The 72,089-nt window shown below is 44.4% G+C and overlaps 1 pseudogene; it reads right to left on the bottom strand.

Moving 5' to 3' along the window:
- Positions 1-32,919: 32,919 nt before the first annotated feature.
- Positions 32,920-33,037, bottom strand: LOC124614307 (annotated as a pseudogene).
- Between the last annotated feature and the right edge of the window lie 39,052 nt (positions 33,038-72,089).

Genomic DNA, 72,089 nt, shown 5'->3' with positions numbered 1-72,089 from the left:
TTCTCTTCCGTCGTCGTTGGTCCCGTTCTTGCAGGATCTGTTTCCGGCCGCAGTGATGTCGGAGCTTTGATGTTTTACCGCATTCCCGAGATTCACGGTACACTCGTGAAATGGTTGTACGGGAAATCCCCATCTCTACCTCGGCGATTCTGTGTCCCATAGCTCGTGGGCCGACTATGACACCACGTTCAAACTCTCTTAAATCTTGATAACGTGCCACTATAGCAGCAGTGATAGATCTAACAACTGCACCAGACACGAATCGCCTTGTACAGGCGTCGCACCAAGCGCAGTGCCGTAATCTGCCTGTTTACATATATCTGTATTTGAATACGCATGCCTATACCAGTTTCTTCGGCGTTTCAGTATATATGAATTCTTTAAGAGTGGATGCCTAGCTAAACGTACTTCATGGTTTGTACCTCCAAGGAGTTCGCCTTCAGTGTTGATGGTGCGAAAAGTAGTGATCACTGTGGTGCACAATTTTTCATTTCGTGTTCCTGTTCCAAGTTACTGGTTTGTTTTGATATTTCTTGACTGTCGACGATGTCCATTTTGTGAAGTGCAATACATACATCCCACAGAATATTTATCTCTGCACCCCTCGGACACTGACCTTCTGTCACCCTCCTGACACCCTATGGTGAGTCATTAGCAGCTAATACTTTTTTCTGTTATAATCGTTAGCAGGCCGCTATGACCGAGCGGTTCTAGGCTCTTCAGTCGGTTACCGCGCTGCTGCTACGGTCGCAGGTTCGAATCCTGCCTCGGGCATGGATGTGTGTGATGTCCTTAGGTTAGTTACGTTTAAGTAGTTCTAAGTCTAGGGGACTGATGACCTCAGACTTTAAGTCCCATAGTGCTTGGAGCCTTTTTTTTGTGGTAATCGTTAACACAACACTTTCATATGAGCTTTACAGAAGAGATTGAACTACGAGCTCACGGTCAAGTGGTTCCTTGTAAGATTCGTCAGATGCAGGCGGCACTAGGCAGCAGCACCTGTCAGCTCGCTGTGGGCCCCCCCCCCCCCCCCCCCCACACACACACACGCACGGCCTGTCTGGCTGCGGAGGCGCGCCGCCAAGGCCGATAAATAATTTTTCGCGGCTAATTAGAGGGCGGGAGGGTGTGCGGCTGAATGGCGGCGCGGCCCGGCCCGGCCCGTCGTGTCGTGTAATTACGCACGGCGCGTGCCGCGGGCTGCCTTCCGACCTGCCCCACGCCACTCCACGCCACGCTGCACAGCACGGCGGACGCTTCCTTCCGCGTCACGTCACGTCGGCTGACGACACCGCGCCCCTGACCAGCGCGCTGGCCGCCACTCGCCGGGTTCCACCGTAATTAAAGCAGCGAGCGTCAGCGGCACCGTCACACCACCTCGCTTTAAACCCGAAGCAGTAACACCAGCTTCACCTCAGGGATGAGGCACGACTCGGTTTCCGTCTTCTTGAGTCAGCTTTATTCACGCCGTCTCTCCTCCAATCTTCCACGACTTCTCTTTCAATGTCCTTGAAGAAAACGGCTTATTGACACACAGTCAGCACGGATTCGGGAGATACCATTCTTGTGAAACGCAACTGGCGTTTAATGTAATGAGCGCTATCGACAAGAGATCTCAAACTCATTCCACATTTTTAGCTTTCCAGAAGGCTTTTGACACCGTTCCTGACAAGAGACTACTAATTAAGAAATGGACTCACATATTGTGAATACATATTAGTATCACCTACTTGCGACGAATGAAAATTCGAGTCGGATCGGGGCTCGAACTCGAACATCTCACTTCTAACGAGCCGTTACCTCAACAAAATCGGTTGTCTGAGCACGCCCGCAGCGCCGCTCCAGACCCCCATACGTCACGCAGTCACAGTCAAAATGCTCGCACAGTCGTCAAACTAAGCACAGGAAGGCTTTTGTTATTTTGTATCGTCACCTTTGCCCCACCAGTCGTGACGTTTGAACGACACTGTGTTGTAATAAATGCATCTGCTTCAGGACATAGATGTTGTCATTATTTGTGTTAAACACAGTATTAGTCGCAGTTAAGCTGTTAATTTTTATTTTGTAGATGGCCGGTTTCGTCCTTCTAAGAAATCATCATCAGAACTACAGTCCTTGATGACAGTAAGAATCGCTGGCATAGAGCAGGTCCGTCCGTGCCGGCGTGGAGATCTGATGACGATCTCTTACAAGATTGAAACCGATCATCTCAAAAATAAAATTTAGTAACTTAATGCTAGCACGATTGTATTTATTTAATAAGTTGTAATATTAATAGATAGCTTGAGAGGCACCCACATGCCTTGCTCATACTGTGGCATCAAGCAGTCAGGCCTGCAAGATGAGTGGTCTGCCAAGCGAGTGGACTCATTCTTATTTATCGAGTAACAAGAACTCTAGTACTCACAATTATGTTACAAGTTATTCTCCTGTTTGAATATTACGCAACATAAACGGAAACGCACTTCTGACTATTAGTAATTTACACAACTCTGACTGTTCACTACGCACTGGCAATACCACATTTTCTTTTTTATTTAACGGCTTTGATCAACACGTGGCCATCGCACTGAATATGAATGGCGCACACATGATAAATTCTGGATATCATGACAACATACTATTCGAAGGAAAAGGCCACCAATATTTTTCTTTCACTATCTTTTTTATTCTGATAAATTCTATAACCTAAACACACGAGTACATTTTCTGCAACAATTGCACATGAGAAATTCCGCCCAGTGGGCATGGCTTTACATTCGTGATTCTCTACCTTATGGTCTCGTAATTATTTAACGCTACAGTGCACTTTCTGGATAGGATGGTGGATCTTTTGCTATATCTCACACTTCGACTCTCACAATCATCATCACGAAACTTTCCTCCAGACCGAGCGGTACAAAAAGGAACATGCATAACCCACTGCCTCTGAACCTATCTTGCTACTCTCCCATGCAAACCACACATACTTAAATTACATGAAATATACCACACTGGCAACATGGAATACAACACAAGGAATAGTCACAACGTTATAATCACATCACTTTCAGCTTTCCCACTTCAATTAGTATTTATCCCAGTTTCACACGACACTGCCCCACTTCGTAACTTTTCTTTCCTACTATGAACTCCGGAGGATATATGCACGTCTTCCTGTGCAACGCAAGCCAAGTGGCGTTGCTGGATAGACGGCTGACTCACCTTGCTTCACTCTCAGAGTATTATAGTTTGAATCAAGCGTCACACGGAAACATAACACGCAAAGTAATATTAAGGACATATTCGTCACACACGCGAGTCCTCAACTGATACCATGGACGAGTACTTCTCTTTATCCTTTGTCTCATACACAGATTGAGACTCACACAGTACTCACCACGTGGAGGTACACGTCTCTAATTTCAAGTCCTGCACACGCCATTTCTTAAATATTTTCAACTTATAGGACACACGCCAGTAATTCAGCTTAACTTAAGCACTCGGAAGTATTTCAACTTATTGCTACACGTGGTTTCATTGTGACCGTTGGTCACTTCCGAAGATTACTACGATCCCCTTAATATTACCTGCCTGACATTTAATTCTCCCCACAAAAGTTCGTGAAATAGAGAAATTATTATTCCAAACTACTCTTAAGTATTTCACATGCATACCATGTCTCCACTCTTTTGTCTTTACGGAGCGCACCTAAGACAGGTCTTACCAACACAAGATCCAGCGGCAGAGCGCTGAAACATGGCCGTTCTTCAGGTCATCTCGCACCTCTGTCGAGGTGGGGGAAGACCATGCTACCCATTGGTCAGCCACATTTCAGGCGCTCAAAGCTCAGGTAAATTTCATCTCTTTGGTTCCACCAAAGGTGACCAAAGGACCGTCTCAAAGATGATTATATATTGCACATTCACTATCTGTGGTTAGCAGACGACCATACATTCATTCATTTCGCAGATCTCACCAAATTGGATGTAGGGATTTATTTTGTGGGAGTGCACATGTGATCAGTCCTAGATGAAGAACGACGGTTCAATCCCGTCTCCGGCCATCCTGATTTAGGTTTTCCGTGATTTCCCTAAATCGTTTCAGGCGAATGCCGAGATGGTTCCTTTGAAAGGGCACGGCCGATTTCCTTCCCAATCCTTCCCTAACCCGAGCTTGCGCTCCGTCTCTAATGACCTCGTTGTCGACGGGACGTTAAACACTAACCACCACCATCCTAGATGAAGGGCTGAGGAAAACCATAGAACATCATTTTTTATAACGTACCTCCTCCAAAAATTTATTAACCAGCAAGAAATTCTTTTCCAAAACAGTAAAAACGTAGAACCTTCAATGTTTTCTTTTCTATTTAAAAAAGAAAAAAAATGTATAACATCGGTTCTAAGAGAAATTGTTAAACTTCAAATACCAGATGTAAAACAATTTAGACATCCTTCACAATTTTAAAAAGATTGCAAAGATAAAACGCATTAAATATTAATAAATTACAATAGACCGTCCCGACGTAGATCATGGCACAAGTCTACTGGCGGCACAACAGACCCCAAGCTGAGATCTCGGAACACAGCCCCGGGCGATAACAAAACAAGCGTAACTAACATGTACAGCAAATACTCTCTTGAAGAGTGAAGGTGCAAAACGTGCCTAATGCCTTTATCCCAGTTTTGAAAGTATCACACTTACAGTGGATCTAAACGCGAGAGTAACCAAAATCAAAGGTTATTTATACCGTAAATGAGAAACAAGTATCACCACAATCTTGACAAATGCAAAAGCCGTCTTCAAACCTTGTATCCACAACTCAAAACGTATCTTGATCCTCCTTATATGAATGGCTCTTTATTAGCTTAAGGCTCACGTCATGGGTTTTAAGTAGTTTAGCTGACCTTTTGGAATTCCTCTTTGTACAATTTCATGTACAATTTAACATACGCAATCAAAGCTTCAGTATCATATAAAAAATTCCACTTATTCTGCTAAAGATTAGTTGTGTTATCTAAGGAAGGATACTTACTTATGGCTGCAAGAACCAAGTCACTGTCACTGATTAAAGTGGGTCCTCTTTCTTAACTTCTATGCAGTTGAGCACCTTTCAGCGGACCTTTCCCTGCTTCAAGGGAACTGTAGACGACCGAGACAAGTTTCTGGTGAACGTTACAAATGACGCTCGCCCAAAACAGAAGGAGGCTGGACATGGCTCTGTCCTCGACCAGAAAAACAAAGAAGGCTTCGCTGAATCGCACTCACTTCTGCAGGAGGAACCCCGAAACCACGCGAACTAGCATAGCCAGGACAGGCGTAACCTCTCCAAGCACGTCACATCAGTAACCGCACCGCCCTGTGCGGCAAACGCCGGTTCGCGACGCTCGCACCAAAATATCCGTGCGCCAGCAGTATTGGTCAATTGCCCCCGAAGAAGCACATACGCCCCGCCAGATACCACTACCAATCCTCTCTGACATCGAAAATCTCTCTTTCGCTCGGTCCACAAATTCCTCCCTATCCAGAGAGAGACCAAAGATCCTCGAACCAGCAGAGAAAGTAATCAACTCGCCGAGTGCGAGCTACTGACGTCGCAGCACGGCTCAATTAGTACGAAAATAAATCCGCTAAAATTCGGTTGTACGGTAAATCACACGAATTTAAAGGTTGTCAATTTCACTAAACACCTAGGAATTACAATTAAGAACTCCTTACAATGGAATGATCTCATAGATAATGTTGTGGGGAGACGGTGGTGGCAGCGCTAGCAGAGGAGGTACATAAAGCGTGTCGGGGTGATGCAGAATACGCTGCAGTCGTTGTCGTAACGCGGAAATAGAGCGATTTATCTGACATGTAACATGCGTTGGCTTTCGGGCCAAGGGTCGAAAAAGTTCCGAAAATAAGTCTGTGTAATGTTCACTTGCCGTCGTGATTAAAATATATTGTACATGGCAAAATGGCGCTATCCAAAACCGGTCCCCATGCATCCGTGGTGCGCCACGGTCCGTAGACAAGGGTAAACGACGGCTGCGGAGACGAGAACGAGCGAATCGACGTGCAGCTGTTGAGCAGATAATCGCACAGATGAGCCTATGGGTTATCAACATTGTCTCCTCAATAACCGTTCAACGAACATTGAAAATTAAAAAAGAAACTATAAACAGATGAGCCTATTTCGATACGGGAGTGTGTATAGGCCTCAGCAGCAGGCACCTGGTTCATGCACCGATACTGACTGCTATTCATCGGCGGAATTAGCACCCTGGTACCGGAACTGGAAGTACACTGAGTGATGACAGGTACACTTTTCAGATGAATCAGGTTTTATACTCCATCGCACAGACGGCTTTGGCGTATATGGCATGAAATGTCTGAAAGCGAACAGCTTAGAACCAGGAGGGAGCATTATGGCCTGGGGAATGCTTCCGTGGCATTTTCTGGATGATCTCTTCGTTCTGGAAGGCACAATGAATCAAGTATGCATCTATCCTTGGGGACCATGTCCGCCACGATGCCATCTTCTAGCAGGACAATGCAACGTGTCACACAGATCACAGTGTACATGCATTGTTCGCAGAGCTCAGGATGAGTTTACCATGCTCTCCTGACCACCAGACTTCCCAAAGTGAAACGACATCGAGAATCTGTGGATTCTCGACTACGAGCTCCAGCTGGCGAAACCTTTTCATTAGCAGCGAGTGCCGAGGCGAAGTGGCAGCACAGTGGACTCGCATTCTATAGGAACACGCTTCAAATCCCCATCAGACAATAAAAAAATTTAGGTTAATGTGGTTTCCCTTAATCGCTTAAGGCAAATGCCTGTATGGTACTTTTGACGACACTGCCAACCCCCATTCCTATCGTCCCCCGATCCCATGTTGCACTTCGTCACTCATAACCTCAACGTGATGGGACGTTAAACCCTAATCTTAATTTCTTCAAATGGTGCAAATGGCTCTGAGCACTATGGGACTTAACAGCTGTGGTCATCAGTCCCCTAGAACTTAGAAATACTTAAAGCTAACTAACCTAAGGGCATCACACACATCCATGCCCGAGGCAGGATTCGAACCTGCGACCGTAGCAGTCGCGCGGTTCCGGACTACGCGCCTAGAACCGCGAGACCACCGCGGCCGGCTTAATTTCTTCTTTCTTGCCTTCTTCATTAAGATGAAAATACCTTTCAGACACTTTTTTAAAGGTGAATAACTAATTGGAAGAATGAAGTTTAACGTCCAGTCGATATCATGGTCATTAGAGGGGGAGCACATGCTCAGAACTAATTGGGAGTCAGAGGGTGTAACATTCCACCTATCCACAAATTTAGCAACGTTGTTCCAAGTTGTATGAAAGGTACAAATACAACGTCTCTAGACCAAAGGCCTCGGTAGTGATGGCTAGGAAAGAAAACACGCATGGACAGTCACACTCTGCTTCGAATCCAACTCTCTGTTGGACGAGTGTACGAGCTCAGAGATATCATACCCTCTCAAGCTGACCTACCTACCTTTCCACTGACCAGATTCCTCCAGTGTTGCGCCCCTTCTGGTGACATAATTTTATACTTTGAGCTAAATAATAAGCCAAAGGAGAAGTTGTTTGACCAGTAAAAAATTACCAAACTCGCCTGGTAAAAGCACCCTATACTGTTGGGACCTAGTATCCCCCATATTTCGAGCAAAGTGATAAGTGCTTAGCACCTGAATTCAAGGAGACTTCACGGGAGCCACTAATTCAGAGTAATTGTCTTCCAAATACACTCTCCGCATGACACTCATGGAAAAATAAACACAGTAGCAAGCCTTAGTGATACACATTTAACGAAACCTGTTTAAACATTCTTCCGCGAAGGACTTCACTCATTAAATGCTAAGATAGTGCAATACCACCTGGCACTGTTCAGTATAGGGCACAGCTTCCGCCCCACACCAGCACAATCGCTACTCACAAGGACTTGGGCCCGTGTGCCTTCCAGAACAGTAGCAAATAATGTGTTACACATATAAAGCACAGAGTATGTGTGTATGTCCAGAATCTCCTCCCAAACCCCGGGATAAATTTTAACCAAATTTGGTACAGAAGCAGAGTGCCTCACAAGTATAAGCACTGTGAGTTTTATAGCCTCATAGCTCCAATACAAGCAGAGAAGCAGACAACGTCGTGTTTTTCCAAGCCCGTGGTGTATAAGCTGTCTTGCATGACAGGCATGTTGTGTGGGATAATATCGACCTGCTAAATCAACTTGCTTCGCAGGGCAGTCTACATGTCAGAGGCAATAAACTGTTTTCTGGACCCCAACATGCAGGGTGCCCCACATGACAATCATGTTGTGTTGGCCTGCTTTATCGACTGACCTGTTTTGTCTGGTAACCTATATGTCAGTGGCAAATAAATGAGTTTTAAGTCACTTATGTTTAACCTTCTCTGCATAACACACATGGTTCGGTAGTAGTATTGGCCTGCTTTATTGAACTGTATTGCCGATGAGCATGCCTGGCGACAGGTTCGGATGGATGAAGAAAGGATGAATGGAATAAGGGGGAGGAGGAAATAGACAGAAAAATACGGAGTGGGAGACACACAGGGCAGGTGGAAGGTGTAGAGGGACAGTCAGTAGGTGGGAAACGAAGGGGCGGGAGAGATGGAAAGAGAGATGGGAAATAGGATATGGTCCGAGGGAGGGGGAGGAAGATACGATCAGAGAAAGGGATTGGAGGAAATGGACAATGAGAGAGGGAGGAGGAGATTGTGGAGATAGATGGAAGTAGGAGGATGAGTTGGAAAGCAGAGGGAAGAACAGGTGGACACACAGAGGGACGAGAGTACGTGTGTTCCATATATGTGCCAAATGCATACATGGGCATAGTTGCAATGGAAAGGTTACTTATAAAATAACCACAGTCAGTACACTGTTCCCAACGTGTTTACAGTATCTTCTGCATAAACAGTATTGGATGAGTCTAAAGTTAAAAATTAGAGGTATACACACAAAAATACCACCATGTAACAATTAGAATTTATTGTCTTCTGCAAGATCTCGCTAAGTCCGCCTAGTTGCTACTGAACACTACATCCAGCTGGTTGAGCTCTCCACTTCTTTCCACCTAGCAAACGCTCTTTCATTAAATCGCAGCCTTTCTCGAAAAAACCGGAAAATAACTGTTTTGAGTAGTGAGAATCACTGACTCCAGACTCCATACACGCAACACTTCTTCAAACTCGGCTCCATGCTACAGGGCCCACGGCTTCTGTCCTACTCTCGTGAGGACTGCCGGCAGACTCCTCGATTTCGTGAGGTCCGAACCTCTACAGGAAATTAATCAATATTAAGTCCTTTCAGCCAATCGGAATCAAGGGAAAAATGATGGTATTTTAATAGGTAATTCTCTGTTACCGCTAATAAAGTTTCTGTAACGTGCTGCGTCGTGGCAGGAGTGGTTTCGGAAAACACCAACTGTCATGGTAAATCACAAAGCCTTTAATCAGCCTTCTATGCTCCGGCCACAACGCGTTTAGGAGGACTAGGGGAAGACCGGCCTACACCTCAAGGCTGGAGAATACATCCTTCCTGGCTCTGGCAGACACACTGGCCACATGACGAGAACACAGGAACGGACTAGAAATGATATGTTGCATTTGCACCCTCACATTGTGGATGATTAGGTTATTTGGTGCCAAATCGAACATGTAAAAGGTTCTGATGGATCACTTTCCTATTCTTAATCAACATTCTGTTCATCGGTCATCTGTCTAGTTGACGTCCCTACGAGAGTCTGACGGTGCTTTCTCCCTGCAGTAATACCAAACGACTGTACTCTTAGCAACCATAGACGCAACGTTCTCTGGCGTATACTTACATGGTCACCTAATTATGTCTCCAAGTGTATTCTAGCACTGCGCCTATTATCATCTTCCCAATGAGATTAATCTAACAACGAGAAACGAACATGCTTCTGATCAAATATCATCCCAGGCAGATAGCTGGTAGACCAACAGAGGGGGAAAAAAGGTAAAACCAAAAAATACTTTAATTGATCTACGATAAGGGATGCAGTGGCTATGGATTAAAATTTCTTGGAGAGACAAAGCATCCAGCCAATTTTTATTTACCTTTCCTTATGCCGAGATATGAACTTTCACCCATATTCAGTTGGCGCTAACTATGTGGATGACTTGTTCTGTTAACGCATGTATATTCGTACCACACGCTGCTGTGTTTTAGTTTCAATGGCCCATACAAATGCAAAAAGGAGTTGCAAAAAACAGAATAAGAAGCAGCTGCAGTGTTCAAAATGTACAGATTTCAACTGATGACTGAGGACATTGTAGTGATCAACATTACGTCAGTATTTATTGCATTTACAGACAAATAATTATAACTATTAAAAGCAGTATGTTTTTGGCCTGGATAGTACCTCCAGGTAAGTGTGGACACACAAACTATCAATGTTTATTTTCCCCTGGGCAAAAACTGTTACTCTATACTGACAGGCGTAGTGCACTTCCTTGTGATACATATTAAGGTACCTACGATCACAATATCTGTACCTACACCACTAGAGCGTTGTACGAATGTATTACGGCAGCTGGAGATGGATGAAAGCCAGGAATGCATTTTGGCATAAAGGTGTACAAAAGGAGGCTAGTTGCAGTGTTTCTTCAAGAGACAGAATACTTGTCATGACATGCCTATAATGTTTCTGGCTGATTTCGCTTGAGGCATGCTTCAATGTCAACTACGCAGAAATCTACACCATCATCTCCTCCGTTAGCTATTTTGACGTGTGCTTATAATTATAGATAATTCTTTCCCTCACATCTTTTCTCCCTCTTTCCTTTCTGTAAACCTCTACCACCGGAAGATGTCCTATTAACTGCACCCAGCGAAATTTGCGCCTAGAAAAAGTAGAGGAAAAATCCACTTATCCCATTGTCCAAAATCTGCAAATTGCACGTCAGATGGACGAACCGATAGCTCTAGTGGGGTACTCACGAAGACGGCTGGAGAGACACGAACAGGAGCTGTAACACTATGGTTTTTGTCAGTTTATTTTCTGTCGTTCGCAATTTAAAAAATCTTACTGATGACTGGGTCTTCAAAAGCTACAATAGAAAACATAAAAACCGAATTACCAGCACAGAATTTAAAAATCATATCTCTTCTTCATGACAAAGAGAGATATTTCATAGCTTCTCTTCCCACACCTGACGTTAGGTGAGCGTGACTAAAAAACATGGAAGTTTTTCTTTTTAATTATAAGACTCATATTATTATTATTGTTATCATTATTGGCAAGTAGAAGATAAATGAGCATTTTTACAATTGTTTATTAAGTAAGATATACTTTAGGAGGACAGAGTATGCACCATAAAATAACTCACATAATAATAAATAAAAATATTTAAGGTGACAGTTCAAAACGTTTTTATCATATTTAGGTAGTTCAAAGCGTTTTTTTTTTTCATATTTGGATAGAGTATGCATCATAAAAGAAGGAAACGTCTGACTTAAACGTTAAAACAACTAGAGCCAATAATATATATGTATTTGAGAGGCCTTATCGTAGATGGGCGATGTACTTGACGACAATATTATAGAAATGGAAGAGGATGTAGATGAAGATGAAATGGGAGATACTATACTGCGTGAAGAGTTTGACAGAGCACTGAAAGACCTGAGTAGAAACAATGCGCCGGGAGTAGACAACATTCCATTAGAACTACTGACGGCTTTGGGAGAGCCAGTCCTGACAAAACTCTACCATCTGGTGAGCAAGATGTATGAGACAGGCGAAATTCCCTCAGACTTCAACAAGAATATAATAATTCCAATCCCAAAGCAAGCAGATGTTGACAGATGTGAAAATTACACAACTATCAGTTTAATAAGTCACAGCTGCAAAATACTAACAGGAATTCTTTACAGACGAATGGAAAACCTGGTAGAAGCCGACCTCGGGGAAGATCAGTTTGGATTCCGTAGAAATGTTGGAACACGTGAAACAATACTGACCTTACGACTTATCTTAGAAGAAAGATTAAGGAAAGGCAAACCTACGTTTCTAGCATTTGTAGACTTATAGAAAGCTTTTGACAACGTTGACTGGACTACTCTCTTTTAAAATATAAAGGTGGCGGGGGTAAAATACAGGGAGCGAAAGGCTATTTACAATTTGTACAGAAACCAGATGGCAGTTATAAGAGTCGAGGGACATGAAAGGGAAGCAGTGGTTGGGAAGGGAGTGAGACAGGGTTGTAGCCTGTCCCCGATGTTATTCAATCTGTATATTGAGCAAGCAATAAAGGAAACAAAAGAAAAGTTCGGAGTAGGTATTAAAATCGATGGAGAAGAAATAAAAACTTTGAGGTTCGCCGATGACATTGTAATTCCGTCAGAGACATCAAAGGACTTGGAAGAGCAGCTGAACGGAATGGACAGTGCCTTGAAAGGAGGATATAAGATGAACATCAACAAAAGGAAAACGAGGATAATGGAATGTAGTCGAATTAAGTCGGGTGATGCTGAGGGAATTCGATTAGGAAATGAGACGCTTAAAGTAGTAAAGGAGTTCTGCTGTTTGGGGAGCAAAATAACTGGTGATGGTCAAAGTAGAGAGGATATAAAATGTAGACTGGCAATGGCAAGGAAAGCGTTTCTGAAGAAGAGAAATTTGTTAACATCGAGTATAGATTTAAGTGTCAGGAAGTCGTTTCTGAAAGTATTTGTATGGAGTGTAGCAATGTATGGAAATGAAACATGGACGATAAGTTGTTTGGACAAGAAGAGAATAGAAGCTTTCAAAATGTGGAGGTACAGGAGAATGCTGAAGATTAGATGGGTGGATCACATAACTAATGAGGAGGTATTGAATAGAATTGGGGAGAAGAGGAGCTTATGGCACAACTTGACATGAAGAAGGGACCGGTTGGTAGGACATGTTCTGAAGCATCAGGGGATCACAAATTTAGCATTTGAGGGCAGCGTGGAGGGTAAAAATCATAGAAGGAGACCAAGAGATGAATACACTAAGCAGATTCAGATAGATGTAGGTTTCAAAAATGGTTCAAATGGCTCTGAGCACTATGGGACTCAACTGCTGAGGTCATAAGTCCCCTAGAACTTAGAACTACTTAAACCTAACTAACCTAAGGACAACACACACATCCATGCCCGAGGCAGGATTCGAACCTGCGACCGTAGCGGTCGCGCGGTTCCAGACTGTAGCGCCAGAACCGCTCGGCCACCAGCGGCCGGCATGTAGGTTTGAGTAAGTACTGGGAGATGAAGAAGCTTGCACAGGATAGAGTAGCATGGAGAGCTGCATGAAACCAGTCTCAGGACTGAAGTCCACAACAACAACAACAACAATCGTAGAACATTATATAGACCACTGGTATCGGTCTTGCTTTCTCTCCCTCAGAAGAATGTTTGTGGTTGCTGTCATTCGGATGGCTGCATGAAACCAGTCTCAGGACTGAAGTCCACAACAACAACAACAATCGTAGAACATTATATAGACCACTGGTATCGGTCTTGCTTTCTCTCCCTCAGAAGAATGTTTGTGGTTGCTGTCATTCGGATGGCGGCTCGAACAGAGCTGTAGAACACCTTACTGCGGCCGTACGGATTGTTTCCGTTGGATGACGTTTCTCAGGGTACAGGTAGGAAGTGACTTGGCTAGCAGGTTGTTTCTAGCAACACTTCGCCCAAATTTTATACATTTACGTACACAATGTGATCTAAGGTATCCGGCATTCCCTAGAACATACGTTTTTAATATTAGGTGCATTGTGGTGCCACCTACTGCCAGGTATTCCATATCAATGACCTCAGTACTCATTAGGCATCGTGAGAACAGAATGGGGCGCTCAGCGGAACTCACGGATTTCGAACGTGATCAGGTGATTGGGTGTCACTTGTGTCATACGTCTGCACGCGAGATTTCCACACTCCTAAACATCCCTAGGACCACTGTTTCCGATGTGATAGTGTAGTGGAAACGTCAAGTGACATGTACAGCACAAGAGCGTACAGACTGACCTCATTTGTTGACGGACAGAGTCCGCCGACTGTTGAAGAGGGTCGGAATGTGTCATAGGCAGACATCTATCCAGACCATCACACAGGAATTCCAAACTGCATCAGGAACCACTGCAACTACTATGAGAGTTAGGCGGGAGGTGATAAAACTTGGATTTCATGGTCGAGCGGCTCCTCAAAGGCCAAACATCACGCCGGTAAATGCCAAACGACGCCTCGCTTGGTGTAAGGAGCTTAAACATTGGACGATTGAACAGTTTAAAAACGCTCTGTGGAATGACGAATCATGGTAACGGTGTGGGCTTGGCAAATGACCGGTGAACGTCATCTGCCAGAGTGTGTAGTTTCAACAGTAAATTCGTAGGCGGTGGTGTTACAGAGTGGTCGTGTTTTTCATGTAGGGGGCCTGCACCCCTCGTCGTTTTGCGTGGCACTATCAGAGCACAGGCCTATATTGGTGTTTTAAGCACTTTCTTGCTTCCCACGGTTGAAGAGCAATTCGAGGATGGTGACTGGATCTTTCAACACGATCGAGCACCTGTTAATAATGCACGGCCTGTGGCGGAGTGATTACACTACAATAACATCCCTGTAATGGACTGCCCTGTACAGAATCCTGACCTAAATCCTAAAGAACAGATTTGGGATGTTTTGGAAGGCCGACTTCGTGCCAGGCCTCACGGGCCAACATCTCCTCAGTGCAGCACTCTGTGAAGAATGGGCTGCCATTCCCCAAAAAACATTCCAGCACCTGATTGAACGTATGTCTGCGAAGTGGAAGCTGTCATCAAGGCTAAGGGTGGGTGGGTCAACACCATACTGAATTCCAGCATTACCGACAGAGGGCACCACGAACTTGTAAGTCATTTTCAGCTAGGCATCGAGAGACTTTTGATCACATAGTGTATCCCCAGCATGCTGGGGTTGAGCAATGCGGGGTAGCCACGCGGAGGTACTCGCGCGATCTACGGCGCCTTGCCACTGTACGCGCGGCTGCCCCGTCGGAGGTTCGAGTCCTCCCTCGTGCTTGAGTGTGTGTGTTGTCCTTAGCGTAAGTTAGTTTCAGTTAGATTAAGTAGTGTGTAAGCCTATGGACTACTGATAACCGGCCGGCCGCGGTGGTCTAGCGGTTCAGGCGCACAGTCCGGGACCGCACGATTGCTACGGTCGCAGGTTCGAATCCTGCCTCGGGCATGGATGTGTGTGATGTCCTTAGGTTAGTTAGGTTTAAGTAGTTCTAAGTTCTAGGGGACTGATGACCTTAGAAGTTAAGTCCCATAGTGCTCAGAGCCATTTGAACCATTTGTAACTCTTGCGGTACACAAGTCACACAAGTGGAAAGTTGGTCTTGAAATCAATAACTGCGATAATAGATACATGTGTTCATCGCTGTCCGTCAGATCGAAGACTCTGGGTTTTGGCGTATTGATTTCATAGCTAGTTAACCATTTGTATTACTGATGTAACACAAGACTTACATTTATGGCTGATTTGACTGCTGTGAGGCAAGAAACACATTTATAGCTGATTTCATTATGGACAAATTGTCTGAGACTGGTCATCAATAAATAAATGTTCTTCCCGTGCAACTTAATACGATTTTCATAAACTTTTTGTCATCACATATTTATGTATGAGCGCAAATATCACTGGGCTCAGTTTTCATGTATCCCCAGCGGAATGCTCGCAAGCGCTGTTCTCCAACAACAAAAAAGTAGCATCAGTACTGGACAACTGTCCTTGCTACATACACACCTAGGCAAGTTTGTGGCTAGTATTGTTTAGTACAGGAGTGCCCAACCTTTTAGGTTACCTGGGCCACAACGGAAGAAGACGATTATTTTTGGGTCGCGCTAAATATACTTAACACTAACAATAACCGCTGAGAGTGGGAGGGGGGAGGTTAAATGGGGGCAGGGAGACAGTTGGAATAGTTAAGACATGCTGTAATATAGAATTTATTAATTTATCACCGGTACTGTATATTCAGAAAAAGCAAGGTGGCATTAATTTGGCATTTTGTATATGAAGTTGCAGGAAGAGGCCGTGCCAACGATTCTGACAGGTTGCCCAGTTATAAGAACGAGATTCTGGGGGATCAAGTACAGCACGGGCGGCAATGTTAAGGACAGGATGAACCAATGAAAGTAGAATGTGCCAGGAGTTTCAAACTGAAAATATTTAATTTATCATAATTTGACATAAACGGAATTTTATGGATTTTTTTCCGATTGTGTGATAGATGCGCGCTTCTGAGGCCGCACTGATACATGCTTTGGGCAGCACGCAGCCCGCGCTGTTTGGAAAACCCTGGACTTCCGTGCGTAGTGTGCAATACTGCCCGGCTGTAAGTCTTCCGTATTCTCGGGCCGTTCCCTCAGAAAGCAAACGATTCACAATTTCCACATTACTTCACCTCGCTTCTAAACGTATGCGTCGGTGAGTAATGTTTGGAATGGCGTTCGAGTCACGCAGAAAGAGAAGAAAAAGCGGAAAAGTCTCAGCGCACGGGGAGCTGATGGGGGTGGGTCAGGGGAGGGCGGTCACTGGGTTAGCAGTGGAAAGAACTGCGGCGGAGGTCGCCGAATTACCAGCGAGGCACGCGCCGTACAAACGGCCAGCCGCGATCCTCTTTTTTTCCCTTTTCTCTCTCTCTCTTTTTTTATTCCCGTTAAAGAGGCTATCTCTGAAAACAGGCAACTCGCACACTTATTTCCGCTTATCTGTCTCGACATTATACACATAAACGCCGGCGTAATGCGCCAGTTGCCAGACACAGAGGGGGGCATAAAAAGCGAGAGGGAGGAGAGTGCCGGGAAAAGCGGCTGGCGCGAGAGTGTTGGCGGAGACAGAGGAGCAGCGCGCGGCCGCTCGCCTCGGGCCGGCAGCAATTAAAGAGCCGTGAATGAGCTGGCCGCGATGAAAGCACGCCGCGCCACACCCAGCCACGCCACGCCACGCACTGCCAGCCTGGCCACTTGCAGCTCCGCGTAAACAACGCGGCCGGCCTCCCGCAAGTGGCAGGTGGCTTCGCGTGCAGCTCCACCAGCTGCCGGCGACCTGCCCAATGGTTCATCACTGAGTCACGACCACCACAGAAATACACTGGCAGAAAAAATGACTTGCACCAGATAACCGAAAGTTGGTAGGCGCGTTTGTACATCTGAAAGATGACACCTGTTCAAATTTCGCGCTAATCGTATAAGAGTGGCGCTACAGTATGAGGATGCAAATTAGGATTGCATTAAATACGCGCTCTAAAGGCCATAATCGTTAGTTACCTTTTAGATCGGATGTAGTGAGTTCATGTTAGTCAAGAATGCGTTTAAGGCGACAAAGACGCCATTATCGACAGCTCACTTATTTGAATGCCTGTCTTGTGACTAGGGCATCCCGTCAGGCAGATCATTCGCCGGGTGCAAGTCTTTCGATTCGACGCCACTTCGGCGACTTGCACGTCGATGGGGATGAAATGATGATGATTCTACATTCTACATTTATACTCCGCAAGCCACCCAACGGTGTGTGGCGGAGGGCACTTTACGTGCCACTGTCATTACCTCCCTTTTCTGTTCCAGTCGCGTATGGTTCGCGGGAAGAACGACTGTCTGAAAGCCTCCGTGCGCGCTCGAATCTCTCTAATTTTACATTCGTGATCTCCCCGGGAGGTATAAGTAGGGGGAAGCAGTACATTCGATACCTCATCTAGAAACGCACCCTCTCGAAACCTGGCGAGCATGCTACACCGCGATGCAGAGCGCCTCTCTTGCAGAGTCTGCCACTTGAGTTTGCTAAACATATCCGTAACGCTATCACGGTTACCAAATAACCCAGTGACGAAGCGCGTCGCTCTTCTTTGGATCTTCTCTATCTCCTCCGTCAACCCGATCTGGTATGGATCCCAAACTGATGAGCAATACTCAAATATAGGTCGAACGAGTGTTTTGTAAGCCACCTCCTTTGTTGATGGACTACATTTTCTAAGGACTCTCCCAATGAATCTCAACCTGGTACCCGCCTTACCAACAATTAATTTTATATGATCATTCCACTTCAAATCATTCCGCACTCATACTCCCAGATATTTTGCAGAAGTAACTGCTACCAGTGTTTGTTCCGCTATCATACGAGCCCTATTCAGAAAGTAAGCTCCGATTGATTGCCAAATTGAAACCACAGTGAACATCAGAAATGTTTTACTTGTAACAATTAGCTACACCTTTCAGCTACTTCTCTACGTAGTCGCCGTTCTGACTTAGACTTTTTTCATAGCGTTGTACCAACGTTTCAATAGCCTCATCATAGAAGGCAGCCGCCAGTGCTTTCCGCCAATTCTCCACGCTGGCCTACACCTCGTTGTCTGTGTCAAAATGTTGTCTTCAAAGACAGCGGTTCATGTGACCAGAGATGAAACTCAGGGGGAGACAATTGCGGACTGTATTGTGGGTAATCTCACATTTCCATTTGAAAGCGATGCAGGAGCATCTTCATTGCCCCTGCAGAATGCGGCTGAGAATTGTCTTGAAGAAGAAACAGCACGACAGCTATGTAATGTTAGCTGCATAGCTTCAGGCGAAATTTCTCACCAGGCCCTCGTACTTGGCGGCAGACACTTTTTTCTAGACATCTTTACGCACTCACTGCGAGCTCAGAAATGAGAAGAACGACGTGATGCTAACTGGGGTTATACTAGAGACACTACCCAACACATCTGTGCAAAGCTTTATCGGATTTTCATAGTCGTTTCCATTTCGCGACCGATCGGAGCTTACTTTCTGAACGCCCCTCGTATAATCATACAATAAAGGATCCTTTTTTCTATGTATTCGCATAGTCCCTCAGTGGAGAAAATCTCCGACCGAGCCGGAAAGCGACCATGAGCCCTTAGGAGTGACATTCTGTCTCGCTGACCACTCAGCTACCGGGGGCGGACACTTACTTTGAATAATGTCGTGCAATAGGGCTACGAGAAGCTGGATGGTCCTTCCGCGAAACTGATGAAAGGCTTGGCGGGAATGTAGCATCTGTTCATGAATGCTGGCATCGGTGGCAACGGAAAAGTTCGGTCGCAAGTAGACTGCGCTCCTGATGGTCGTGTGGCACTACTCACAGGAAGACATTCGTGTTCGGCATATAGCTATGATACAGTGTAGTACATTTCTGCAGCAGCAATTTGAGAAGCAGTTGACACGACAGTGACACAACGAACTGTTACAAATCGGTTACTTGAAGGACAGCACCAAGCCGGCCGGGGTGGCCGATCGGTTCTAGGCGCTACAGTCTGGAACCGCGAGACCGCTACGGTCGCAGGTTCGAATCCTGCCTCGGGCATGGATGTGTGTGATTTCCTTAGGTTAGTTAGGTTTAAGTACTTCTAAGTTCTAGGGGACTGATGACCTCAGAAGTTAAGTCCCATAGTGCTCAGAGCCATTCGAGCCATTTTCACAGCACCAAGCCAGACGCCCTGTATCGTGCATTCCACTGAGCCCAAACGACCGACGTTTGTGACTCCAGTGGAGTCAAGCGAGAGTGCATTGGAGGACAGGACGGAGGTGCGTTTTGATTTCTGATGAAAACTGGCTCTACCTCGGTGCCGGTGACGGCCGTGCGTTGGTTAGAAGGAGGCCAACTGAGGACCTGCAACCACCCAAACTGCGTGCTAGACACACTGGAACTACACCTGTAGCTATGGTCAGTGTTGCGATTTCGTATGACAGCGAGAACAGCCTCGTGGTTATCCCACGCACCCCGACTCCAAATTTCTACGTCAGTCTAGTGATTCGAGCTGTTGTGCTGCCTTTCACGTACAGAATTCCAGGGAGTGATTTCTAACAGGATAACAGTCCGCCCACATACTGCTGTTAAGCCCAACAAGGTTTACAAAATGTCGACATGTTGCATTGGCCTACTCGATCACCAGATCTGTCACCAATCGAGCACATATTGGACGATAACTCCAGTGTCATCCACAACCAGCATTAAACGTCCCTGTATTGACCGACCAAGTGCACCAGTCACGGAACTTCATCCCACAAATTGACATCAGGTACCTGTACCACGCAATGCATGCACGTGTGCTTTCATTCAACATTCTCACAGTTACACTGGATATTAACGTACCAGTATTTCACATCTTTACCGGCTCTTCTCGCGCTTACATTAACTTGTGATCTTCTAAAGTTGTTTTTGCTGTTGTGGTCTTCAGTCCTGAGACTGGTTTCATGCAGCTCTCCATGCTACTCTATCCTGTGCACGCTTCTTCATCTCCCAGTACTTACTGCAACCTACATCCTTCTGAATCTGTTTAGTGTATTCATCTCTTGGTCTCCCTCTACGATTTTTACCCTCCACGCTGCCCTGCAATGCTAAATTTGTGATCCCTTGATGCCTCAGAACATGTCCTACCAACCGGTCCCTTCTTCTAGTCAAGTTGTGTCACAAACTCCTCTTCTCCCCAATTCTATTCAATACTTCCTCATTAGTTACGTAATCTACCCATCTAATCTTCAGCATTCTTCTGTACACCACATTTCGAAAGCTTCTTTTCTCTTCTTGTCCAAACTATTTATCGTCCATGTTTCATTTCCATACATGGCTACACTCCATACGAATACTTTCAGAAACGACTTCCTGACGCTTAAATCTATACTCGATGTTAACAAATTTCTCTTCTTCAGAAACGCTTTCCTTGCCATTGCCAGTCTACATTTTATATCCTCTCTACTTCGACCATCATCAGTTACTTTGCTCCACAAATAGCAAAACTCCTTTACTACTTTAAGTGTCTCATTTCCTAATCTAATTCCCTCAGCATCACCCGACTTAATTTGACTACATTCCATTATCCTCGTCTTGCTTTTGTTGATGTTCATCTTATACCCTCCTTTCAAGACACTGTGCATTCCGTTCAACTGCTCTTCCAAGTCCTTTGCTGTCTCTGACAGAATTACAATGTCATCTGCGAACCTCAAAGTTTTTATTTCTTCTCCATCGATTTTAATACCTACTCCGAATTTTTCTTTTGTTTCCTTTATTGCTTGCTCAATATACAGATTGAACAACATCGGGGACAGGCTACAACCCTGTCTCATTCCCTTCCCAACCACTGCTTCCCTTTCATGTCCCTCGACTCTTATAACTGCCATCTGGTTTCTGTACAAATTGTAAATAGCCTTTCGCTCCCTGTATTTTACCCCTGCCACCTTTATATTTTGAAAGAGAGTAGTCCAGTCAACATTGTCAAAAGCTTTCTCTAAGTCTACAAATGCTAGAAACGTAGGTTTGCCTTTCCTTAATCTATTTTCTAAGATAAGTCTTAGGGTCAGTATTGCCTCACGTGTTCCAACATTTCTACGGAATCCAAACTGATCTTCCCCGAGGTCGGCTTCTACCAGTTTCTCCATTCGTCTGTAAAGAATTCGCGTTAGTATTTTCCAGCTGTGACTTATTAAACTGATAGTTCGGTAATTTTCACATCTGTCAACACCTGCTTTCTTTGGGATTGGAATTATTATATTCTTCTTGTAGTCTGGGGGTATTTCACCTGTCTCATACATCTTGCTCACCAGATGACAGAGTTTTGTCAGGACTGGCTATCTCAAAGCCGTCAGTTGTTCCAATGGAATGTTGTCTACTCCCGGGGCCTCGTTTCGACTCAGGTCTTTCAGTGCTCTGTCAAACTCTTCACGCAGTATCGTATCTCCCATTTCATCTCCATCTACATCCTCTTCCATTTCCATAATATTGTCCTCAAGTACATCACCCTTCTATAGACCCTCTATATACTCCTTCCGCCATTCTGCTTTCCCTTCTTTGCTAAGAACTGGGTTTCCATCTGAGCTCTTGATATTCATACAAGTGGCTCTCTATTCTCCAAATGTCTCTTTAATTTTCCTGTAGGCACTATCTATCTTGCCCCTAGTGAGATAAGCCTCTACATCCTTACATTTGTCCTCTAGCCATCCCTGCTTAGCCATTTTGCACTTCCTGTCGATCTAATTTTTGAGACGTTTGTATTCCTTTTTGCCTGCTTCATTTACTGCGTTTTTATATTTTCTCTTTTCATCAATTAAATTCAGTATTTCTTCTGTTACCCAAGGAGTTCTACTAGCCCTCGTCTTTTTACCTACTAGATCCTCTGCTGCCTTCACTACTTCATCTCTCAAAGCTACCCATTCTTCTTCTACTGTATTACATTCCCCCATTCCTGTCAATTGTTCCCTTATGCTCTCCCTGAAACTCTGTACAACCTCTGGTTTAGTCAGTTTATCCAGGCCCATCTCCTTAAATTTCCACCTTTTTGCAGTTTCTTCAGTTTTAATCTACAGTTCATAACCAATAGATTGTGGTCAGAGTCCACATCTGTCCCTGGAAAAGTCTTACAACTTAAAACCTGGTTCCTAAATCTCTGCCTCACCATTATATAATCTGATACCTTCTAGTATCTCCAGGATTCTTCCATGTATACAACCTTCTTTTATGATTCTTGAACCAAGTGTTAGTTATGATTAAGTTATGCTCTGTGCAAAATTCTACCAGACGGCTTCCTCTTTCATTTTCTCTCCCCCAATCCATATTCACCCACTATGTTTCCCTCTCTCCCTTTTCCTACTCTTGAATTCCACTCACACATGACTATTAAATTTTCGTCTCCCATCACTACCTGAATAATTTCTTTTATCTCATCATACATTTCATCAATTTCTTCGTCATCTGCAGAGCTAGTTGGTATATAAACTTGTACTACTGTGGTAGGCATGGGCTTCGTATCTATCTTGGGCACAATAATGCGTTCGCTATGTTGTTTGTAGTAGCTTACCCGCACTCCTATTTTTTATTCATTATTAAACCTACTCCTGCATTACCCCTATTTGATTTTGTATTTATAACACTGTATTCACCTGACCAAAAGTCTTGTTCCTCCTGCTACCGAACTTCACTAATTCCCACTATATCTAACTTTAACCTATCCATTTCCCTTTTTAAATTTTCTAACCTACCTGCCCGATTAAGGGATCTGACATTCCACGCTCCGATCCCTATAACGCCAGTTTTCTTTCTCCTGATAACGACGTCCTCTTGAGCAGTCCCCGCCCGGAGATCCGAATGGCGGACTATTTTACCTCCGGAATATTTTACCCAAGAGGACGCCATCATCATTTAACTATACAGTAAAGCTGCATGCCCTCGGGAAAAATTACGGCTGTAGTTTCCCCTTGCTTTCAGCCGTTCGCAGTACCAGCACAGCAAGGCCGTTTTGGTTAGTGTTACAAGGCCACATCGGTCAATCATCCAGACTGTTGCCCCTGCAACTACTGAAAAGGCTGCTGCCCCTCTTCAGGAACCACACGTTTGTCTGGCCTCCGTTGTGGTTGCACCTACGGTACGGCCATCTGTATCGCTGAGGCACGCAAGCCTCCCCACCAACGACAAGGTCCATGGTTCATGGGGGGTTAAGTTAGTATTAAGTTAATCACTTAAATACGTGATTAACTTAAATACGTGATTAAGTTAGCACTTAAATACGTCACCTAGACGAACGTATTGCCGAAATTTCATTACTCGGCATCTTTTTCTTGGTGTTGGGGTTGGAATATTATTTTCCATCAGAGTACTAGAGTTGAAAACTTACTCATTGGCCAATATCACACCAAAGCTAACTGGGCGTACAGAACAATTAGAAAAAGCGGAGAGGAAAACAAAAATGAGATAGTCTGTTCGTTCGTAAGTGTGGCAGCCATTGTTCTGCTCGGTCAGACCATACAAACCAAGCAAGGCAGCACACTGTCCCTCAAATCTAAGGGCAAGAAAGGCACAGGGAATACAGACACGTCTCACAGAGCTAATCGATCCATACATAGTTTGCACGAAACCCACCACAGAACTCAAGTCCTACTCGCACTTGGCCGATTGTTTTTTTTTTTTTTGGAAGAACCTCGATTTAAATTATCTAAAATATCGAGTTTCTGCTTGAGGTCCAGCGTAACCTGTTTCCTTTTAGGAGACATGATTGTGAACTGTAAGGAAAGCTACAATTTCAAATATAGTATATAAAGCATTGTTTAACTAAGCATTGTTGCATACGATAATTCATTGTGCACCCGTTTTTGGATGTGCGCCGGATTACTGAGAGGCCAGATTATTGACACGTGCACGGGCACAATGAATTATCGTGCGCAAGAATGCTTATTTAAACAATGTTTTAATTTTATATACTATATATGAAATTGTAGCTTTATTTACAGTTCGGAATCATGTCTTCTAAGAGGAAACACGTTACGCTAGACTCGAAATTTTAGATAAGTTAAATTGCAGAAAGCCATTGCTGCTGAGCTCAATGTTGCACGAGCAACTATTTATGACATCTTAAAGGAGGAAGATGTTATTCGACAGTACTCAACACAAACGGATAGTGAGTTGGAGAAACGGAACGTTATCGAAAGGGTGAGAATGCAGAACTGGACGTAACTGTTTATATATGGTTCATACAACAACGCATAAAGGAATTCCAGTCAGTGGCCCTATTATAAAGGAAAAAGCATCTGCATTTAACAAACAACTTGGCGGTAGTAATTTGTCTGCAGCGAGTGAAGGTTGGTTATCAAGCTAGAAAAAACGACATGGCATTCGGCAGCTGACAGTCACCAGGCAAAGTCGCTCAGCTAACGATAAGGATGATGAGCTTGTAAGCAAGATACGGAAGATACTATAGAAAGAAGATCTAACAGTTCATGCCTTGTATAATGCTAATGGAAACAGGACTGTTTTACAAGACACTTCCTTCAAAACCATTAACTGCCAAGAACGAGAAGGAAGCTCGTGGTTACAAGCAACAGAAACAGCGCGTAAGATTAATGTTGTGTTGTAATGCAAATGGGAGTCATAAACTACCTCTTACCCAACATCCACGTTCTTTTCAACACACTGACATAAATACTCTATCAGTGCAGTATTGCGCTCAGAAGAAAGCGTGGATGGACAGACAAATATTCTCTCGGTGGTTCCATGAAACGTTTGTACCAGCACCGAGAAAAGAGCTAAAGAAGAAAAAGCTTCCACTGAAAGCTATCCATATACAGTAATTGACAATGCTCCCAGTCATCCTTCAGATGTTTCTCTAAAATCCGATGTTATACAAGCACTCTTTCTTTCACCTAATATGGTAGCCCTAATTCAGCCCATGGACCAGGGAATTTTGGAATCAATTAAGTGTCATTATCGACATTCACTCCTCGTCTTCTTGCTGAACGAAAGTTAAAACGACTCTATCGAGCCTATGCTGAATTGTTGATTTCCCAGCATCCGAAGCGTGGGATAAAGTGGAGAGCGCTACCAAAATGAAGGGCTGGAAGAAATTGTGGCCATCTATTGATGCCGAGTTGGATCCAGTAGTGAGTGACAGCGATGAGCCGGTCAATTCGGAATTATCAATTACTTTCTGCACTGACATGCTCCGCAACCTTCCAGGAGGAGAAGAAATTGATGACGAAGGTGTTACTAAGTGGCTGAATGAGGAGAACTGTGATACGGACCAAACTTTAACAGATGAAGAAGTAATCAGAAACGTGCAAGAAAGTAATGATGAAAGTGATGAAGAAGAGGACACAGGAGGAGAGGAGATGAAGATTTCTCACACTGCTGGTACTGAAACTGCCGAGGTCTTACTGAAGTACATTATGCAACAACCAGATGCCTGCAGTACCGATGTAATGCTTGTAAAGCGGCTGCGTGATAAAGCACGCCACCGTCGCGTATCATCAAAATGGTTCAAATGGCTCTGAGCACTATGGGACTCAACTGCTGTGGTCATCAGTCCCCTAGAACTTAGAACTACTTAAACCTAACTAACCTAAGGACATCACACACATCCATGCCCGAGGCAGGATTCGAACCTGCGACCGTAGCGGTCGTGCGGTTCCAGACTGTAGCGCCTTTAACCGCTCGGCAAATCTGGCCGGCGCGTATCATCATTGCGACATATTTCATAGTGAGTGATGCGACTGCATAATTATGTACAGTATACACTCAAGGACTAAGTTTTCTTTGAAAATCAATGTATTTTTCGATTTAACAAAGTATATTCTCTATATTTTCAAATTGTAGCCTTCGGTTTAATAAAGTACAGTGCACTATATCCCCTATGTTTTCAAAATAAATACAAAACAAAATAAATGAATGAAATAAATTTCAGACAATCAATAATCCGGCACTTCCGCTAATCCGGCACCCATATGTGCCAGGAATGGCCCGACTAGTGAGAGTTATTTCATCCATTGCGGAAATCGAGAATCTCAACGAGTTTTCCCTGTTACCGATATTGGCAAAATATTGGTCCCAGGAATTATAAGATCGTATCAAAATTTCTACAGGAGTTCCTCTGCCTAGTCCGGACAAACAAAGAGAAGCGAGCAGGGGACTTTAGTCTATATATGTACAGAGAGAAGATTTAATAAATTATGTTTTAATTATTTACTAAAACCTGTCAGCAATTTACATTTTATGTTTGCAAGCAGTAACGTTCGTCTATTATGCTTTAGACGGGTGATGAATGCAATGTATGTTTAAATGGAAAAAAGATATTTTTTATGTAATACCATTACAGTTTAACACATTTCAGCTTTTTTACTTTGCTTGTACTATGAAACTATGCTTCTTACCAAATTTCATGATTGTAGGTCAGTGCACAGTACCACACAGATTTTGATAAGTGCGTTTACGAGTTTCAAAATAGGTGACACAAATGGTCGAATCTTTTCATCGCATTGATCTAGAAGCTTAAATTTTTACACCGCCGAGGGACCATATCTTAAGTATGTGAAATATATTTTAACTTGACACGCCAAAATGTTCCACAGAAAAAGGAGCCTTAACAGAGGAATAGAAAGATGGATAAAAAATGACAACAAATATTTTTATGTGGTAAAATTACAAACTAGCAACTTTCGGTTTTTTTCCTTTACTTGTAATGTGAAATGTTACCTCTCGCCAAATATCACGATCCTGGGTCAACGAGAAGCGCCCTACATGTTTTGATGAGTGAATTTGTATCAACATATGTGGCTTTGTATCAACATATGTGGCATAAGTGGTCGCATCTCTTTATTGTATTGACTAAGAAACTTAAAATTTATGCACACCCTACTCGAAGACTTCTTTAAGAGAAGTCTGAAGACACTTGGTAACGAGTATCTGTACGAGCAACTACTGATGACACATGGCAGAATTGTGTATGATCACAGATTAGAATGGCCCCATAGCTGTATGCTCACTAGGCTCCCGTAGCATTCGCGTACAATCAACTCGCACACCAACGGCAGATATACTATGTGATCAGAAGTATCCGGACACCTAGCTGAAAATGACTTACAAGTTCGTGGCGCCCTCCATCGGTAATGCTGCAATTCAATATTGTGTTGGCCCATCCTTAGCCTTGATGACAGCTTCCACTCTCACAGCATACGTTCAATCAGGTGCTGGAAGGTTTTTTGGGGAATGGCAGCCCATTCTTCACGGAGTGCTACACTGAGGAGATGTTGGTCCGTGAGGCCTGGCACGAAGTCGGCCTTCCAAAACATCCCAAATCTGTTCTTTAGGATTTAGGTCAGGATTCTGTACAGGTCAGTCCATTACAGGGATGTTATTGTAGTGTAATCACTCCGCCACAGGCCGTGCATTATTAACAGGTGCTCGATCGTGTTGAAAGATGCAGTCACCATCCTCGAATTGCTCTTCAACCGTGGGAAGCAAGAAAGTGCTTAAAACACCAATATAGGCCTGTGCTCTGATAGTGCCACGCAAAACGACGAGGGGTGCAGGCCCCCTACATGAAAAACACGACCACTCTGTAACACCACCGCCTACGAATTTACTGTTGACACTACACACTCTGGCAGATGACGTTCACCGGTCATTTGCCAAGCCCACACCGTTACCATGATTCGTCATTCCGCAGAGCGTTTTTAAACTGTTCAATCGTCCAATGTTTAAGCTCCTTACACCAAGCGAGGCGTCGTTTGGCATTTACCGGCGTGATGTTTGGCCTTTGAGGAGCCGCTCGACCATGAAATCCAAGTTTTATCACCTCCCGCCTAACTCTCATAGTAGTTGCAGTGGTTCCTGATGCAGTTTGGAATTCCTGTGTGATGGTCTGGATAGATGTCTGCCTATGACACATTCCGACCCTCTTCAACAGTCGGCGGTCTCTGTCCGTCAACAGATGAGGTCAGTCTGTACGCTCTTGTGCTGTACATGTCCCTTGACGTTTCCACTACACTATCACATCGGAAACAGTGGTCCTAGGGATGTTTAGGAGTGTGGAAATCTCGCGTGCAGACGTATGACACAAGTGGCACCCAATCACCTGATCACGTTCGAAATCCGTGAGTTCCGCTGAGCGCCCCATTCTGGTCTCACGATGTCTAATGACTATTGAGGTGGCTGATATAGAGTACCTGGCAATAGGTGGCAGCTCAATTCACCTAATATGAAAAACGTATGTTTTTGGGAGTGTCCGGATACTTCTGATCACATAATGTAAATGCGACTCGCAGTGACATGTTCAATAGATTGAAAAAGATGGACTGTCCCAGGTGTCTCTACAACAGCCTACCAGATTGTTACACAGACTGGCAGGTGCAGTTTGAATGTCCTGGAAAGAAAATTATGATAATACCGCCAAATGCTGCCCAGAGGGCTCTGTTTGTGGTCCTGAGATCTTAGATGTTGAGATAGAGCCATTACTGAACCAGCTTCACATTAGAGGCCGCATCGCCCACGCAGACGATCTGCTAACTATACGCTGAAGCGGCAAAGAAACGTATAGGCATGCGTATCCAATGTAAACAGACAGAATACGCCGTTGCGGTCGACAACGCCTACATAAGACAGCAAGTGTCTGGCGCAGTTATCGCAGGTTATCAAGATTTAAGTGAGTCTGATCGTGGTATTACAGTCGGCACAGGAGCGATGGGACACAACATCCCCAAGGTAGCAGTGACGTGTGGATTTTCCCGTACGACCATTTCACAAATGTACCGTGAATATCAGGAATTCTGTAAAACATAAAATCTCCGACATCGCTGCGGCCGGAAAAGGATCCTGCAAGAACGTGACCAACGAAGACTGAAGAGAATCTTTCAACGTGACAGAAGTGCTGTCCTTCCTGAAATTGCTGCAGATTTCAGTGCTGGGACATCAGCAAGTGTCAGCGTGCGCACCATTCAACGAAACATCAGCGATATGGGCTTTCGGAGTCGAATGTCCATTATTATTATGAGGTACTTAGGTATGATTCTCCTACGTTGAAAGAAGAGCACCTGCGTACCTTGTTAGACTAGCGTTTCTGTAGAAGGTTATATCGCGGGGAATGTCTTAGCCACATCCTAGAGGTTGTTGGCAAAATGAATCTCTTGCCTTGTCTGCAATAGAGAGCATACATATCACACACGTTCCAAGTTTCTGTAACATCTACAAGTACCTATTTTTCCGTTCACCGTATAATTACAAGCACTGGGAAAAAACTACAAACGTTTCAAACGTAAAAATGAAAACATTTTATTGAAGTATCTGCAAATAATTTCTGTTGCTTTGTTGTCAACATTCAGTATTCCACTATGCATGAAAAATTTCTGTTCATCAGTTCTGTTGGTACTTTCTAATAATATTATTCTTATTTTCATCAAAATGTGCTAGAGTGGCAGAGATCTTTTCGCAGTTACAAATGATTGCGATAACCATTCGATTCCGGGAGTAAGGTTTAGGACCATCATCGAAGGTTCTAAAGTACTTTTTACATGCCCGGTATATTACTCCAATGCTCTTGTGAAAAGCATGCACTGTAGCTGTTTTTCAGCGTTTCTTGCAGTTGGTTTGCGTCGTACTTCCAATGCAGAGACACGAATGCAAAGTTTTATTCAGTGATGATCACTAGAAGGATGTCTATGTTTCTCATTTCAGAAGAATGAAGATTAAAGGCATATTACTTTTGCTATTGTCTGCCAACATAATCTGACTCTGAAGGTAGGAACGGTTGCCAGCAACGTGCGACCATCCGGCAACAAAAGAAAAGGAGCGCGTCCATCTTGATCGTGTTTCTCTTTTCCTTCCTCTTATATAAAAGCGCCGAGCATGTTTCATGTACTTTTTAAAAGCACTATCAGAAGCGAACATCGCTACGAAATCCACATCTGTGTCCTCCGAAAGAGAAACAGCACAACCAGAGCTGTACCGAATGCAACAGGCTTATAAATTTTCACCCCGACGGAAAGACAGGGAAATAATCCCCAAGACATTACCCAGGACGTTCCTGGGCAATGGCGACGCTTCATTAGGTAGTGTTCGCTGCCAAATCGTAATCTCTCTTTTCTTTCCGTTTCAGTGCATTTAGATTGCTTCCGCCTTACTTCATTCTTATTGCAACAGTGGGGCGAATGCCAAACGAGTGTCCGTTACAGGAGGAAACAGTGGTATTTGCTAGTTGTATCAATATAAGGTTCAGAAGAAACACAGCTTAAACCGGTAAAGATAAGCATCTTTTGTCCAGGTTTCTTAATGAGCACCCTGTGAGTGTACTTACGTCGCATTCGCGACGGAATTCGCCTCCTCCTTTGTTCATTAATTTATGAAAATAAAATTTTAAGCTAACAGTCGTCTTGAAACTTTAGCTTGAATGTTTAGCTATAAGCGGAAGTCAAATAAAAATGAAACAGATGAAAAAAATGTAAGTAAACCGTTTATTATTTCAAAAGTAATCATCATAACTGTCCGCACATTTATCCCACTGTGAGAAAAGGCTGTCAGTGCCTTCATGGAAAAATGTTTGCAGTTGCCTACGAAACCATGATTGTACCCAGGCGTGTACCTCTTCTTCTGAAGCAAACCCACGGCAACAAATGCCTTTTTCTAAAGGCTCTTTGGCTTTGTGTGAGCGTACACACACGTTGCCAAGGTTGTTTCGAATACGCTGCAGACGTTTCGCTGGGAAGCAGTCCCGATGTCTCCTAATGCGATTTCCACATTTTTGGAGCCCTGACAGTCGTGGCCAGCGATCTGCTCCGGATCAAAAGGTGCACACTTGGTTGCAATCATGGTTCCGTAGGCAAACTCAAACATTTTTCCATGAAGGTATTTACAGTCTTGTCTGACATTTGGATAAATGTATAACAGTTACGGCGATTACTTCTGGAATATCAAACAGCTTGCTTACTTTCTTTCCATCTGCGTCGTTTTCATTTGACTGCTACTTACAAAATTCTGACTCATTTATGTACCCTATGTGATAACACAATCTGAGTCATAAATACTGTGATAACGATAAACTTTCTCAAGCGCAATGTAAAATTTGGAAATAGATTAGTTATTAGCGTCAAATGAGATGCCGGCCGCTGTGGTCGAGCGGTTCTAGGGGCTTTAGTCCGAAACCGCGCTGCTGCTACCGTAGCAGGTTCGAATCCTGCCTCGGGCATGGATGTGTGTGATGTCCTTAGGTTAGCTGGGTTTAAGTAGTTCTAAGTCTAGGGGACTGATGACCTCAGATGTCAAGTCCCATAGTGCTTGGAGCCATTTGAACCATCAATGAGATTTAGAAAGCTAATAGATTTCTGATGTAAAGATATTCATGTCAATGAAAACACTCGTGCAATGCAAATGCATATGCCACCTGTGAGATCCGATCAGAAATACTAACTTTTGAATTCTAGTATCTCTCAGCGAACTTGTTAAGAGAACTAATCTGAAGATAGAACTGCCGACTGAACTACATTCATCAGCAAACTGCGGCAGAAATACGTACCAGAGAACTGCAATATTACGTAAAAGATGAGAGAAACATATGGCTCTGTGCATTGAGTACATTACTTGTTTATATAGAACCTTTAAATAGGACATGGAGTCAGGATATGACCAGTGTTGGTCGTAAACAGCCAAAGGATACTAAAGGAGTTTCAACGCAGTAGGCAGATGTATGCAGATACTGTTGCAAAATCGGCCTAATGTTAACTATCCGAAATAGATTATAACCAGTTTTACACAGGCGACTACAATCAGTCTCACATATTTCACAAACGAGCGTACTATGCTACGATTTTACAATATTCACAAAAATAATTCTACTAAAGCGGTTTGCTCACATCTATTTAAATGAGGTGACTGAGTGCTGCGAATGCTCACACATGAATGAAGTATGATTGACTATCGTGATCCACGTGGACACGCGATTCTGAACTGATCGCGAAGGAAGGCTAAGATCAATTTCAGGTGGAATAAACACGGCTCACAAGAAATTACTCCATAAACATGACTCCAAAAACTAACACGTCCACATAAATGTAATAGGGTATGTGTAAAACGTATTGGTTAATCTAAGAGTTCGTTGCGAGCTCAACAAACAAGTATGATGCAGTGTGATGAAACCTGCAGTTAGCACCCACCTCCGCACATTGCAAAATTCGGACCCAGAGCTGGGCACCCTTCATCAACCGAAGCACTCCGTCTTCAGACCACAAGTGGCCCATCGGGACCATCCGACCGCCGTGTCATCCTCAGGTAAGGATGTGGATAGGAGGGGCGTGTGGTTCAAATGGTTCAAATGGCTCTGAGCACTATGGGACTTAACATCTGAGGTCATCAGTCCCATAGATCTTAGAACTACTTGAACTTAACTAACCTAAGGACATCACACACATCTATGCCCGAGGCAGGATTCGAACCTGCGACCGTAGCGGTCGTGCGGTTCCAGACTGAAGCGCCTAGAACCGCTGGGCCACTCCGGCTAGCGGGGCGTGTGGTCAGCACTCCGCTCTCCAGATCGTTACGATGGTTTTCTTTGACCGGAGCCGCTACTATTCGGTCGAGTAGCTCCTCAATTGGTATCACGAGGCTGAGTGCACCCCGAAAAATGGCAACAGTACATGGCGGCCCGGATGGTCACCCATCCAAGTGCCGGCCACGCCCGACAGCGTTTAACTTCGGTGGTCTGACGGGAACCGGTGTATCCACCGTGGCAAGGCCATTGCCTTTCATCATCAGACAAGAACTGTAAATTGTTTTAACTTGAGACATTTAAGTTTCGAACATATGTTAGAACACAAAAGTTTACAGGTACGTCGTACATGAAAAGTAGAATCAAATACGTCGGTTTTCAATTCCAAAGTAGATGCTCTTGATATCTGTCCATTACAGTGTCATCTACTACGAATGGAAACATTGGTTTGAGTAAACTGTACGTATTTTTTGGTGTAGAATCCGAACATGCAGTAAAAATGGGAGGTTCCTATTTGAAAAGACGCAGTTGACCCCGCCCATGCAAGAGTTTTTTGTATGATACGTCGTTTTTGAGATACTTAAAACAATCACCCTGTATAACCTAAACGATACAATGTAACTACACTCCTGGAAACTGAAATAAGAACACCGTGAATTCATTGTCCCAGGAAGGGGAAACTTTATTGACACATTCCTGGGGTCAGATACATCACATGATCACACTGACAGAACCACAGGCACGTAGACACAGGCAACAGAGCATGCACAATGTCGGCACTAGTACAGTGTATATCCACCTTTCTCAGCAATGCAGGCTGCTATTCTCCCATGGAGACGATCGTAGAGATGCTGGATGTAGTCCTGTGGAGCGGCTTGCCATGCCATTTCCACCTGGCGCCTCAGTTCGACCAGAGTTCGTGCTGGACGTGCAGACCGCGTGAGACGACGCTTCATCCAGTCCCAAACATGCTCAATGGGGGACAGATCCGGAGATCTTGCTGGCCAGGGTAGTTGACTTACACCTTCTAGAGCACGTTGGGTGGCACGGGATACATGCAGACGTGCATTGTCCTGTTGGAACAGCAAGTTCCCTTGCCGGTCTAGGAATGGTAGAACGATGGGTTCGATGACGGTTTGGATGTACCGTGCACTATTCAGTGTCCCCTCGACGATCACCAGTGGTGTACGGCCAGTGTAGGAGATCGCTCCCCACACCATGATGCCGGGTGTTGGCCCTGTGTGCCTCGGTCGTATGCAGTCCTGATTGTGGCGCTCACCTGCACGGCGCCAAACACGCATACGACCATCATTGGCACCAAGGCAGAAGCGACTCTCATCGCTGAAGACGACACGTCTCCATTCGTCCCTCCATTCACGCCTGTCGCGACACCACTGGAGGCGGGCTGCACGATGTTGGGGCGTGAGCGGAAGACGGCCTAACGGTGTGCGGGACCGTAGCCCAGCTTCATGGAGACGGTTGCGAATGGTCCTCGCCGATACCCCAGGAGCAACAGTGTCCCTAATTTGCTGGGAAGTGGCGGTGCGGTCCCCTACGGCACAGCGTAGGATCCTACGGTCTTGGCGTGCATCCGTGCGTCGCTGCGGTCTGGTCCCAGGTCGACGGGCACGTGCACCTTCCGCCGACCACTGGCGACAATATCGATGTACTGTGGAGACCTCACGCCCCACGTCTTGAGCAATTCGGCGGTACGTCCACCCGGCCTCCCGCATGCCCACTATACGCCCTCGCTCAAAGTCCGTCAACTGCACATACGGTTCACGTCCACGCTGTCGCGGCATGCTACCAGTGTTAAAGACTGCGATGGAGCTCCGTATGCCACGGCAAACTGGCTGAAACTGACGGCGGCGGTGCACAAATGCTGCGCAGCTAGCGCCATTCGACGGCCAACACCGCGGTTCCTGGTGTGTCCGCTGTGCCGTGCGTGTGATCATTGCTTGTACAGCCCTCTCGCAGTGTCCGGAGCAAGTATGGTGGGTCTGACACACCGGTGTCAATGTGTTCTTTTTTCCATTTCCAGGAGTGTACATAAAAAGAAATGGAAAGAACATCTAGAACGTATGAGTGACAGAAGAATACCTAAAGCAGCAAGTAGATACAAGCCAGAAAGAAGAAGTGTGGGAAGAGCAAATACAAGATGGTAGCAAACCCTATGAAGGCAGAACTGGCCACTAATGCCTAACCCTTGTTGGGAAGAAGGAGAGGTATCTTATCTCTCAGTGAAGAACAGGGAATCGTAGCTGGAGGCTCTGATGCTCGAAGATAGTAAAAGACAAAGATAACCAGCCACGGAGCAGTTTTCAGAATCTTGCGCGACGTATTGGACACGAAAAAGAGATTGACGGAAAACGTAAAATCGCTGAGCGGGAATGGCTAGAGGCCAAATGCAAGGGTGTAGAAGCATTCATGACTACGGGAAAATTCAATAGGTATTTGGAAAAAAAGAATACCTGTATAGCTATCAAGAGCTCGAATGGCAAATTCAGTACTAAACAAAGACGGAAAAACTGACCTGTGGAAGGAACATATAGAAAGGCTACAATAGATAAATTAACTAGGCTGCAATACTATAAAGAGGAAGTAAATGAAGATGAGGTAGGAGGTATGAAACTACTGGAAGAATATGACAAAGTACCGGAAGACTAAGTGGAAACAAGTATCGTAGTGTTGACGACATTCCCTTAGAATCATAGAGGTCCTTGGAAGAGCCAGTCATAACAAAACTATAGCAAACGCTGTGCAAGATATGTGACACAGATTTCAGGGCTGTAATAAATCCAATTCAAAATTAGCAGATGTTGAAAGTTGTAAATGTTAGCGGCCTATCACTTCAATAAGTCATATTAGCAAAATACTGACACGATCGGGTTAGGTTCCAGAGAAACGAGGGTTCGCACGAGAAAATCATGACCGTACTACTTATCTTACATTTAAAAAAAAATCCAACTTACCTTTGTGGCATCTGTAGATTAGAGAAAACTATTGACAGTGTTAACTGCACTACACTCTTTGAAGTTTTGATGGTAGCAGGGATAAAAAATAGGGAACAAAAGGTTATTTACAACTTGCACAGAAACCTGACTGTAGTTAAAGGGTCAAAGGACATGAAAGGTATTTAGTGGTTGAGAAGGGAAAGAGCCTATCTCCAATGTTATTCAGTCTGTACATTGAGCAAGCAATAAAGGAAACCAAGAAGAAATCTGGAAAGCGAATTAAAGTTCAGGGAGAAGAAATAAAACTTTTTAGGTTTGCTGATGAATTCGTAATTCCGTCGGAGACGCCAAAGGACTCAGAAGAGCAGTTAAACAGAATGCATAGTGTCTTGAAAAGAGATTATAAGATGAACATCAATTAAAGTAAAACAAGCGTAAAGGAATGTAGTTGAATTAAATTAGGCAATGCTGAGGGAATTAGATAAGGAAATGAGACACTAAAAATAGTAGGTTAGTTTTATTATTTGGGCAACAAAATTACTGATGATGGCAAAAGTGATGAAGATATAAAACGCACTCTGGCAGTAGCAAAAACATAACTCTTGAAAAAGATGAATTTATTAGGGTGGATTATAAAAATGTCATCACTGAAGACATAAAGTCTGAAAATGGGTCTGTGATCATGTTTTTGGCATTTTATTTTACAGGTCCGTCTTGATCACACAAACTTGCACGCTTCACTATTACCGGTTTCGGGTACTGCCATCTTCAGATCATAAAATATTCTGATGTAGTATCAACGTCACTATGCACCTGCATGTTTAGTTTGACGTTGATACTGCATCGGAATATTTTATGATCTGAAGATGGCAGTAGCCGAAACCGGTAATCGTGAAGTGTAAAAGTTTGTGTGATCAAGACGGACCTGTAAAATAAATATGTCAGTAAGTCTTTTCTGAAGCTTTTTGTCTGGAGTGGACAGAAGTGAAATTTGGACAATAAGGAGTTCAGACACGACAAAAATAGAAAAATTTGGTTCTACAGGAGAAGCTTGGAGACTAGACTGGTAGATCGAATGACTAACGCGGAGATACAGAATGGAATTAGCGAAGAAAGAAAGTTATTGAACAAACTAAGAAAAGGCATTGGTTGATAGGACACATCTTGAGCCATCAAAGAATTGTTAGTTTGGTAATGGAGGAAAGAGTGGGTCAGGGGATAAATGTAGTAAGCAGGTTCAAAAGAATATAAGTTGCAGTAGTTATGAAGAGATTAAAAGGCTTCCTCAGAACAAACTAGCGTGGAGAGCTGCATTAAACCATTCTTCGGACTGAAGATCACAACAACAACGACAATAACAATAATAATAATAATAATCATGATAATAATAATAACAATAATAGTAATTAGAATCTTACGGCTACCTCACGGATAGTGTACGTTCCGCAACCAGTGGCCTGTTAACAAGCGTTGTCAACGCATTGAAACCGTGCCATCGCTGCACACCGGCGTGTCGCGATTCCTCACCCCAGGTGACCTTCTCCATGCTTCCATCATCCACCGACGTTGTTCTTGCGTTCGTGCTACCCTTCGTGTCCTGAGAGCACGTCGAACAGAAGTACACACGTGGGGGCGCCGGCTTCTAAACACCAATGGCGAGGAGGTTGTTCTGAGATGGAGAGCGATACTTGGCGAGTGGTCTCCCACAGTGCGGTCTGTCCCTTCTTTATTCTTATATGTGGCAGTTGATGGTGACTCTGTGAGCAACAGTTTGTTGATCACGGTAGTAGATTCTGGTGATAGCAGAGGGGTACTTATGGCAGTACGTCCGGCGCACGGAAGCTGCGCGACTTGAGACGATAGGTCCATCTAATGGGCGCTTCATGGCTGTCCTGCCTTCGACTGCAACTCCAGTAAAAACAAATCATTTTGCTTAGGGGCCTATTGGAGCAAATACAATTTAAAGGGCAAAAGAAAGATAATCGCAGGATACGGTGGGATTTTAGGTTAACATCTACATCAACATGTGGGAGGAAGTAGTATGTTAGCTGATTCTTTCTGGAATGTATGCTCTTAGAATTTCAACAGTAAACATCTCTGTGATGCAAAACGCCTTTCTTGTACCCTCTACCACTTGAGTTTCTTGAGCGTCTCCGTAATGCTCTTTCGTCGCCTGTAACCAAACGCGCCGCTCTTGGTTGGATCTAGCCCATCTCTTTCATTATCCCTACTTACATTGGGCCCACACTGATACAAAATACTCAACAATCAGTCTATCAAGTATACTGTAAGCTTCTTATTTCGTGGGTGGGATACGTATTCTTAGGACTCTTCCAGTGAATCTCAGCAGGGCACCTGCTTTTCCTACTATTTGTTTTATGTGGTCATTTCACTTTACCGTCGTTTTGGATGGCTGGTCCCTGGTATCTTGCGGCAGCTACTGTATTCAGTGATTTTTCGCCAATTGTGGAATCGAACGAAAATGGATCTCTGTGATTTATCCGCATTACGTGATGTTTATTTACCTTCAGAGTCAACTCCCAGTCACTCTACCGATCGTCGACCCTCTGCAGGTTTTCCTGCATTTTGTTATAGCCTTCGGTCGTTACAATCTTCCTGCTGACGACAGCACCAACCTTGGGAAGCCACCAACGTTATGCACTAGATTATTAGCATAAATTATAACGTAGTAGGGGCTCTTTGACACTGACTTTGGGGCAATCCCAAGATTAACTTCACATTTGTCGATTTTGTTCCGTTAAACAATGAGCTCAGTTTTTTTTTGCGAGGAAGTCCTGAAGCCAGTTGCGAATCTACTGGATACTGGGTAAGGACGCTTTTTTTTTCACGGAACAACAGTCCGGAACTGTATGAAATAAGACTAGCGTGTGAGTAGCGGATTTCTTGAATACGTGGACGGTCAACGTCCAGCTACCTGCAACGGACTCTCAGAGCTGATGAACTTCTGTTTCTTAATGATTTCAGTGAGACTCTTCCCAACAGCGAAGCGCTTGGCGTTAGCACCAGAGGCAGCGTCGTAAGATGGGTAACTACTACACGCACGGAAGAGGACACAGATCCAATGCGAATTCCTGTTACAGACATGCAAACCCTAAAAATGCCGTTTACCATTGTCTGAAGGATCACCGAAGTTAAGTGCTGTCGGGCTTGGCTAGCACTTGGATGGGTCACCGTCCCGATCTGCCGAGTGTTGTTGGCAAGCGGGCTGCACCAAGCCCTTGTGAGGCCAAGTAAGGAATTACTTGACTTAGAAGTAGCGCCACCTGTTACGAAAACCGACAACGTCCGGGAGAGCGATGTGCTGACCATGTGCCCCTCCAAATCCGTGTCCTGTGGCGCTAAAGGGCTGAGGATGACACGGCAGCCGGGAGGCACCGTTGGATCTTCAAGGCCTGTTTGGGCGGTGTTTTTTTACTGTCTGAAGGATATAAATGTTCAAAATTTTTCACTTCGTTGTATCTTCGGTAAACGAGGTGAAGAGTAGAGGAGAAGGACTGCATACCTGTTCTTACGCCATTTTTAATCCAAGCATCTTTTAGTCTATCATTCTTATTGCTCCTTTCCGACTCTTGTACACATTGTATATTATCCGTCTTTCCCTTTGCGTATAGCTGTTTTTCTGAGAATTTCAAGTCTCTTGCAACGTTTTGCGTTGATGAACACTTTCACATGGTCGTCAGATCCCATTCATGTCTTGATTTTTCTTAAATCTTTTGTCTATTACCAAGCACAGCGTGAGAAATGCATGTCTGATACCTTTAGTTTTTCGAAAGCCAATATAACAGAATTTCAATTTTTACGGTGTTTCTGTATATTAGGCCCATTCTATCCTGGAACGTGGATGCACGAGTGGTTACGTTTATTGTGCAATGGGTCTTGTATTTATCGGACCTGTCTTCGAGATTGTGACACTTTTCTTACACATTTTCAATAAAAAAAAATGGCTCTGAGCACTATGGGACTAAGGTCATCAGTCCCCTAGAACTTAGAACTACTTAAAACTAACTAACCTAAGGATATCACACACATCCATGCCCGAGGCAGGATTCGAACCTGCGACCGTAGCGGTCGCGCGGTTCCACACTGTAGCGCCTAGAACCGCTCGGCCACAGACATTTTAAATGTTATATTTTTTAATTCCGAATATGATACCATTAGAAGGCGGTTGCCCGTCTTTACACCAGCTTAACTCTTTTCCAAAAGGAGTGTTGCTTATTTGTACACCACACAGAGGCCCCATATGCATGCAATAATTATTCCTCTCTCACAGGTACAGTATTCGAAAACAACTTAAACGAGCTGTAATTTCATAGGTTCATTGGTTTTTAAGTAATCTCAGTGGACACTTTTAGAAGTTCTCTTAACCACACTACATATTTCATCTTCGACAAAGGCTTGAAGAGGGTGGACAAGGGTTTGTATCAGTAGCCCAATGTGTGATGGTGCGAGCGCATCGTCTGGAGACTAGTCCTGTCCCCTTAATTTCCCTCTCGTTATCCTGTTGTCTCCAGATTTTACAGTTTGGTAAGTTTGGTTGACTGGAAAAACATATCGTACTTTAGGAATGTGTAGCATACTTTCTTCGATGTGTTTCATTCATCATATTAGATTAAAAATCATGATGAGATGCCTGAAGCTCAGTGAGTATAGTGTTGCTGAAGAACACGATTAAGACACCTGGTTGATAGCTCGACCCTGTTCTCCGTTCACGCGCTTGAGAACAGCAGCATCCACTGGCTGTCCTTACCCTGCGAGAGATTTGGATTGCTACGGCGGGAAAGGGCTCACTATGTAGACGCCAAACTCCGAGACTGATGTAATTGCTATCAAAGAAAAACGACTGTTAAAGATACACGTGACTTTACAGACTACTCATTCCGAATGCGCTGTCAAATAAGTGCAATTTTCACGTACAAACTTTCGTCATTCTTGCGATAATTTGCCTGTTCCCGTGACAAAGGTTACCTATTTTCTTTCCTTGTTTTCATGAATAGCCCCGTTGCTGAGATAAACGAATCTGGTAACGAGCGAAAATGAGGAGGAAGTGTTCAAGCACCAACTCTATGAGGAAGATCCGAACAGTTCTTTCTCAAACGCAACCTCCCCCTGCGTTTCTAAATCACGCGATGAAGAGCATACGGTGTGGTGACCACAGAATCAATTGGGGGGGGGGGGTTCGAAATTGACGTTTATTTACTTTTTGACATATCAGTTACGAATAAAAACACACGTAATTACTATAGGAGCCGTAACGCGATATTTCTGTTTTAAATTAGGAACCTAACAGAAATAAAAAAGGTCTTATTTTTCCTTTGGGAGGGCATTGCTGGTGGTGATTCTCCAGTGGTATCTACCGATATTTATTATTTTGTTTGAATATGTAACCATACAGTACGGTTAAAAGATGTTTTTTACGTCTGAATGGTTATGAACGACCGATTACGCCAAATAGCTTAGTGTCGTACTCTGCCCTCCCCCATCCACGCACTCGGCGCCACTACCAACTTCTTTCATTTATTCCATTAACCGTAGTGTGGTGTATTATTTAAACCTGCAGATATCTCACTGCATAGTAACCTATCTGAAAGTCTGTCACAACTTCTGTCACTCTTTCCCTGACTTCCGGTGATTGAAAATGCTTCCAAAACTGGACTGGTATGCATACTGCTGAACTCCTGGTCGAGAGACAATGTGACACCGCGACCAACTATGCATCTGTCTTCAGTGGTACAAGCAAATGGTCGACTTCACACTCGGTGTTATTTACGGCACACTGCACTGAGATGGAATATAGTTACCACACCGAGATTCCTGGCAATGACGTCGGTTTACGTGAGGAGCGGCGCTAGATCACTTTCTCATGAAGCTAAACAGACCGCGTCCAGCTCTTCAGCCGCTTAAAAATTAGTGGCGGGAGCAGTAATTGAACATGAATCCTTCGGGTAACAATCAGACTACCTCAATTTTCAGCCATGGAAGTCGTCCACATGAAGCACGGAAAGTGAAAACAGGTGCAATATCGGAGATGGTACTGAGAGGTACATTTGTTGTTGCTTATATGCCTTCAAGCTGTTTTCGAATTCTGGTGACATGGTGAACGATGTAGCTCCATGCACTCCCTGGCGTTATTCTGGTACTCTGTTCATGCAGTATTTCTGTTACACCGTGTTACTAGTGGGGGCCGAAATGCACGCGTTTTAGATCATGCAGGCTGGCGTGAGGAGGGAAGAACTATACTGACGTGAGGTCTGGAACGTGACAAAGAATTAGAATTCAGAAAGCGGACGCAATTAGTTTGATACTTTGCTTTAATCCATTAATGATGAACGTCGGTCGCTCTTGACAGTACATGTGTCACAATATTATCTGTTCAGAATAGTAACTGAATATGGCGCCTTGCTAGGTCGTAGCAAATGACGTAGCTGAAGGCTATGCTAAATTGTTGTCTCGGCAAATGAGAGCGTATTTTGTCAGTGAACCATTGCTAGCAAAGTCGGTTGTACAACTGAGCGAGTGCTAGGAAGTTTCTCTAGAACTGCCGTGTGGCGGCGCTCGGTCTGCAATCACTGATAGTGGCGACACGCGGGTCCGATGTATACTACCGGACCGCGGCCGATTTAAATGCTACCACCTAACAAGTGTGGTGTCTGGCGGTGACCCCACAATTTCCTTTGATAATCTCTCTCCACATTCTCCTTGTTACAACTGTTTCTAGTGAGCCTTTTAATTGCCGGCCGCTGTGGCCAAGCGGTTCTAGGTGCTCAAGTCCGGAACCGCGGGACTGCTACGGTCGCAGGTTCGAATCCTGCCTCGGGCATGGATGTGTGTGATGTCCGTAGGTTAGTTAGGTTTAAGTAGTTCTAAGTTCTAGGGGACTGATGACCTCAGATGTTAAGTCCCATAGTGCTCAGAGCCATTTGAACCATTTTTGAGCCTTTTACTCTCGCGACATGCCCTAAGTACTTTAATTTCATCTGGAGTAATCTGGGAAGCAAAGGAAATTTAGATTTTCTTTTTTCCAGTCCTTTTATTTTTTACATTTTTTCTTTCAAATGCCTAGCATCGCTTCACTGAGTCACATGCCGGTCACGTAATTGCTGCGCGTGCTGGAAACTGGAGACTAGCTTGGATACAAGCAAGTTATTACGATTGTGCACTCTGGTACTCGAGCCTTTAACGGGTGGGCTAGGTGGTCGCCGTCTCCAGATTTGGCCTCGGGCGGAGACAGCGAGGTGCGGAGCGGCGGACAGAAGTGGGCCGGCCCTGCGGGCGGTCTCTGTTGTGTGCAGTGCGGCGTGGCGTGGCGTGGCGTCAAGTTGGTGCCGGCGCTCGTAGCGGTAGGTCGCGTCCGCGCCACCGGCACGTCTGAATGGTGGCCGGGATTACGGCGCTAGGCGGCGGGCGCTCCTCTTCCTCCCACTCCCCCTACCCCTCTCGCTCTCCTCCCCCCACCCCCACCCCCACCCCCACCCCCACCCGCAGGGCGGGACCCGGCGAGCCGCGTGACGCCGCCCGCGACACGTCCGGCGCCGCGACGCTACTCGCCGGCGCCGTTAAAGCTGACCTTCGGCGGCAAAAACGAGCCGGCCGCGGCGAGGCGCGGACCACCATCGGGAGCTCGGCTTTAAAACCCGCATTGTATTTCTGGCTCTCAGCTGACTGGATGGGCCCCGCGGCGCTCCTCACCCCTGGCGTGGCGCCGCTTCCGCAAACAGCCGCCGGCTCAGCTGACGCCGGTCAGTGACTCCGCGTGCTCGGAAGGAAGGCCACTGCGGCGGGAAGGAAGAGCGCGGCGTTTGTTGGCTCGGCGGCGTCCGAGTCATCACGGATGGAACGCTAATGTGAAACGTCTGCGACGCAGCCACGCATCATCTGTGGGAGCCATCCCAGTAACAAAAACTAGACGTCATGCATTCCTGTGATCGGCTCCGGAAAGATCGACAGAAATCAAAAAAATGTTCAAATGTGTGTGAAACCTTATGGCGCTTAACTGCTAAGGTCATCATTCCCTAAGCTTACACGCTACTTAACCTAAATTACCCTAAGGACAAACACACACATCCATGCCCGAGGGAGGACTCGAACCTCCGCCGGGACCAGCTGCACAGTCCATGACTGCAGCGCCTGAGACCGCTCGGCTAATCCCGCGCGGCGGAAAGGTCGAAATTGACTTGTTAACGTGCACAAAATAAATGACGTTACTTGTACTAGTTCGATTTCCTACTTCTAACAACAAACTTTAGTGTAATATGTACAAGTACGCGTCGTTTCACGTCCACATTTACTAATAAAATTCTCTCGAACTGCCTGATGCTGTAGGAGTTACATGTGTCAGGAGGTACAGATGTTTATTCATTTTACTGTCGTAACTTCTTCTATAAAAAGTGCTTAAGTCACTTGTAGCGAAATGTTACAATTCAGATCAATTTTATGGTTAACTAAAGGGAAATGTGTAAGACTTAGCTGCTGTGGGCGTTGAAATACTTCAATAACTCCACCTGAAAATTTGTAACTGGACTGGGACTCAAACCTGTATTCTCTGCTTCTCGTGAACGGTCGCATTGAGCACTTTTTCTTTCCTGTTTTTTTTTTTTTGTTTTTTTTTGTTTTTGTACCATTAACACAGCTTATTCAGACAAGCACGTGAGTAAACTTTATGTGTAAAACTTTCCTGTAAATTTTGTTAAAGAATTTCTTCTAGCAATCTGAAGCTGCATTAAGTAAACCAGAACATAAGAGCCTGTGATGTATTTGTCCACAGCGAGATTAGAACACGCGAAAGAGACTAAAAATTTGGATATGGTGAGGCACGAACCAGCTAAACATCATGCATCGCTCTGTGATGCCGCGTCTCTATTTTTTATTGTTTATTTACAAACAGAACATGTTTGTAGTTTATTCTAAATTTTTCACAAGATACCACATAAAAAAACACTACAAAATGCCTTAAAAGGCATAAAATTGGAACGAAAATAATCAGATAATCTTCAATTTACGTGCGTAGAAGAGCCAGTCCGCTTCTCAGAATCCATAGTTTGTACGGGTTCGTTTGTGCATTCAGTCGAAAATAACTACGAAGTAAAACGTCTCAGCACTGGGACACCCTAACTGTTGAGAGGAACCATCAGCACTATCCTTAAGAAAATGGCATAATGTATTCTATATTTCGGTCGGCGCTGTATCTTTTCGTTCCTGTAAGTACATCCATTCCATTGTCGTCATATACGCAACTCACCGCCATCACTGCGATCCATTTGATCGCGTTGGTTTTTTGCTGGGGGAAGTGTGTCACACCTGGGTAAAGCATTACTGCCGGCGTGATCTGTGTTAGTGGTACAGCTATGAAAAGCTATGATACGACGCGTCAGAGTCGCACCTGAATGCCAATCAACTGCAGTAGGTGCCTATAACTCACCCAGTGAGCATTATCGCCTTTGCACACACTAAACGGTGTTCATGCGCGTGCATCAGCTCGCAACATCTGCAAAGGGGTGAATCAGCCATGTTTATCACGTATAATCTGGCCATGTGACATAAGGATAAACTAGAACCTACCATGAGGCGAGTGGAGTGTCGGATGGGATATCTGTATCCCTCGTTTGTGTTTCGAAGGACCGGGACTGCTCGAGCCCATACCTTCTGTCGGATAATAAGGGGTTCGAAATGATGGGTTTGGGAGAATCGTGAATGGTGTTTCTTTGGTTGTTGGTAGGATTGTATTGGAAGGATAATTCTGGTATGATTTAGGGTGTGGATTGATCTGAGATTGGGATAGGTTCGGATATCGACGTCTTCTTGGCTTCTCTGGCCCCAACGCGCCGACTGCGTTGTGACTCGGCGAACGAGCTCCCCCCCTCGAGGAGGATGGCGAGATCGTTCCCGGCGTCTCGTGGTGACCGGGCCAAAGAGTTCAAGTACGGGGGGTCTACAGAAGGCCAGAGAGTGGGCCAGGTTCTCATTGCGTATCACCGTTCCATGACATTCCTGTCATTGTAGCACATTAACAGACGGGTCTGTGGACGACGGCACCTCATGGCGACGCAAGACATACGTTGATATATTGCACGCGTTCTATCATGTCCAGGACTCGTAACGAATTATCTCGCACCTGAATGCGAAACAACTGTAGAAGATGCCTATAACTCGCCGTCCTGTTCTTCATAGATCACGGGTGAATGGAATCCTCAGGTACCCCAACATTTCGGAGGTCTCACATGGTTCAAATGGCTCTGAGCACTATGGGACTTAACTCCTGAGGTCATCAGTCCCCTAGAACTTAGAACTAGTTAAACCTAACTAACCTAAGGACATCACACACATCCATGCCCGAGGCAGGATTCGAACCTGCGACCGTAGCGGTCACGCGGTTACAGACCGTAGCGCCTAGATCCGCTCGGCCACTCCGGCCGGCTAGGAGGTCTCCATCAAGTCCTCGTCCAATGAGCATTATACCTGGTTTCGCCATTTTCAAAAGACTGCCCGGTGCGACTCCATAATGTCTGATCCAATCGGCGGATCTTCGCAGTTCCTCTGCCGATTGCATACGCTCCATACATGAGGGTGTTACCCCTCAACTACATGCCAGTGAGAGTTCGTCGTAGCCCATTCGTGAGGAGTTCAAGCACTACCACGAAAATGACCGTTGATGGTGGGCAACCTTGTCTTGCCAAGCTCATAATTGTGAGACGTCCCCTTTGAAAAATTATACATGACTGTGCTTATACTGACACACAATATTTTTAGCGCAACGCAATCTGACTATCAATATTCCCTACAAAAGAATGGTCCTGACTAACATTAAACTATACCTTTCACAAATCACTTACCTCACAAAAATCTTCGTTACTCAAGCTACTGCAATACAGCGAGCGCCACTACTGCCAGCTAAATAAAAGATTCAAACTACGGAAGGCACTAACTATTGATAGGGATAGTTAGCAAATGAAAGATTTTAATAGAGAACAAACAATGTATTTACCTTAATAGTCATAATATATATAGCAGTTCATGACATCCAGTCTTACAAATTTCAAAACTCCGCCATTTCTCTCCCCACATCCACTACTGCTGGCGGCTCATCTCCAACTGTGCAACGCTACGCGCTGTTAACAGTCAACTGCCCAACACTACAATGGCAGACAACAATGCAAACTAGCCACAGACTGCACACAGCACAGCCAGTGATTTTCATACAGAGCGCTACGTAACGTTGCCAATAAGAAAACATAAACAGCCTACTTACAATTGTCATAGGACCTGCCTCTCGGCCGTTCACTGTCACTCTGGAGACGCCATCCCATAGCAGCTGCGTGATAAAAACAAGTGCAAAACGGGTGACCGATGGTAGGAAGTCATGATTAATACGGTCAAAAGCTTGATCAAAGTCTATGGATACCAGAACTGCTCTAAGGCGACAGGCTGTGGCCACTGCGATTACGACAAACACTATTGCAAGGCACGTTTGATCTTGAGAAATACTGGGTGAAAACATCGTCTTGAGCCGTGTCGCCATCAGTCAGGCAAAGATCTTATATTCACTATTAGGACTAAGCATAGCGAGCGGTCGGTATTGATGCACACTGTGACCTCCAGCCTTTTTCTGTATCGGCAGAAGGCGGCACATACGTATCACACTGTATGAGCTCACTGTACTTCGTAAACCATTGGGGCATCGTGAGGTTTGAACAAGGCCGATAAAATTCCAGTGATAGGCTGTCCGGTCCAGGTTATTGGTTTGCCGCCGCTTTTTTGAGCACCCTAATGTTTCATCATCCGTGATCGCCTACAGGACCACTTTCTCATCCATCCGGTTAAGTCTCGCCTGTATTGGTCGCAATATTTTTTTCCCCACCAGGGAATCTGTCTGGGCAACAGTGAACAGCTGACGGCATCTGTCCAAAAATGCTGAAACTATGTCCCTTTCAGGCATCAGGTGCCGAGCATCTCCGGTATTGAGTCTGTCGATCAACGTTCGGCGAGGGGCTCAATTCTAGCGGGACACATTACTGAAGACAGTTCTACGCCAGTCTACGAGATCCCACGCTGAAGACGTATCTGGAGACGGACCGAACAACGGTGGAATTCCAACTTGATTGTCGCTCTTCGTACGACCCCCCAACCAGGAGCAGCAAAGACAGGACTCCAGATCTCCGGAATTATCTTTACATTTACAGCTCGAAACTATCTCAGTAATTATCTGTTTTATTTCTGTTTTACCTCTTCCACCTTCCTTGTTTGTTTTCCAGTTCGCTTTCGCACTCTTGTTCCATGTTCTGTGCTTTCTGGTCAACTTTTCGCGATCTCCTTCCTGTGCCACGTGGATCTTGCTTTTGTTTGATATCGTCCTCCATTTTTCATAGCATCTCTTCATACTACTGTCAGTCATTCTTTGTCAGTTTCCTTTTGAGTACAGCGTTGTTTCCATTGTTTCTTTGCAATGCACGGAAATTTCAGTTTTATCTCAGATAGTGACCTGATTACACGTCCCTACTCTACTTAGTTAGCCGGCTGCGGTGGCGGTCCGGTTCTAGGCGCTGCAGTCCAGAACCGCGGGACTGCTACGGTCGCAGGTTCGAATCCTGCCTAGGGCATGGATGTGCGTGATGCCCTTAGGTTAGTTAGGTTTAAGTAGTTCTAAGTTATAGGGGACTGATGACCTAAGATGTTAAGTCCCACAGTGCTCAGAGCCATTTGAACCATCTACTTACTTTTAACATTTAAGAACTTTATTATTTTCTTTTTATTAATCACCACATGATCTCATCGTTATTGGTATAATTTAGTGCTTGGTAAGGCTGAGCAGTGGTTAATAAGTTTTATCGTCCATATTTAGGTTCCCCTCCATTTCCCTGCTTCATTCAGCTTTGGGTGGTACCTCTAAATACGACACTAGACAATCCTGTAACAGCGTTATTGCAATTAATGAAAAGGTATAGGTGAATTTATGTTTAGAACGCTTGTGGATGTATAACTGATGCACATGGCTGAAATGTGGCCAGCTTAGCAAAGAAGAATGAAGTACAGATGATGCACTGAAAGAGGCGACGGTGGTTCATGTGATTAGATTATTGGACTCCGATCACAATCGAATCTCACAAAACATGGAATAAACCCACATGTAAGACGAAGGAAATGATTGCAGGTGCCATTCCCCACAGATAAAGGCCTGCTGCTAGATGGATATCAGTGGCATATTTGTGGATAATTGCAGTAACATTTATTTTGTGGTGAAGAGTTAAAAATCGGTGCCAAAGCTGCGACGCTCGTACATTGTCAAGCGATTGATAACAATGATTACTATTATTTAACTTCTTGTTGTTACCCGTCATGGACGCAGTACCACTGTACAGGTTTGAATGCTCACTATTCTGGAGACGATTAATGCGTTGTTGAGTTATAAAAGGGCTAAAGACTGAAATTTTCGGCACACTTACACATACGGGATGTTTCCTTGATGATGTTACAAACTTTCAGGGGTGATGAAGAAAGATAAATGTATCAATTTGAGTTAAGGAACCCTGGTCTGTAAAAGTCATAAGTGAAAATCTTTCTGATATGTCTGACAGTGGACCTTTTCTGTTGCAAACTCTTTTTTCTCATATTTTGGGTGGAGGTAAAACAAGAAAAAATTGTCTAGTAAACACTGGCTCTAAAGCGCATACATCAAGGGCTATGAACACTTGTTCAGTAGAAGAGATGTGTTTCACAATAACGAGGACGAACCAGCGCTCACAGCTCTTAAGGCATGCATTTAGAGCCCACGTTTACTGGACACTTTCCTCTTGTTTTGGTCCATACTACCTCCTCCCACAATATGGAAAGCAGAGAGCTTGCACTAGAAGAGGTCCACTGTTGTAGCTATTGGAACGATTTTCGCTTGTAACTTTCCACTCGGTCGTTTCCGAACTAACGTCTTTTACCTTAGATCGATACACTTAGCCATCATTCCTAAATGTTTGTGATATCATCTTGGAATCACCCTTCCGTCGTGCCCGTAGCTGCCTTAGATCTGAGTCAGTCCTGTTTGTCTTGTCCAAGTGGCGTTCTGCAGCTCACAAGTACTGGAAATATGTCGTGTTATAAGTATGTATACTGGCGTAAGGCGCCCAGTAAAGTGCACATTTTATGCCTTGTTATCTGGGATCTTGTGTCTAGTGTGAAAGAATAGTACCATTTGTCTTGTCTGTAAGTAATAAGAATATCCTGCGTATGATGCTTTGTAGCTTGCAGATAAAAAGTACACCCTGATGGTCAGCTTACGTCAGTTGTAACGTATCATTTCCTGGCCGCGCCTGTGTGCTTATCCAGCCTCTGTTGTGTTTGCTGCAGGGCCATTTTTCTGTAGCTGAAGAAATAAGTTTTGTTCAGCCTGGAGTTGATGAGCTGTTCTTTCTCGAATCTGGTCTGAGCATAGGACGCCGGTTCAGGGAGAGCGATTCCCGCATTATGGTCGGTATTTTGCAACACCAGATAAAGAGAAGTCAGGAGTAGTACCCTACAGAAGCGCTAAATCGAGATCAGGAAATCGCCAATGGAAATGCCTGCATTGTGTTCAATGTTCTGAGGCCTATGTGTGAAATAGCTAGGTAGAGCAGTCTGCAGCTCACGAAATCGAGGAGCTGGGCCGCAGCCCTCGAGGAGTGTTGATGTTCTGTGCCCTCCGAAGCGGAGCTCGTGTTTCGCAGTCTGTTTCAGTATTCGGGGGGAGGTGAACCTCCATGATCAGCGGAATGATTCTTGCAGTACCCACGAATATTAAGAGAAGTCCAGAAGTCCATCCCTGTGCACTGCCATGAATTACTGGTTGAGTCATTCTTGTCTTCTGGTCGACTGTTGCCGTTTAGGTGGTGTGTAGATGCTCAGTACGCAGATACAACAAATTAGGTTGCGTAGTTTGACAACTGGCCGGACGGTGGTGTTTGATGGACGAGACTGCCTTGACGAGGTTTTCATTGAAGCCAATAAATTATACTCGTTTCCATTGGAGTTTAAATACGGTGTTTCTTTGTGTCTCATTCCCTGTTGGTTTTGAAATGCACTCCCGTTTTGTCGTTGTGGAGGAAGCTGCTAGGTGCCAGTTGAAGGTGATACACGAAGTGTTGGCGGTGTACATATTCCAGACCAGTGCTCGGATTTCGGAATCTTTCTGAAGTAATTAGACTACTAAAGGGTTTTAGAGAAGCTTAACCTTGTATCGCGACTCAAAGCCGGGCTCGCTTACTTAGACTGCTCTCTATCTGAGGAGAGAATTAGTCAGGCTCCACCCATAATCGTTTCCAATTAACCTGCGTAACAGTGCGTCCTGTTATTTGTCTCGCGCGCGGCACGTTGCCAAGAGTGTGTGGATTTCAGGCGGCAGCTGAGAGTATGACTTCGTGCAACGCTACCGAAACGTCGAGACACGGGCGAAAGGAACGTTTCACCTGGCGACACGTTACTCGAATTGGAAATATCACACAAAACTTCATTTTCATTGACTGGAATTATCGGCCATTGCATCGTTACCAGATGGAAGCATCGACCATCGAGTACACACTAAAGAATACCCAGTAAGTTAAATCGCACACTGGCATGAAAAGTGATACAAGTCGAAAAATGTCATCTTTAATTTATGTTACTGAAACATACATGTGAAGTGCACCAACGTGCACGAAAAATGTAATGGAATAAACTGTCAATAATAGTACTTGAAATTTAAAGGCATCTTATGCTATTACAACACGCTGAAGCGTCAAAGAAACTGGTATAAGCATACGTATTCAAATGCAGAGATAAGTAAACAGGTAGAATACGGCGACGCGGTCGGCAACGTCTATACAGGGTGTTACAAAAAGGTACGGCCAAACTTTCAGGAAACATTCCTCACACACAAAGAAAGAAAATATGTTATGTGGACGTGTGTCCGGAAACGCTTACTTGCCATGTTAGAGCTCATTTTATTACTTCTCTTCAAATCACATTAATCATGGAATGGAAACACACAGCAACAGAACGTACCAGCGTGACTTCAAACACTTTGTTACAGGAAATGTTCAAAACGTCCTCCGTTAGCGAGGATACATGCATCCACCCTCCGTCGCATGGAATCTCTAATGCCCTGATGCAGCCCTGGAGAATGGCGTATTGTATCACAGCCGTCCACAATACGAGCACGAAGAGTCTCTACATTTGGTACCGGGGTTGCGTAGACAAGAGCTTTAGAGCTTTCAAATGCCCCCATAAATGAAAGTCAAGAGGGTTGAGGTCAGGAGAGCGTGGAGGCCATGGAATTGGTCCGCCTCTACCAATCCATCGGTCACCGAATCTGTCGTTGAGAAGCGTACGAACACTTCGACTGAAATGTGCAGGAGCTCCATCGTGCATGAACCACATGTTGTGTCGTACTTGTAAAGGCACATGCTCTAAAGCACAGGTAGAGTATCCCGTATGAAATCATGATAACGTGCTCCATTGAGCGTAGGTGGAAGAAACTAAAATGAGCTCTAACATGGAAATTAAGCGTTTTCGGACACATGCCCACATAACATCTTTTCTTTATTTGTGTGTGAGGAATGTTTCCTGAAAGTTTGGCCGTACCTTTTTGTAACACCGTGTATAAGACTACAAGTGTCTGGCGCAGTTGTTAGAACGCTTACTGCTGCTATAATGGCAGGTTATCAAGATTTAAGTGAGTTTGAAAGTGATGTTATAGTCGGCGCACGAGCGGGGGACACAGCATCTCCGAGGTAGCGATGAAGTGGGGATTTTGCCGTACGACCATTTCCCGAGTGTGCCGTGAATGTCAGAAATCCTATAAAACATCAAATCTCCGACATCGCTGCGGCCGGAGAAGATCCTGCAAGAACGGGACCAACGACGACTGTAGAGAATCGTTCAACATGACAGAAGTGCAACCCTTCCGCAAATTGCTGCAGATGTCAATGCTGGGCCGTCAGTAAATGTGAGCGTGCGACCCACTCACCGAAACGTGATCCATATGAACTTTCGGAGCCGAAGGCCCACCCGCGTACCCTTGATGACTGCAAGACACGAAGTTTTGCGACTCTCCTGGGCCTTTCAACACGGACATTGGACTGTTGATGATTGGAAACATGTTACCTGGTCGGACGAGTCTCGTTTCAAATTGTTCCGGCTTGCACGGATATCGAGACAACCTCATGAATCCATGGACCCTGCATGTCAGCAGGAGACTGTTCAAGCTGGTGGAGGCTCTGAAATGGTGTGGTGCGTGTGCAGTTGGAGTGATATGGGACCCCTGATACGTCTAGATACGACTCTGACAGATGACATGTACGTAAGTATACTTCCTGATCACCAGCATCCATTCATGTCCATTGTGTATTCCGACGGATTTCGGTAATTCCAGCAGGACAATGCGACACCCCACATGTCCATAATTGTTACAGAGTGGCTCCAGGAACACTCTTTTGAGTTTAAACATTTCCACTGCCCACCAAACTCCCCAGATATGAACTTTATTGAGCTTATCTGGGATGCCTTGCAACGTGCTGTTGAGAAGAGATCTCCCTCCCCCCCCCTCCCCCCCCCCCCCCCCCCGTACTGTAACGGATTTATGGACAGCCCTGCTCGATGACGGTGTCAATTCCCTTCAGTAGTACTTCAGACATTAGTCGAGCCCATGCCACGTCGTGTTGCGGCAATACTGCGTGCTCGCGGGGGACATGTCGATATTAGGCAAGTGTATCAGTTTCTTTGGCGCTTCAGTGTATAAGTTATATAGAATTAATTCTTTAATTCGAGTGTTCTCAAAATTTTTGAGTTGTGTCACTGTTCTTGCTGGGTAAGATATGTTGCAGCTTAGCGCAATGTAGTATGATCGTTTTAGGTGGAAGTCATTGGTTTGTGTTTGTCTCAGCTGTTTTCTCGTTAGAGCTTCTGAGATTTGTGGTGATGCTGTTCTATTCAGAGGGCATATTTTTGAATAAGTAACCGGGAGGTTTTATTTCTGTGGACCTTTGGCAAAAGTGAAACTCAGGAATTGGCAGAAAGCCAACTAAATATCCAGCCAAAGGTTCAAACGGCTAAAATGGCACTAAGCACTATGGGACTTAACATCTGAGGTCATGAGTCCCTTAGAACTTAGAGCTACTTAAACCTAACTAACTTAAGGACATCACACACATCCATGCCCGAGGCAGGATTCTAACCTGCGACCGTAGCAGTCGCGCGGTTCCAGACTGAAGCGCCCAGAACCGCTCGGCCACAGCGGCCGGCCCAGCCAAAGGAAATGGTGGACTGGAAGAAAGAAATTTTGAAGTCGTTTTGGTTTATGACGCCTAAGGTAGTAAGTTAGTGGGTGGAAAGAAAGAAATCGATGTCCCATGTTGTCTTCTGCTGATGTGGAGCCGGGTCTCGTTTTTGTTATTGGTGCCACAGCGTCTCCAGGACGCTCGTCCCAAAGTTTCGGCTATATCGTTGGCGCACTGGCGGAGCTGTTGTTGAACATTACACTACTGCACTGCTTATTTTAACACTGTTTTCTGACGCACTTTGACTGGTCAAACGTTACCCCGTAGATGTAAACAGTATATCTTAACTACAATGCGGCCGCTTGCGCCGTGTGGGTGAGTGTCGATCGTCGTTTCTTCCAGCGATATTTGCTATACTGACTGTTTGGTAGTCGTTTGTTTCACACTGGCACATCTTAAATCTACTGCACTAGTACTGTTTTAAAGCTAGAGTTTTTTAATTCAGTTATCTCGTTAAGAATGTTATCATCATAAGACAAGACTGGGCAACGATTCCTGGCCACCCACTGCCTCCCCCTCCCCCTCCCCCCAAATACCACAATAGCATCTTCAGTAGCAGAGCAAGTTGTAATGTCTCTTGCAGCGGTTTCTCCGCGATATTTTCAGAAATTTTTTATAAATTATATAACTCAGTACATATCTCGAAATATCTCTTCGTATCTTACCGATCCCTAAACTTTAATATACGATGATTATCAATGCAAAGTAGTTTCAAGCCCTATTATTCCTTGGAGCGTGCATTTACTCCATGGAATAGCTTCTCTGCTATCTATGTTTTCTCTTATGAAAAGAAGGACTGAGATCTTGCGGATTAGCCAGGAGAGAACGAAGATGTATATGTATGTATTGTTGTGCTAGTCGCCATCTTGATGAGATTCTGTATGAGAAGGAATTTAATACATGAACTAAATAAACTAAAGTAAGTGTGTTCGCGTATTATTTAACTGATTATTATTGACAGTGTCTGCTTACTACGCTGTGTTGCACGGGATCAGTGGGGAACGTCTGATTTATACTGGATGAACCTGCCGTTTTGTACGCTCAAGATATCCAGTTTATTAATTACAATAAATGGGCTAACACGGTCCTACCAGCAGATCTCCGGTCTTCCCCATGTGATCACCGAAAGTTAATAATTATTACAAATGTTTTTAGGAGATCGACTGACAATTTTCGTCGCACCGAGACTTCGAAATTGCTTCACTGCCTTATGGAATTTAACTTAAGCTCAATTTAATCAGGATAGAACAGTATTGAACTGTGTGAATGTGATAAGCCTACTTTGTGAATGAAAATCCCCTTAATATACGCATGTTTTTTACTATTCTGATCAGTGAAGCTAAATCAGGCCGGTGTGAGAGAGGATTTTAAATTTCAGATCCCACAAAAATATTAAAAAGTGATCAAAGCAGTGTCTACGTTAATTTATACTAAGACATTTTATCTGGAAGTAAGACCTGTAGATATAAACGGCTGATGAGCAAAACATGCTCGATACTCGTTGCTGTGTGGTAAATTAAACACCAAATATACAGGGTGGTCCATTGATCGTGACCGGGCCAAATATCTCACGAAATAAGCGTCGAACGAAAAAATACAAAGAACGAAACTTGTCTAGCTTCAAGGGGGAAACCAGATGGCGCTATGGTTGGCCCGCTAGATGGCGCTGCCATAGGTCAAACGGATATCAACTGCATTTTTTAAAATAGGAACCACCATTTTCTATTAATAGTCGTGTAGTACGTAAAGAAATATGAATGTTTTAGTTGGACCACTTTTTTCGCTTTGTGATAGATGGCGCTGTAATAGTCACAAACATATGGCTCACAATTTTAGACGAACGGTTGGTATCAGGTAGGATTTGTAAATTAAAATACAGAACGTAGGTACGTTTGAACATTTTACTTCGGTTGTTCCAATGTGATACATGTACCTTTGTGAACTTATCATTTCTGAGAACGCATACTGTTACAGCGTGATTACCTCTAAATACCACATTAATGCAATAAATGCTCAAAATGATGTCCGTCAACCTCAATGCATTTGGCAATACGTGTAACGACATTCCTTTCAACAGCGATTAGTTCGCCTTCCGTAATGTTTGCACATGCATTGAAAATACGCTGACGCATGTTGTCGAGCATTGTCGGTGGATCACGATAGCAAATATCCTTCAACTTTCCCCACAGAAAGAAATCCGTGGACGTCAAATCCGGTGAACGTGCTTCGACGACCAATCCACCTGTCATGAAATATGGTATTCAATACCGCTTAAACCGCATGCGACCTATGTGCCGGACATCCATGATGTTGGAAGTACATCGCCATTCTGTCATGCAGAGGAACATCTTGTAATAATATCGGTAGAACATTACGTAGGAAATCAGCATACATTGCTCCATTTAGATTGCCATCGATGAAATGGGGGCCAATTATCCTTCCTTCCATAATGCCGCACCATACATTAACCCGCCAAGGTCGCTGATGTTCCACTTTTCAGAGCCATCGTTGATTTTCCGTTGCCCAATAGTGCATATTATGCCGGTTTACGTTACCGCTTTTGGTGAATGACGCTTCGTCGCTAAAGAGAACGCGTGCAAAAAAATCTGTCAATGTCCCGTAATTTCTCTTGTGCCCAGTGGCAGAACTGTACCCGACGTTCAAAGTCGTCGCCATGCAATTCCTGGTGCATAGAAATATGGTACGGGTGCAACCGATGTTGATGTAGCTTTCTCAACACCGACGTTTTTGAGATTCTCGATTCTAGCGCAACTTGTCCGCTACTGATGTGCGGATTAGCCGCGACAGCAGCTAAAACACCTACTTGGGCATCATCATTTGTTGCAGGTCGTGGTTGACGTTCCACATGTGGCTGAACACTTCCTGTTTCCTAAAATAACGTAACTTTCCGGCGGACGGCCCGGACATTTGGATGATGTCGTCCAGGATACCGAGCAGCATACATAGCGCACGCCCGTTGGGCATTTTGATCACAATACCCATACATCAACACGATATCGACCTTTTCCGCAATTGGGAAACAGTCCATTTTAACACGGGTATTGTATCACGAAGCAAATACCTTCCGCACTGGCGGAATGTCAGGTGATACGACGTACTTATACGTTTGTGACTATTACAGCGAAAAAAGTGGTCAAACTAAAATATTCATATTTCTTTACGTACTACACGATGTAATAAGAATAGGGGTTCCTATTTTAAAAAAAACGCAGTTGATATCCGTTTGACTTATGGCAGCCCCGTCTAGCGGGCCAACCATTGCGCCATTTGGTTTCCCCTTTCAAGCCAGACGAGTTTCGTTCTTTGCAGTTTTTTCGTTTGATGCTTACTTCGTGAGATATTTGGCCCAGTCAGTATCAATGGACCACTCTGTATAAATGTGACTGGTAGCAGTAAAATACAAATAATCATCGGAAATATCATTATGTGCTTTCATGGCTAAACATTCACGCTGATGAACTGCTTGCTGTATGAGACTAACAATGGTGTTCCAAGAGACGAAATGTATCAGCAGTCGCAATCCTATCGCCAAAACTTCAACATACCATCTAGGTTCAAATGGGTTTACAGTATCTTAACGTACGCCGTAGCAGATGCATATAAGGGATTTACGGATGGGGACAGACCTTTCCCTACACACGCAGACCTGCTGTAGCCGTGGCCACGTGTGCAGCGAGTGAGTGTCTGGTGGGCGAGGTGCGGCGCTGCGCAGCCCGTGACGCAGCTGCTGACGTCGGCGGCCGGCACGTGGCGGGCCGATGACTCCGGCGCGCTGCGTCAGCACCGGCGCACACTCCCCGGCACGCAGCCCGCCCGCCGCTTCCCGATATGCGCGCACACCTATGTACTTACACAGCACCTGCACCGTTTTGATTCACAAGGTGCGTTTGAGGTTCCGTTCTTCAGCGACAAATCTACATCCACATCTACATGACTATTCAGCTGGTCACAATAAAGAGCCTGGTAGAGGTTTCAATGAACCACCTTCAATCAGTCTCTCTACCGTTCCACTCTCGAACGGCACGCGGGAAAAACGAGTACTTAAATTTTTCTGTGCAAACCCTGATTTCTCTTATTTTATTGTGATGATCATTTCGTTTTCCCAATCGGAGGAGAAAAGTGGTGATAGAAATTTCATGACAAGATCCCGTCCCAACGAAAAATGCCTTCGTTTTAATGATTGCCACTACAATTCACGTATCATGCCTGTGGCACTATCCCTCCTATTTCGCGATAATATAAAACGAGCCGCCCTTCTTTGCACTTTTTCGATGTCGTGTGTCAGTCCCACCTGATGCGGATCCCACACCGCACAGCAATACGCCAGAATAGGGCGGACAAGCGTGGTGTAAGCAGTCTCTTTAGTAGACCTGTTGCAGCTTGTATGTGTTCTGCCAGTGAATCGCAAAAAAAGAATATGAGTGTGAAATCTTATGGGACTTAGCTGCTAAGGTCATCAGTCCCTAAGCTTATTTACTACTTAACCTAAATTATCCTAAGGATAAACACACACACCCATGCCCGAGGGAGGACTCGAACCTCCGGCGGGACCAGCCGTAGAGTCCATGACTGCAGCGCCTGAGACCGCTCGGCTAATCCCGCGCGGCAGTGAGTCGCAGTCTTTGGTTTGCTCTATTCACAACATTATCTATGTGATCGTTCCAATTTAGGTTTATTTGTAATTGTAATCCCTAAGTATCTAGTTGAACTTACAGCCTTCAGATTTGTGAGACTTATCGCGTAATCGAAATTTAGTGGATTTCTTTTAGTATTCATCCGAATAACTTCACACTTTTCTTTATTCAGGGTCAATTGCCAGTTTTTGCACCGTACAGATATCTTATCTAAATCATTTTGCAATTCATTTTGGTCATCTGATGACTTTACAAGACGCTAAATGACAGCATCATCTGAAAACAATCCAAGACTGCTACTAAGTTTCTCTCCTATGTCGTTAATATAGATCAGGAACAATAGAGGGCCTATAATACTTCTCTTGGGAACGCCGAATATTACTTCTGTTTTACTCTATGACTTTCCGTCTGTTACTACGAACTGTGTCCTTTCCGACAGAAAATAACGAATCCAGTCGCACAGCTGAGGCGATATTCCATAGGCATGCAGTTTGGTTAGAAGACGCTTGTGGGGAACGATGTCGGAAGTCTTCAGGAAATCTAAAAATATGGAGTCAATTTGATATACCCTGTCGATAGCACTTATTACTTCATGAGCATAAAGAGTTACATGTGTTGCGCAAGAACGATATTTTCTGAATCCCTGCTGACAACGTGTCAATAAATCGTTTTCTTCGAGGTACTTCATAATGTTCGAATACAGTATATGTTCCAAAACCCTACTGCAAATCGACGTTAGTGATATGGCCCTGTAATTCAACGGATTACTCCTGCTTCCCTTTTTGGCATTGGTGTGACTTGAGCAATTTTCCAGTCTATAGGTACCGATCTTTTTGTGAGCGAGCGGTTGTATATAATTGCTAAATATGGAGCTATTGTATCAGCATATTCTGAGAGGAACCTGACTGGTATACAAACTGGACCAGAAGCCTTGCCTTTATCAAGTGATTTAAGCTGTTTTGCGACACTGAGGATATCTACTATGTTTCTTATCTTGGCAGTTGTTCTTAATTGGAATTCAGGAATATTTACTTCGTCTTCTTTGGTGAAGCAGTTTCTGTAATACACTACGTCATAGTGATTTCTCATGTACATTGTCGCTTCCAACAGCATTCTGATACCCAAATATTAATTTGGTGACTGAATTTACGGCTTTTAGATGTGACATATAGTCAGGTAAGAGGTATGCGGCCATTTTATATACCTTGAGTTTTGTTAACATTACTATTATGGTCGGTGGAGAAAAATTTTAGCCACTTGATGTTCAGCAATTCTACTTCATTGACGTGTTTCAAGGATACTCATGTTCAAAATATTTGCAGAAAGGTTCCGAAGTAATTACCAAATAATAAAATCGATGGAACTTTATGAGAACATAATTTAAAATGAACACACTAAAGTTCGTAGGAAACTTCATACAGACAGTACGGCGCCATGTGCAAGAACCAACATCATAGTAAAACTGAGTAAGAAAATACGACGTTATGTACAAAGTAATAGACACGCTCACCAGGTGGCGTGAACAGTAGCGCAGGCAGCGCTTAACACGTTCGACAAGCCAAATACAGGTGTAACATTATTTAAATGCAAAACATATCATACACGACGTTAAACAGAAAAGACCATAGAATACCTCGATACAATATATCAAAAACAAGAGAATTACAGTAACAATAAAAACAAAGTAAAAGTAAAAGATGGAGGAGGGGGGGGGGGGGGGGGGGGAGAAAACAGATGAAAGCTAGGTGGCTTAGTAGTCACGTGTTGTATTACATAAAAAGGAAGTGCATATAGAACGTCATACAGCAAAGACATAAAGTACATCGACTCAATATTTAAAAACTAGATAATTCAAAAAAAAAAAAATTAAAATTATATCTGGTTTACAGGATAGGGATGTTGGAGAAAACAAATGAAAGCTAGGTGGCACAATCATGTCATATTATAGAAAAACTGTAAATGCATATGCATTTTACAAAAGACGGGAACTTTTTAAGCTGCCCTCCTAAAACAAAGTACGTATACCTAAAATTAAGATTGGGAAAAGAAGAGGAACAGAGGCGTCCATTTACAACCTTTATTTATTTCATATATCCACAGACAGTGGACAACATAATAAAGCACATAACTAAAATAAATACTATTTTAATAGCAAAGATAAAGAGAATAAAGAAACGGGTATGCAACACAATGCGGGACTTGAAGAGGAAAATCGTTTACATGAACGATTATATCTTGCCAAAATCTGAGTTTACGATAAAAGCTCACCGGACAAAATATTACTCCCAGGAGGCATCGCGCTAACACCGCGCTAAACCGTCTCTGACCTTGGCCTCATTTCAGTGCATTAAACAGACCACAGGTTCCCGTAGGCTTAGAATTTTATTCGTGGCTGTCAATCAGCAGCTGTGAAGAACTTTTTATGAACAGAAATTATCAGTCGTCAGCTGCACAAAGTTTTATTAAATTAACTTCTTGACTATTTTCGACAAATTACTTTGCCATCTACAGAACATCATAAAATTAATCTTATATCGGAAAGCAATCGTCAAGAAAACTCTGGACGATAGAATCTTTCGCTAAAATTTTTACATACTTATAGTAGAGTCAAGCAGTTGAGAAGTAACTAAATAAATCGAAGATATGGCGACCAAAATAACTTGTTTTCTTCCCTGCCCCTATCCTATACCTTAACTCCAGTTTTTACTTTTATTGTAGTAAGTTTTTTTGGTCACCATGTCAACAAACTCAATTGATAGACATTACAACAGAGGTGTTTTGCATCACGGAGAGGTTTACTACTGAAATTCCTTGGGAGCACTTTCCAGGAAGAGCCGGACAACGGAACAGGGTAGGAAGAGGGGATCAGTTAGTGGTACCAGAAGTACCCTCCGCCACACACCATTAGATTGTTTGTGGAGTATGATGTAGATGTAGATGACATTCGTCTCAGTCCCTGTCGATTAGTGTCTTTTCGCGGCAGCTATCCTTACGCTGTTGCAAATGCTGCACCAATCCTGGTAGACACTCTGGACTGTCTGCGCTGGTGCACCAAGACATCGCGAGCTTCATTGACGGTGTGAGCATAAGCGCATTCAAACACGACAGCTGCTTTCTGCCATTCTGTAATACCTCCAAGTCGATTCTTCTTAATGGTGCCGATTCTACCGACTGTCCCATATAGACCACTTCACTGTCAAGACACTTCAGCAGCTGATGGTCACTTGATCGTCTAGAGCCAGATCTACACCATCTACAGTACGGCCGGCCGCGGCGTGCCCTGTTTCACGCGTGCAGAGTGTGTAAGCCACGTGCAGGCCAAGAGCCTGTCACTCGACTTTGCCCGGTCCTTCTCAGAAGAGCCCGGTAAAGCGCGACATTTCATTCAGCATTTGCGGTGCGGTATTTTTCGGTCGGCACAACTGAGTTCGGTAGAATCGTTCTACCAGCTCTGTTCACCTTCGCTATTCATTCGTGGTATGAAGGATGTTAACAGGTCAGTGGCTGGTTGCGCAAAAACAGGCAGTCTAGCAATCTAACGGCACAAGCGTTTTAAATGAATGGGACTGACAGAAAAGATGGATGAGAATTCTCAGTTGACGTATTCGCCACGAAACGACAAATAATACAAAGCAGGAAGAATTTGACTTGTAGATGACCATGAAACAGCAAAAAATTAAGGACGGGATTCATTGTTCTCTAGATCAAGAAGCTCAATGTGCTAAATTTACAGACACGGAGCACTTGGAGAAACTGGTTGTACAAAGAGTGAAATTTCTGAAGTCGCACCCATTGTTCCATCTTCAACTGAAACAGTTTTAAATGGAAATGAACGAAGAGTATGGAGACTTCATATATTACTGCACAGTTCGTTGGTTAGGTCAAGGGGCGTACCTGGAACTATGGCTTTTTGTGCTGAGGTACAGAGCACTCACCGGGGCATTAGCAACCAAATTATGCATGTGGAAGTACTCTTAACAACAACGGTTTTAAAAACTGAAGGAAAGTATTCGCAAAGAAAGGACAACCAACTGATAAGCAAAAGTATATTTCATTGCCACATAGTAGTGGTCAATTTTAATGCGAAAGTAGGAACGGATTTATAAAATGGTTCTAGTGTATTAATTTCTTTATTCCATTCACCTTGGGCACTTCAAATCTCTTCAAAAACTTGTAGTCGTGGCCATCCCTCTTTTGTCCAGGTGTTAGTAATTTAATCTTGCTAACAAGTGACTCGTAGTTTTCCTTGTCCATAAAGGTACAATTATAATTAGAGTTTCCCCGTTCCACTCTAAGATGTTCGTAGAACTTCACTGATTCGACCACAGCTACACTGCTGTTAATCTCAGCTGCACTCCTGTGTAACACAACAATAACCAGCTGACGACAGTTTCGTTCGTGCCGATGCCTGGTGCCATTGTTGGACCGAATGGTGGTCGCACGGGGTGTTCAGAACACCCCACTCATCCTTATCGATGGATTACGATGTTGAGTCAAATGAAAACTTTAAATTTTTTTTAAATATTATTTATTGTGCAGAAGTGGTACAATGCTGTATCACTTTTCAACATAATCTCCCCCCCCGCTCAATGCAAGTCCTCCAGCGCTTACAAAATGCATAAATTCCTTTAGAAAAAAATTCTTTTGGTAGTCTGCGCAACCACTCATGCACCGAATGGCGTACCTCTTCATCAGAACGGAACTTCTTTCCTCCCATTGCGTCTTTGAGTGGTACAAACATGTAGAAATTACTTAGGGCAAGGTCTGGTGAGTATGATGGATGAGGAAGACACTCAAAATGCAGGTCTGTGATTGTTGCAACTGTTATACGGGCAGTGTGGAGCCATGCATTGTCATGTCCCTCTAGGCATGTAATGTTCCAAAATGATGCCTTTCTCGTCACAAAAGAAAGTCATCATAACCTTCCCTGCTGATGGTTCTGTTCGAAACTTCTTTGGTTTTGGTGATGAGGAATGGCGCTATTTCTTGCTCGCTCTCTTCGTTTCCGGTTGGTGGAAGTGAACGCAGGTTTCGTCCCCAGTAACGATTCTTGCAAGGAAGCCATCACCTTCTCGTTCAAAGCGCCGAAGTTCTTCACAAGCATCAACACGTCGTTCTCTCATTTCAGGAGTCAGCTGCCTTGGCATCCGTCTTTGCAGACACTTTTTGAAACTGGAGCACCTCATGCACAATGTGGTGTGCCGACCTATGACTAATCTGTAAACATGCTGCAATGTCATTCAGTGTCACTCGGCGGTTTTCCTTCACCTTGGCTTCAACTGCTGCAGTGTTTTGTGGAGTCACAACTCGTTGTGCCTGACCTGGACGAGGAGCATCTTCCACTGAAGTCACACCATTTGCGAACTTCCTACTCCATTCGTAGATTTGCTGTTGTGACAAACATGCATCACCATACTGAACCTTCATTCGTCGATGAATTTCAATAGGTTTCACACCTTCACTACGCAAAAACCGATTAACAGAACGCTTTTCTTCCCTGGTGCAAGTCGCAAGAGGGACGGCCATCTTTATACTGATACTGCGACGGTATGTTTGCATCTGCACTATGCTGCCACCTACAGGTCATTCTGCACGCTGTTTGTAGCACGCTTACCAACTTACAGGATAATGTCGTGAAATTTCGATTTGTTATTACAAATTTAAGGTTTTCATTTGATTCACCCTCGTATTACCTAATGGATAGGAGTATAACGTCATGTTCTTTAGTACCTTTCTAGGACGTAATATAAAAGCTTTGAGAAACAATAGAATCTACAATTGAAGCGCAAGTTCCAAGAAAACACGCATCAATGTGCCTTGGGGTGCTGTCGCCACCCCGCGCGACTCTTTATGTTGCAGTGCTGCGAGAAAGCGCACAGTTGTGTTCCGTAGCAGCTGTTTGTATTTTGTCGCTCTGTGCAATTAAAACAGCTATGGATCGTTACGAAATAGAACAAGAGAGAGTGCGGAAGCTTCTGTAAGAGGTTTTAGCCGAAACTTTTGAAGGAGTAGGAGAGGAAGAGGAGGAAACAGACAGTTGTGAAGTTCTCTCTCATCACAGTGACACGGAAACGGAGGATGAAGACAACATGGAACTGGAACCACAAGTAAGTGTAGCGGATAATGAAAGCAAGCATGAATTTTTTATTTCAAAGGATAAGGTTACAAAATGGATGAAAAGTTGTCCTAGTCGCGACGTAAGAACCAAAAGCTGTGAGGACGGGGCGTGAGTCGTGCTTGGGTAGCTCAGTTGGTAGAGCACTTGCCCGCGAAAGGCAAAGGTCCCGAGTTCGAGTCTCGGTCCGACACACAGTTTTAATCTGCCAGGAAGATTCAATTTTCACCTTATTTGACGGAAGAACATGATATACTCCGGAGATGGATATCTATGGTGGGAAACAGCCAGATGGTCCCTTCGCACTGTCAAACTCGCCTAAGGGTATAGTAAATAGATTTTTACGGCCTATCGAAGGTACAGGACGCAATGTGACGCTAGACAACAGGTTTTGTTCCGTACCACTGGCTGAAGGGCCGGCCGAAGTGGCCGTGCGGTTAAAGGCGCTGCAGTCTGGAACCGCAAGACCGCTACGGTCGCAGGTTCGAATCCTGCCTCGGGCGTGGATGTTTGTGATGTCCTTAGGTTAGTTAGGTTTAACTAGTTCTAAGTTCTAGGGGACTAATGACCTCAGAAGTTGAGTCCCATAGTGCTCAGAGCCATTTGAACCATTTTTGAACTGGCTGAAGGGCTCCTGAAAAAGAAACTTACAGTAGTAGGAACTCTTAGAAAGAATAAGAGGGAGTTTCCTCCAGACTTTGTTTGCACGAGAGGTCGTGAACTTAGAAGCAGCCTTTTTGTGTTCAGAGCGGATATCATCATAGTTCCATATGTGCCAAAGAAGGGCAAACACGTTATTCTCCTTTCACCTTTGCATCATGACGGGGCCATTGACACTAATACTGCGAAGGAAAAGAAACCAAAATTTATAACAATGTACAATAAGACCAAAACAGGTGTGGACACAATAGATGAAATGTGCGCTACTTATTTAATCTCAAGAAAAAGTAGACGCTGGCCACTTGCCCTATTTATCCGAATGACTGACATTGCTTGCACTAACGCCTTCATCATATACGCAAATAATAACAATGAGAGGATTTCCCGAAGAATGCTTTTAAATGATGTCGGAAGGTCATTAGTAAATCCCATACTGTGCAAGAGAGCAGCCACTCGCTCCCTGCCTAAACAAGTTTGACAGAAACCACTAAAATGGCGGGAATTGAAGACAGCAACAATGCACCACCTTGTGAACAAAGAATACTTAAGCCCAGGCGCTGTACAGTTTGTCTACGGAGTAAAGATATATAAGTTAAATCGCACTGTACTCGATGTTTGAAAGTTATGTGTGTAAAGCACATGAGAAATGTAAGTGAAAAGTGTCACGACAATGCACCCCTTGCAGCCAATGATACTGACTAATTTCATAAAATGTTTGTATGAGTTCACTGAACAAATGTTTACTTACACCGGTATGTATAATGTCTTATACCTGTAATACAGTATAAAGAAAAACGGAAGTAAATATTAAACAAAATATTGTAAGAAAATGGGAATTATTGCTAATACTAAAGTAATATTAAATAAAACGATAATGTACCAGGAGATAACATTCTAAATAGCCATTTGTGAAATAAACATATTCATACCAGTGATAAGCTCAACAACAATATCTTATAGCCACTTATTTGGGGTGTTAGCAACACCCCGCGCGACTACTAACGTTACGAAAAGCCGCGCGACCGCATAAGGGTTAATCTACCACTGTATAAATCTGCTAACTTGGGCCGGTGATGGTACACTTTCACTGGCAGATGTGTTCTTTTCAGTTTATGGTAAGCTTCCACTGATCATTTTAGTGGTGGTATACATTCCTAATCATCCACGTTCACTATAACAATGACAGGAAGCAAAATACGTCCAGTAAACATGGGCTGTGAAACGCAAGTCTTACGAGTTAGGAGCACTTCTTCATCTTCGATACTGTAAAACAAATCTCTTTCACTTCATCCACCCTACATTCCATATTCCGACGGATGGCAGTATGGATAAAAAAAATCCAGTAAACATGGGTTCTAAAGTGCATACCTTAAGAGGTATGAGCGCTTGTTCATTTTCACTATTGTGAAACACGTCTCTTCCACTGGAGAAGTGCACAAATCTCTTAGAGAATGCGTTTTACAATCCATGTATACTAGACAACTTTTTCTTGTTTTGGTCCGTACTACCTCTTCCCAAAATATGGCAAGCAAAGAGCTTCCAGCAGAAGAGGTTTTTTCTCGGAATCGGAGATGGAAAAGTGCTCATAGCTCTTAAGGTATGCGTTTTAAAGCCCATGTTTACTAGACTGTTTTCCTTCGAATGATCGTTCCTGTCATATCCCCGTATTTGACATTTCCTTCTGGGACATCCTGTTAATAATTGTAGATTCTATTAAGAATAATTTCGCATAGCTCAAACCTCGCTCAAGTCTTTCAATTGCATGTCACTTTGGCGACTGGCATCTCGCTAGCCAGTTATCCAACCAGGAAAAGGCGACCTACAGTTTAAGGTGGAATCCGAAACACGTTGCGTTTCTAGCGAAGCTACACATCATTGATAGGTGATTGCTAGATTAACAGACAGTGAAAGATTATTATACATAAAGTACTATCAAATATCTTGTTTAGTAGACTTTCACCTATAGCAGAAGGTATTATTGGAAGCTATCAATGCGGGTTCAAACCAGGAAAGTCAACTGTAAAACAGGTATTTACTCTCCGACAAATAGTAGAAAAGACCAATGAATTCAATGTTGGTTTGCACCATCTTTTCATTACTTTAAATAATATGACACAATAAACCGGGCCAAACTTTATGAGGCAATGCGGGAATTTCGAGTGCCTGGAAAATTGGTGCATTTCACAGAGGTCACCCGGAAGTACAGGGTGTTTCAAAAATGACCGGTAAATTTGAAACGGCAATAAAAACTAAACGAGCAGCGATAGAAATACACCGTTTGTTGCAATATGCTTGGGACAACAGTACATTTTCAGGCAGACAAACTTTCGAAATTACAGTAGTTACAATTTTCAACAACAGATGGCGCTGCGGTCTGGGAAACTCTATAATACGATATTTTCCACATATCCACCATGCGTAGCAATAATATGGCGTAGTCTCTGAATGAAATTACCCGAAACCTTTGACAACGTGTCTGGCGGAATGGCTTCACATGCAGATGAAATGTACTGCTTCAGCTGTTCAATTGTTTCTGGATTCTGGCGGTACACCTGGTCTTTCAAGTGTCCCCACAGAAAGAAGTCGCAGGGGTTCATGTCTGGCGAATAGGGAGGCCAATCCACGCCGCCTCCTGTATGTTTCGGATAGCCCAAAGCAATCACACGATCATCGAAATATTCATTCAGGAAATTAAAGACGTCGGCCGTGCGATGTGGCCGGGCACCATCTTGCATAAACCACGAGGTGTTCGCAGTGTCGTCTAAGGCAGTTTGTACCGCCACAAATTCACTAAGAATGTCCAGATAGCGTGATGCAGTAATCGTTTCGGATCTGAAAAATGGGCCAATGATTCCTTTGGAAGAAATGGCGGCCCAGACCAGTACTTTTTGAGGATGCAGGGACGATAGGACTGCAACATGAGGCTTTTCGGTTCCCCATATGTGCCAGTTCTGTTTATTGACGAAGCCGTCCAGGTAAAAATAAGCTTCGTCAGTCAACCAAATGCTGCCCACATGCATATCGCCGTCGTCAATCCTGTGCACTATATCGTTAGCGAATGTCTCTCGTGCAGCAATGGTAGCGGCGCTGAGGGGTTGCCGCATTTGAATTTTGTATGGATAGAGGTGTAAACTCTGGCGCATGAGACGATACGTGGACGTTGGCGTCATTTGGACCGCAGCTGGAACACGGCGAACGGAAACCCGAGGCCGCTGTTGGATCACCTGCTGCACTAGCTGCGCGTTGCCCTCTGTGGTTGCCGTACGCGGTCGCCCTACCTTTCCAGCACGTTCATCCGTCACGTTCCCAGTCCATTGAAATTTTTCAAACAGATCCTTTATTGTATCGCTTTTCGGTCTTTTGGTTACATTAAACCTCCGTTGAAAACTTCGTCTTGTTGCAACAACACTGTGTTCTAGGCGGTGGAATTCCAACACCAGAAAAATCCTCTGTTCTAAGGAATAAACCATGTTGTCTACAGCACACTTGCACCTTGTGAACAGCACACGCTTACAGCAGAAAGACGATGTACAGAATGGCGCACCCAAAGACTGCGTTGTCTTCTATATCTTTCACATCACTTGCAGCGCCATCTGTTGTTGAAAATTGTAACTACTGTAATTTCGAAAGTATGTCCGCCTGAAAATGTACTGTTGTCCCAAGCATATTGCAACAAACGGTGTATTTCTATCGCTGCTCGTTTAGTTTTTATTGCCGTTTCAAATATACCGGTCATTTTTGAAACACCCTGTATCATCAGTGTACCGTGCTAGTGTAGTCAAGGGTATCACCTCAGTTTCCCACTCAAAATGGGCTAAGGCAAGGAGATGGGCTTTCCTGCCTACTTTTCAACCTGGCGCTTGAAGAGGTGGTAAGCGAATCGGGTATCTAGACAAGAGGAACTACCTACTGTAAGTCTGTACAATTGCTGGGATATGCAGATGACTTGGATTCAATGAACAAAACACTTAGTGATCTACAAAGTGCATTTTCAGCTCTAAAACTGAGTGCAGAGAAGATGGACCTGAGAATTAATGAAGGAAAGACGAAGTACATGTATAATGGCAGTAACCAGCCCTTACAGCCCACAGTAATCCTTGATGGAATGACATTTGAGAAAGTGGAATGTTTCACGTATCTGGGCTCAAAGACAGAAGCAAATGGCACCACCTTTACTGAAATTATGGCTCGCATAAGTGCTTCTAACCGATACTACTTTGGAATGTTGCGACATTTTAAATCGAAGCTTATATCACGAGGGACTAAGTGCCGACTTTACAAAACGCTGATCGCCCAGAACTTACTTACGGCTCACAAACATGGACAGTTACGAAGCAGGGTGAAAAAAATTGAGATCACATGAAAGAAGTATATTGAGGAGGATTTTAGGACCTGTATATGAAAATGGGACCTTGAGAAGGCGAAGAAATGACGAACTGTATGACTGCTATGAGGAGGATGATGTGGTAAAGTTCATAAAGTTGTGTAGACTGAGATGGGCTGGACATGTAATGCGACTCGATGAGACATTGCGCGAGGAAAGCCTGCTGCAGTGAACCTGGAGGAAGAAGAGCAAGAGGACGACCTAGGTTGAAATGGAGCGAAGAGTTTGGTGAGGACGCTGCCACAGTCGGTTGCCGTAGCTGGAGGTCCACGGCGAAGACCAGAGAGGAACGGCAGAAAATTATTGAGGAGGGCAAGTCCCATCCCGGGATGTAGTGCCAATGGAAGAAGAAGAAGAAGAAGAAGAAAGATCTATGGTCCGACTGGGATTCGATCTCGCTACTTTTCGGTCTTCACGCACGCGATAGACCACCAAATAGAACTTTGATTCCTCTCAAGCTTTGCTGCTGTCTAGATTGGCGGTGGCTGTATTGCTAGATTGCAATGCCCGTTTTCACAGCGGCGTTGGACTTTAATTCGCTGTAGTTCAGTCAATTTCCGCGAAATATTTATAAATTACACTACTGGCTATTAAAATTGCTACACCAAGAAGAAATGCGTATGATAAACGGGTATTCATTGGACAGATATTTTATACTAGAAATGACATGTGATTACATTTTCACCCAATTTGGGTGCATAGATCCTGAGAAATCAGTAACCAGAACAACCACCTCTGGCAGTAATAACGGCCTTGATACGCCTGGGCATTGAGTCAAACAGAGCTTGGATGGCGTGTACAGGTACAGCTGCCCATGCAGCTTCAACACGATACCACAGTTAATCAGGAGTAGTGACTGGCGCATTGTGACGAGCCAGTTGCTCGGCCACCATTGACCAGACGTTTTCAGTTGGTAAGAGATCTGGAGAATGTGCTGGCCAGAGCAGCAGCTGAACATTTTCTGTATTCAGAAAAGCCCTTACAGGACCTGCAACATGGGGTCGTGCATTATCTTGCTGACATGCATGGTTTTGCATGGATCGAATGAAGGGTAGAGCCATAGGTCGTAACACATCTGAAATGTAACGTCCACTGTTCAAGGTGCCGTCAATGCGAACAAGAGGTGACCGAGACGTGTAACCAATGGCACCCCATACCATCATGCAGGGTGATACGCCAGTATGGCAATGACTCATACACGCTTCCAATGTGTGTTAACCGCGATGTCGCCAAACATGGATGCGACCATCATGATGCTGTAAACAGAACCTGGATTCATCCGAAAAATGATATTTTGCCATTCGTGCACCCAGGTTCGTCGTTGAGCACACCATCGCAGACGCTCCTGTCTGCGATGCAGCTTCAAGGGTAACCGCAGCCATGCTCTCCGAGCTGATAGGCCATGCTGCTGCAAACGTCGGCGAACTGTTCGTGCAGATGGTTGTTGTCTTGCAAACGTCCCCATCTGTCGACTCAGGGCCGGCCGCGGTGGTCTAGTGGTTCTAGGCGCGCAGTCCGGAACCGTGGGACTGCTACGGTCGCAGGTTCGAATCCTGCCTCGGGCATGGATGTGTGTGATGTCCTTAGGTTAGTTAGGTTTAAGTAGTTCTAAGTTCTAGGGGACTGATGACCACAGAAGTTGAGTCCCATAGTGCTCAGAGCCATTTGAACCATTTTTTTGTCGACTCAGGGATCGAGAGGTGGCTGCACGATCCGTTAGAGCCATGCGTATAAGATGGCTGTCATCTCGACTGCTAGTGCTACGAGGCCGTTGGGATCCAGCACAGCGTTCCATATTACCCTCCTGAACCCACCGATTCCATATTCTGCTAACAGTCATTGGATCTCGACCAACGCGAGCAGCAATGTCGCGATACGATAAACCGTAATCGCGATAGGCTACAATCCGACCTTTATCAAAGTCTGAAACGTGATGGTACGCATTTCTCCTCCTTACACGAGGCATCACAACAACGTTTCACCAAGCAACGCCGGTCAACTGCTGTTTGTGTATGAGAAATCGCTTGGAAACTTTTCTCATGTCAGCACGTTGTAGGTGTCGCCACCCGCGCCAACCTTGTGTGAATCTTCTTCCTGTCGGTTAAATTTCGCGTCTGTAGCACGTCATCTTCGTGGTGTAGCAATTTTAATGGCCATTAGTGTATATACGTGAACCTTCCTCTTGATTCTGTTAATCAAAACCGGACCAAACGTCTTATAGTAGTTCCTGAGCTAGCCCGTGCGTACA

The sequence above is a fragment of the Schistocerca americana genome, chromosome 4, assembly GCF_021461395.2.
Source record: "Schistocerca americana isolate TAMUIC-IGC-003095 chromosome 4, iqSchAmer2.1, whole genome shotgun sequence".
Lineage (NCBI taxonomy): Eukaryota > Metazoa > Arthropoda > Insecta > Orthoptera > Acrididae > Schistocerca > Schistocerca americana.
This window is presented reverse-complemented; position numbering and strand designations above follow the sequence as displayed.